The sequence below is a fragment of the Pezoporus occidentalis genome, unplaced genomic scaffold (genome assembly GCF_034315485.1).
Source record: "Pezoporus occidentalis ecotype Australia unplaced genomic scaffold, CSIRO_AGI_Poc_V1 ctg97, whole genome shotgun sequence".
Classification (NCBI taxonomy): domain Eukaryota; kingdom Metazoa; phylum Chordata; class Aves; order Psittaciformes; family Psittacidae; genus Pezoporus; species Pezoporus occidentalis.
The window spans coordinates 725783-792828 of NW_026916336.1; the positions used below are offsets into that span (position 1 = coordinate 725783).

General features: G+C 50.0%; 6 protein-coding genes across 9 annotated transcripts; 4 read left to right on the plus strand and 2 right to left on the minus strand.

Annotated features, from left to right (window-relative positions):
• Nucleotides 1-943: 943 nt before the first annotated feature.
• Nucleotides 944-6556, plus strand: CFAP410 (cilia and flagella associated protein 410). The gene is made up of 7 exons (XM_062606430.1): nucleotides 944-1102; nucleotides 1338-1356; nucleotides 2055-2101; nucleotides 2882-3111; nucleotides 3733-3904; nucleotides 4276-4369; nucleotides 5474-6556. Exons 1-7 carry the CDS (start codon nucleotides 1026-1028, stop codon nucleotides 5597-5599), a joined length of 765 nt encoding a protein of 254 aa, XP_062462414.1. The 5' UTR covers nucleotides 944-1025; the 3' UTR covers nucleotides 5600-6556.
• A 2731-nt stretch (nucleotides 6557-9287) lies between these two features.
• Nucleotides 9288-15877, minus strand: PFKL (phosphofructokinase, liver type). The gene is made up of 22 exons (XM_062606422.1): nucleotides 15730-15877; nucleotides 15152-15225; nucleotides 14980-15057; nucleotides 14706-14895; nucleotides 14244-14409; nucleotides 14118-14162; nucleotides 13929-14037; nucleotides 13513-13608; nucleotides 13341-13433; nucleotides 12867-12992; nucleotides 12694-12758; nucleotides 12453-12516; nucleotides 12219-12365; nucleotides 12039-12109; nucleotides 11874-11961; nucleotides 11575-11727; nucleotides 11258-11422; nucleotides 10998-11059; nucleotides 10605-10716; nucleotides 10431-10530; nucleotides 10216-10321; nucleotides 9288-10109 (listed from the first exon to the last, which is right to left on the minus strand). Exons 1-22 carry the CDS (start codon nucleotides 15812-15814, stop codon nucleotides 9962-9964), a joined length of 2343 nt encoding a protein of 780 aa, XP_062462406.1. The 5' UTR covers nucleotides 15815-15877; the 3' UTR covers nucleotides 9288-9961.
• Nucleotides 15878-16133: 256 nt separating this feature from the next.
• On the plus strand, nucleotides 16134-18933 carry PROCR (protein C receptor). The gene is made up of 5 exons (XM_062606436.1): nucleotides 16134-16325; nucleotides 16735-16862; nucleotides 16981-17217; nucleotides 18042-18308; nucleotides 18385-18933. Exons 1-5 carry the CDS (start codon nucleotides 16165-16167, stop codon nucleotides 18495-18497), a joined length of 906 nt encoding a protein of 301 aa, XP_062462420.1. The 5' UTR covers nucleotides 16134-16164; the 3' UTR covers nucleotides 18498-18933.
• A 6086-nt stretch (nucleotides 18934-25019) lies between these two features.
• DNAJB11 (DnaJ heat shock protein family (Hsp40) member B11) lies at nucleotides 25020-38358 on the minus strand. The gene is made up of 10 exons (XM_062606569.1): nucleotides 38152-38358; nucleotides 37867-38023; nucleotides 34704-34801; nucleotides 33051-33183; nucleotides 31964-32106; nucleotides 31378-31460; nucleotides 30715-30772; nucleotides 30032-30143; nucleotides 29478-29637; nucleotides 25020-25415 (listed from the first exon to the last, which is right to left on the minus strand). The coding sequence occupies exons 1-10, from the start codon at nucleotides 38217-38219 to the stop codon at nucleotides 25351-25353; spliced, it is 1077 nt and encodes a 358-aa protein (XP_062462553.1). The 5' UTR covers nucleotides 38220-38358; the 3' UTR covers nucleotides 25020-25350.
• A 277-nt stretch (nucleotides 38359-38635) lies between these two features.
• On the plus strand, nucleotides 38636-47327 carry TBCCD1 (TBCC domain containing 1). Of its 4 annotated transcripts, XR_009962363.1 has the most exons (8): nucleotides 38636-39096; nucleotides 39179-39328; nucleotides 40931-41297; nucleotides 42250-42436; nucleotides 42587-43084; nucleotides 45268-45431; nucleotides 45887-46073; nucleotides 46778-47327. XR_009962363.1 is itself a non-coding variant. In XM_062606564.1 (7 exons), exons 1-6 carry the CDS (start codon nucleotides 38758-38760, stop codon nucleotides 45395-45397), a joined length of 1671 nt encoding a protein of 556 aa, XP_062462548.1. In that variant the 5' UTR covers nucleotides 38636-38757; the 3' UTR covers nucleotides 45398-45431; nucleotides 46778-47327. The 4 variants fall into 4 exon arrangements, 3 of the variants coding, with proteins under 3 accessions (XP_062462548.1, XP_062462547.1, XP_062462546.1); XM_062606564.1 differs by lacking the exon at nucleotides 45887-46073; XM_062606563.1 differs by lacking the exon at nucleotides 46778-47327 and having other exon boundaries at nucleotides 45866-46770.
• Nucleotides 47328-47462: 135 nt separating this feature from the next.
• CRYGS (crystallin gamma S) lies at nucleotides 47463-54102 on the plus strand. The gene is made up of 2 exons (XM_062606565.1): nucleotides 47463-51910; nucleotides 53788-54102. The coding sequence occupies exons 1-2, from the start codon at nucleotides 51602-51604 to the stop codon at nucleotides 54058-54060; spliced, it is 582 nt and encodes a 193-aa protein (XP_062462549.1). The 5' UTR covers nucleotides 47463-51601; the 3' UTR covers nucleotides 54061-54102.
• The last annotated feature ends 12944 nt before the right edge of the window (nucleotides 54103-67046 follow it).

Below are 67046 nucleotides of genomic sequence, written 5' to 3' on the forward strand. Positions count from 1 at the left end.
AACCTGAATGAAACAATCTTTCGCACATGGTTCAATTTCAGGAGAGGTGTCAGAACAGGCAGAGAAGTTTAAACAGACTGACCTGTACCTGTGTACGCAAGGTAAGTATAAGAATCTCACTGTAGCACCTACAGAAGATTCTTTAATCTACTTAACCTGTTTCAGGGACAACAGCGAAGCAATGCATGGCTGGGGCTGGGACTGTACAGGCAGGCAGGTGAAAGCATGCTCTGGTGTTTCTGTATTCCACTGGAAGTGAAAGCAGATGAGGATTTGGAGAAGGAAAGTACCACAAAGCTGTCTGTATATGCTGCTGTTCTTCCTGCCATGCTGAGGATTTGGATTCTGCAGCTGCCTTCACCGACACATGGCCCGAATCCTGTGTCTCAGCACCACCTCCCATCAGTGGGCCTGTGCACAGCTGCACGCAGAACAGGAACTCCAAAAGTTGCTTCAACTGCCTCCAAGGCTTATTTTTGTATAGTTTATATATATACAGATGTAGGGGTATATATACATGAGTAGATATATACATGAGTAGATCTATATACACATGTATATATATCCCTACGTGCCACTTATAAGCCATATATAAGATATAGGTCATATCTGTGTTACATATAAATACATATCCATGAAGGTGTGAATGTCTGTATGAAACATTCTCTAATGAGATGTAATCAAATTAATAATCAAATCTACACGCAAGTATGAGGCAATTAAACACAACTGCACATCAGGGATCTTCAGGACACCCAGCCTGCTGCAGGCAACACAGCCCAATCCAGAGCTGGCAGGGCTCGAGCAGGAGACCCAAAGGGTCGGACGGCTGTCAGCGATGGCCAACCCGGCGGTAGGCCGGGCAACGCACGGGAAAGGTAGGCAATGCAATGCAAGGCGTGCTGAAGCTCCAGCGCCCAGCCCAGCGCCGTTCCTCCCCGGCCGGCAGGAGCCTGCGCGAGTGCCGGGCTCCGCCTCTGGCGACGGCGGCGCCGGGGCCCGGCCCGGCCCGGCCCGGCCCGGCCATGAGGCTGACGCGGGCGGCGGTGCTGGCTCGGGCCAAGGCTGTTGCGCTTGATGGTGTCCGCCGCCTTAACTGCTGGTGGGCGCCGACGGGAACGGCCCGGGGCCGTGCGGGCCCGGCGGGAGGCGGGGCGGGCAGCTGGGCCTGGGCCTGGCGCTGGGCCTGGGGAGGGGGTACAGGCAGGGCTGGGAGCGGGGAACACATGGAGGGCTGTGTCAGATGAGCTTTGGTGGGTGCAGAGCGGGCTTGGGGACAGCAGGCGGGCAGCTGGGCCCTGCCGTGCTCCCGGTGACCCGCTGCTCTCTTCCCACAGGGGCAGCCACTTGACGGATGTAAGTACTGCGTGCCCGCTCCCATCCTGCCGGGAAGAGCCAACGAGGAGGAGGCACCGCGGCTCTGCGCTGCTGTCGTGGAGCCCCAGCCCGTGCCCATCAGGCTGGCCATAGCCTAGGCCGGCAGCCGCAGAGGGGGTGGGGTTAACAGGGCGCTGAGGAAGGCACCAGCCTGGGTTTGGGCTGGCTTGCTGCCAGTGGGCTGCAGTGATTTTCAGGGTTGATCGGCATCTCAAACTAAACAAATCAAAATCAAAAAGCCCATGCAGGGATGCTGGTGTTTCCAGAGAGCACTTGGAACCAATTCCTCACCAAGGCCCTGCGTGGACCCTTGGAGACCCTGAGCCCTACGTTGTCTGTTTGGGACTTTGGATGATGTACTCTTGTTAGAGGGCTGTCGGGGGTAAGAGGGATCCTGCCCTGTATGTGCTGGCTGGAAGCCTGTGCAGAGTTGCTGGAGCAGAAAAGCAACATGCTGCTGGCTGGTGTCTGTGCTTCCACTCTTGGGCAGTGAGGGTGGAGGAGCTGCTGACTCTGCACTGATTGTCGCAGCAGATCTCTCTGGTGGTATTAAACTTGAGTTAGGCTGAAGCAAACCTCAATTCCTGTGCTTGCTTTTATCTTGTCTGTGATTTAAATTGCCTTTTTTCTCTTTTCTGGAAGTGCCAACTTGCTGTTTCTGTCTCTTCCTGCCCCAGATATCAATATGCCGGGATTTGCCCAACATCGAGGTGATCACGTTCAGGTGACTGTTGGACTGCCAGTTTTGGAGAGGGCAGAGGAAATCGCTTTAACATGGGGTTGTGACCTGGCCAGTGGTTTCTTACCACCTTTCTGTGGCTGTATGAGCTGCCTGGCTCTTCATGCCCCATTTCTCAAGTGGCAGAGATGCAGAAATGATTATTCTGGTGGCTCCTCTGCACTCTTCCCTTTGCTACTCAAGAAAATAGTCCCTGTTTTGAGAAGTGTAGAAACCTGTTAGGATCGTTGCTTCCTGAGTCCCATTCTATAGTTTGGGTGGGGATCTTCTGGGCCTCTGTATGGGGCCAGTTTGCAGAATGCTTATTGAAATGTTTCGTGGACCTCACAGAGCCTGTAATTTCTGTAAGACTCCCCCTGACAAAACATCCATCTTCCCCCTGTCCTGGGGATCCCACAACGGCCAATGCCGTCTGTAAATCTGAGCTGTTTAGCTTGGGGAATCTTACGTAGGTTTTCCTTCAGTGGGTCTGAGGAACTGCTGCAGGAAAGGATGCAAATGTGACAGGCATGCATTTGGGGAAAGCAGAGGCTGGCTGTCACTGCAGTAGAGAGGAGTGGCTGCTTATTTATTCCTTCTGTTGAAAAGATGAAATGCTATAAGCTGTGGGTTGCTTGACGTCCCTTGCCATGATGTGCCACAGTGTGGAGTTGTGGGAAGGGGGGGTTGGAAAGCTGCTGTGCTACAGGGGCTGTGCTCTCATCTGAACAGTACAGTGAGGGAGGGATGGGCTTACTGGTCTCTGATCCTGTGCTGTCTCTTCAGTGTGAATGGCATCTCAGATCTCGAGCCGCTGAATCAGTGCCAGAATCTGAGTGAACTCTATCTGAGGAAGAACAACATTGCAAGCCTAAATGAGCTCTTCTACCTCAAAAACCTGCCTCGGCTGAGGGTCCTGTGGCTGTCTGAAAATCCTTGCTGTGGGACAGACCCCCACCGCTACCGAATGACGGTGCTTCGTAACCTACCCAGCCTGCAGAAGCTCGATAATCAAGGTGGGTAAACAGGTGAATAGCTCCAAGCCATGGGCAAGGTGAATGGGAAACCAACCAGTGATGTGCTGGTTCCTCTCTTTAAGGTGTCCTTTGACTCTTCCGTGAGTCAGGATGCATTGAAGGTTGAGTGTCCGCTCTGCGAGATCCACTGCTTCTAAGCTGATTTCTGCCTTCCCTGCAGTGCTAGAGTTAACACTAGTGGGACTGAGAGCTCCTCATTATAACTTAGTGCCACTAATTACTGGTTTAAAGAGCTCTCTCCTTAGCTGTGGCAAAACAAAGATTCTGCAACTTATGCTGGCATAAAAAACAAGCTTTTCCATCTGGTATCTGTAGCGCGGTGGCTTTTGGAGCCTTCTCCAGAGACAAGAAGTAGCAAAGCATGTTTGCAGCCCTCCTTGATACCTTTCTCACTTTGATAGACTGGTGATGGCTGCCATCATTCTCCTGTTGGGTTTTACTGTAGGAGGAGGATAAAAGCAGAAGGCCTGTACAAAGGATGATTTTGGGGCCAAACCGCTGCAGTGTATCTCTGCAGCAGTAGTACGTCCCCTGTTAGAGATGCTTCCTTCCTGGGCTGTTGGAGTTCATTGCAGCAGGCTTTTGTTTTGGCTTTTGTAGCTGTGACAGAGGAAGAACTGTCCCAGGCCCTGGTTGATGGCGAGGAGATAACGGCCCCACCAGCAAGGAGGAATGTGGGGAATGGCTGCCATGAGTCCACTGAATCCAGTGCTGCTGAATCCACCACAGAGACCGAGAGTGAACTGCTGAACTTCAGTCTGGAAGAGACAAAGTGAGGGCTTGCTTGTGAGCTGTTAGGATGTCTGGGCTGAACTCGTGTAGTGTGAAAGGACACTAGCAGCCAGACCTGATACTCCATGGGCCAGGCCTGCAGCTGGTGCGGATTACCACTGTTCCAGTTATGGTGCTGGAGCTGTGCTGGTTTAATAGCACTTGTGGTTTTTATAGCTGGGTGGATGTTACTTCATGTGGGAGTTTTACTTGGGATGTTTGTTTGTAGGCAGTGGTGGTGTGAGAATAGATGCACCTCCAGTCCTTCAGCTACATGGTTCATTCATGGTTGCCATGATTAGAAAAGGTTGGCCTGGCAGAGTAAGGTTCTCCCAATTGGTCATAACATTTGCTCTTCCTCCTCTTCTTTAGCAAAATCCGAGAAGAGCTTGGTATGAAGCCTGTTCCCACGGATAAATTTTCCTCCTTTTCACCTCAAGAGACAGACTGTAACAGGAAGAAGAGAGTGAGTATCTTCTAAAGACCAGATTGCTTTTTGTTTCCTGCAGTTCTGGGCCACACCATTTAAGAATGATGTTAAGGTACTTGAATGCTTCTAGAGGAGGGCAATGAAACCGATGGCAGGGCTGGAAGGAGTGTCTTGTAGGGAGTGGCTGAGGATTTGGGTTTTATCTAGTTTGGATTAAAAACAGGCTGAGGGGCAACTCCATTGCTCTCTACAGCTTCCTGAGGAGGTGAAGTCGAGAGGGAAGTGCTGACCTCTTCTCCTGGGTATCCAGTGATAGGACATGTGGGAATCATCACAGAATCATAGAATGGTTTGGGTTGGAAGGGACCTTAAAGCTCATCCAGTTCCAACCCCCTGCCATGGGCAGGGGCACCTTCCACTAGACCAGGTTTCTCCAATCTTGTCCAGCCTGGCCTTGAGCACTACCAGGGATGGGGCATAAGAAATAAGAAGAAATAAGAAAAATCAAATTAGTCTAAATGTTTCACTGGCTTCTCTAAGTGTATGCTCATTTACTTCCACTGAAGCTCTCTCCTTACTCAAAGGTCTGTAGGAGATAAACTGCTCACGGCTCACCCACCGCAAAGCTCAACAGCATTACCAAGAGTTTGCTACAAGTCTTGCTGCACGTGTACAATGCTGCTGAGTGATGTGTGAGGGTTGGGCTGGAGACCTTCAAGGGTTTTTTCCAGCTCGTGCTTTTATGATTCTAACAGCTCTTTATTCCTCAGATCAGACAGTTACTCTCCTTTCCCATCCTACATTCGATCACACTGGAGAGAGAGAGAGAGGGTGGCTGCTCATGAATGTGCCTTTCCTTACAGAAGGCAGTTGGGAGGGTGGCCAGAAGCCAGAGGCATGTGGGCAGTCTGCAGGACTGGGTGGATGGGTTTGTCCTGCATTCCAGTTAACCTCCTCACATGCAGTCTCTGTCCCTGTTTGCCCTGAGGGCTTGGTTGGTCTGTCCTTGTAGCTGCAGGTGGCTGTTGCAAACTGGCAGTGGTGGAGTTCCTAGAAAGCAGTGTTTTAAAAATCAAGTGTGCTTTTCTGGGCTTGGTGTTAATATGCTTGTATAAAGTAGTGTCTCTCTCATTCCAACAGAACAATGTCCTGAATGCCATCCTACTACTCACAAAGGAGCTGGATGCAGAGGGTCTGGAGATCATCCATCAGACAGTGGGGAGGAGGCTCCAGGCCATTCGGAAGAAGGAGCTGCAGGAGCAGTGATGGTGCCCATTACAAACCTCCCTGGAGAACCAGCCAGACCTGCAGCACCATTCTGCTCACGCATGCCTGGCTGCAGCCAAAGCCTCGGTGTTTCCCTCTGTGCTTTCCCTATGGAGGGGCTGGACTGGGATGCTGCTGGCTGCCCCTGTAGCTCCTGACATCACCCCTGGCTGTGCACATCATGCTGGGGCTGGCAGTGCCTGACCTGGCTCTCGGGAGCTTTCCTGCTTGCATAGCAGGCTCTGTTAACATTTGTATCTCATGTTGCTGGCGCTGTCTGATGGAGCTGTAGGCAAATCAGCAAAGCAGAAGTGAGCAGGTCTGCAGTGAGTGGTGCCACTGTGCTGTGCAATCGAAGGGGGATAGCAAAGCCTGCTGTTGGCCAGAAAGGTCACTCACTGCTTATTCGTGGCTCCCTGTCAGACTGATTCTTGGCCAGCCTCTGTGTGTAGCACACTCTGAAGGCAGTTCTACCACAACGATCTGCTTTTGTGAAGTCTGTTGGGGAGATGCTGTCTGAAGTGATCACCAAGAACTGTCTGGTGCAGATGGTGAAGGTCAATGTCGAATTCTTTATTTAACTTCAACTCCTGACTTCTGGTCATCATTAGCAATGTGCAGCATCTGACTTGGCGGTCAGGCAGCCCAAAGAAAAGCTGATGCAGCCTCAGTGAAACAGCAGTTATACTCTTCCAGATCCTGAATGCTCAGCTCTACTCTCACCCCCTCATGCCTCTGCAGGCATTAGAGCAGCTTAAGGAAACGTCAGAGTAAAAAGGCCCTGGGCATTTTGCAGTTAGAAGGAAACAAGCCAGGCATTACTGTCGGGCTCGCACAGACATCAGGAGTTGGTGTTGCTTCCTTAAATGAAAAAGCTGCATTTACTAAGATTTTATAGAGCTCCTAAATACAAACTGAAATGTTGTGACATACCAAATAAAACCAATTATCCCTCTAGGACGCGTCACTTGTGGCTGGGGTTCAGCAAACATAGTGAGAACAACTGACTCTGGGCATTGCTCCATTATGTCTGGTTCATGGCTTGCATTGTTATCTCTGCAGAGCAGGAGGAGGGCTGTGGGCCCCTGTGCCTTCCCGCTTCACTGGACCTGGGAAATGGCTCACCAGCCTCTGGTGTGGGTGGGTGGCACACCAGGCTGCTGCAGGGGCTGCTTTTCAAAGGCACTGTGGTATTTGGGAACCTTCTTGCAGCCACGAGTCCACATGGAGCACAGGAAGCAAAGGAGATGGTGAGTAAAGCTGACTTGCTTGTGCAGAGGTGCAAGGGGATGGTAATGGCTCCTGAGACTCCCCTGTGTGCTGCTCAGCTGTGGACCATGGTGCTGTGCAGGGGGACGTGGCGTTTTCCATGTCCCCACTCTCCCTGTTTGTCATGCTGCCAGAAAGGAAGGAATGCTCATCCTGGGGGATGATGACAGCCCTGTTTCTACAATACTGTTGACATTGGTGGGAGGGGGTACAGTTTGACCCTCATCACTTGGGTGAGGATTGCTGAGGCATTTAACTCCTCAGATGACCTAGTTCTTGCCTTCTGCGTCAAAACCAGCTGCATTTAAATGGCCAGTGTGATTTATGCTATAGCAGACTTCCCTTGACAGCCAGGGCCCAGGAGACTTACCCGTCATCTTGCTTGCATCTTGCCCTTGTGCCGAGGGCAAGCCCTTTCCCAGGCTGTCTTGGTGGCAGTAGTTGTGCCTCTCCAAGTTGGGGGAAACAGGAGAGCTGCTCTTTGGGCATGCCAGAACCCCCCCCCATACCTCAGCTTTGCTGGAAGGAGAGTGATCAAAGTGTCATCTATCACGGGGGCTCCTTGCTGTGAGGGTGGCAAACAGAGCAATCGCCATGGCCTGCAGCTGCTCTGGCACAGTTCCTTCCTGCTCCACTGGAGAAGCTGGGCTGTTAATCCCTGACAGCATGACTGTCCCCAGGCTCTCGCCATTTACGTGCTGCGCTGTTCACACTTGGCGACTGTGGATGCTCCCGCTGCCAGGAGAGCTGCCCTTGATGCTCCTAAACACTCCTTGCAGGATGACCCCGCAGCATCCGGCTCGCTCTTGGCACAGCCCAGGGGGAGCCTGGCCCCTTCGGCTCATGCCTTTTCACCCCAGGGACCTGGCAGCCTGCCCTTCGCTGAAAGATGCTTGTGCCTTTTTGTTGTGCCTTCTCTATGGGGAGGGTGGGAACCTCGGCCTGAGCTGGGTGTGATGGGGAGCTTGGGTGCACAGTCACTATGTCCTCTCCTGCTTGTCTTGGTAGGGCACGGGGTGGTTGCTCCCCACAAGATGGGAGGGCTGTGCTTGCCTGTCTTCCCCCAGGAGTCTGGTAGCGCAGACTTTTATGTTTTGGAGTGGAAATGAGGTGTTAATGCTGTGGTGACCCTTGTCCATGTGGGGACACCCCTTCCCCATTCACACTCTAAACCTGGCTGTGGTGCCATGCCAGCCCATCCACTGCCCTGCCAAGAGCTTTTTGGCATGACTTGCTTTCACCCATACCTTTTGTCTCAGCAGGGAGATCTAGGGGTGAGGGCAGATGTTTCCCTATGGTGGAAAACACCAGCGGCTGTGGGTACAGCCTGAACTTGTGCTGAAACTGCCCTCGGGGACTCTTGGACATTAGGGCAGGTGAGTGGGATCACTGAGGCTTCTCAGAAGTACACACAGGATGGTGTGATAGGACAAGGGGTAACAGGTTTAAACTAAAATGGGAAGTTCCGGTTAGATATAAGGAAGAAGTTCTTCACTGTGAGGGTGGTGAGGCACTGAAATGAGTTGTCCAAAGAAGTGATAAATGCTCCATCCCTGGCAGTGTTCATTCAAGGCCAGGCTGGACAGAGCCCTGGGTGGCATGATCTAGTGTGAGGTGTCCCTGCCCAAGGCAGGGGGGCCAGAATCGGATGATCTTAAGGTCCTTTCCAATCTAAACTATTCTATGATTCTATTTCCCACTCGCCGGTGCTGGCAGGAGCAGCCAGGTCTCTACCTGGGGTCCCCAGAGCAGATGCTCACCCAGGAACAGCAGCAATGCTGCCTCCATCACCAAGGCCTGCTAATTCCCTGTGTACCCAGCTCTGGCAGGGAAGATACAGTAATTACAATCTTCCTCCAGAGCCTAAAACAAGTAATGGGGCCAGCTTGGGGAAAAGCAATGAAATTGCGCGGAGAAGTCATCGCTTGGGAACAACTCCATGGGGAGGAAAACATAACTGCATGTTCGACCCAAAAGACTGGGAAGTGTCCTGGTGCTGGCCATGTCTCAGGGGCTGGAGCCATAGCCAAAAGCCCTGGGAGGAAAGCGGCCTGGGAATGGGGCTCCATGTGTCCATCTGGCATCGGCTGAGCCAAGCACTGCATGCGGGAGCCGGTACGCTTGGCAGCCACCCTGGGAAACTGCCTTAACAAACAAATATAGTGCCCCCATAAATCACATCTGCACTTTCTGTGAAGGTGGGAACCAAAACAAAGGACAAGCAATTTTCCTCCAGGATTGTGAAGTCTGCCAGCAGAGGGATGCTGATGTCCAGCTCTCCCAGGCTTTGAGGATGCATGAAGCAGGGAAGCCTCACGGCCCAGGGTTATTCCACAGCAAACCATCTGGCTTCATTCACCCCATCCTAACCACAGGTCTCCCCGCACAGCACGCAATGATCACTCTCCAGCAAGGCAGGTTTGGCTCCAGCAGGTTTTATCTCTTAAGAGGAAGAGAGCAGCGCCACAAATGGTACAAGATCTGGGGAGTGAGATGACGGGCACAGCACCCAGGGCCGCATGGTGATGGTCGCAGCCAAGCATCATGCAAGGTGGCCGGGAAAAAGGGGCTTGCCAGGACCAGTGCTCTGTGCTGAGCCCTCAAGAGACCCCACAGGCCAAACACCACTGGAGGATTGAGCTTTACCAGGGCCCTTGGGGTAGTTGAGAGCCCCCAGGAACAGCCCCTACCCGCTCCGGGATCTCACCGCATCCTCCTTGGCTCTCCTCCTGCACACAGAGCAGGTGACTAACAGCAGCAGTTGGCTCAGGCGGTCAAGCCGCTAAGTAAGGAATCAAGATACCCCATTGTTAAATAACAGGAATAAACTATTAAGGGAAGACAAAGGGTCTGGGCTCTGTAGCAGGCCTCTAGCAACACCTCTTCTCTGCACCTGCAGAGGACCCAGACTGCTGGACCAGCATTTTGGGGCAGGATTGTGCTGGTTTGGGAGCTGCGACCAGGCTCTGCCTGCTTTAAGGGGTTGATGGCAAAGCTACAGGGCTACTGAGAACAGGGGACCTGGTGCTCCCCGAGCAGCATGTGGGGATGGAGACGACACAGGGTGGGGGGCTATGGCTTGGGCTGGTGGGATTAGAAGCCCTTCTCGATGCTGAGTGTGCGGCGGGTGACGTGCTCCATTGTTCCCGAGATGTACTCGGTCAGACTGATCTGGTAGTTGGCGAGCATCTTCAGCATCAGCCGCAGGTTCAGCCACCACTGCTCCTGGGGCAGCCTGTGCCTGCAAAGGGGGGAGACACGGCTCTAGTATGGTCCCAGGGTCAACCCAGGAGAGGGTCTCTCCCTGGGGCCTGCTGAACCACTGGGGCACAGGGATGGGGACTTACTCAAAGTCAGTGACTTTCTTGAGCTCAGTCACAGGGCTGAAGGCCACCACCTTCTTCCTGAGCCCGATCACGCAAGCAGACTCTGCTGAGTTGGCAAACGTGCGCTCTGGGAGGGGGATGGATGCTGCCAACCATGGCCACCTCACCAGGGCCCAGCTGCCCAGTGCCACCAGCATCCACCCACCCCACCACAGGACCCCCAGCCCTCAGCTCACCCTTGCTGTAGGCCTCCTGCAGCTTCTCCGACATCCACAGCACCGCCTTCACTCCCAGCTTGGTCCCATAGTTCCGGTCAAAGGGGGTTGGTGCTCCCCCCTGGGGACAAACAAATGGCAATGACAAACCCACCTAGCTCTTGGGGACACTGTGTGTTGCCCCATCCCCTGTACCTGCTGGAGGTGACCCAGGACGTTAATCCTGCAATCGAAGATGCCTTTGCCCTCAGAGGAGTAGAGGTTGTAGAGGAACTCGGTGGTGTAGTGTTCGTGGCACTTCTCATTGCTGGGGGAACAGAGGGAAAGGATTGGAAGGGGTCCCTCCATGCTTCCCTGAACATCTTTTTTGCTGCTCCAGCTCATCTCCCCACCAGGACCCTGGGGCAGGGGTGGTGACAGCAGCAGAGGCATCCCACTGCAAGACTGTTCCCCAGCTGAGTGCCCACCCTGCTGAATCTCACTGCACACAAGGACCCTCTCTGGCCACAGGAAGGGCTCAGCTCCAGCCTCTATCCATTCCACAGGGCTGGGGTTTTCAGTGAGCATCACCAGGGGTTCCCAACTCACCGCAGCACCAGCCCTCTCTGTATATCTGTCTTCATTTTGTCAGTCAAGTGCTCCACGTTGGCCTGCAAGATGAACACACAGCCATCCTGGGTCCCTCTGGTTCTCGTTTGGACCTGTGTCACTAACATCGACCCAGCAGCTTCACAGATCTTGGCCTTGTTCCCCTAAATCCTGTCCTGACCCAGAGCCCTCCCTTTCCAAGTTTCCCTTCTTATTTTACCCAAATGATACTGCCAGAAAGCAGGTCCTGCCCTGCTCACCTTGAGGTCGTGGATGGTGAAGGGATCTTCATAGACATAGGCAGCATCAGCACCCACTGCGATGCCGGTGACAGTAGACAGGTACCCGCAGTAGCCCCCCATCGTCTCCACGATGAAGACACGGCGCTTGGTGCCTGAGGCCGACTGCTTGATGCGGTCACAGCTCTATGCCAGGAGAAGGAGGGGTCACACAAGGAAAACTCACCTTTGCTGCCTGGGATGTGAGTCCGGTTCATTCCCAATGTGTCATCCCAAAACATGATGGGACCTGCTGGAGCAGGACAGCTCCGGGAGCTGCCCCCTGCCCTGTCCCTCACCTCCATGGCTGCATTGACAGCCGTGTCTGAGCCCAGGCTGAAGTCAGTGCCGGGCACGTTGTTGCTGATGGTGGCAGGGATGACACACATGACGATGCAGAGCTCCTCGTACTGCCCGCGGGCCTCCACCAGCTGCAGCACCCCCTCATAGGCCTGCAAACAGCCCAGAGCTGGGGAGGTGCTGGCCCTGGGGCTGGATGCACATCCCAAAAGGGATGCCCAGGGCTGCCTGCACCACATGGGATGCTGACAGCCCATCCCAGCCCCCTCTGAAACAGAGTTGAGGATTCCCCCCGCACCTCGAACCCCCCAATGACCAGCAGCCCCTGGATGTTGAATTTCCGCACGTTCTCCACGATCTTTTCCATGCAGGTCTTAGGCAGTGTCCTGGGGGAAACGGAGGAGAGATCGTGAGGTGAGGACAGGGGATCCCCTCCCATATAGCCCTCTGGGGCTGCACTTACCGCTTGGTGCCCAGCATGGACCCACCACGTCCCAGCCAGCCTGCCACATCGTGCCAGCCCACCTCACGGATCTGAAAGCAGCAGAGTTCAGTTTTGGGGTAAAACACCCTGTAACCCCCTCCAAGCACAAACCCATTCCTCTGGGCAATCTGTGGCACCCAGGCTCACCATCCCACTCACCTGCCCCTTGGACAAGCCCTCAAAGCCGTCGCTCACCACGTAGACGGTATGTCCCTGGCAGATGCCGATGCGCACAGCCGACCTGACGGCAGCGTTCATGCCGGCAGCAGGAGCACCCACGTTCAGGATGGCCAGGCTGAAGGGGCTCTGTGGGGACAGCGAGGGGGATGGCACATTGGTGCGTCTCCCCCAGGGTGGGGACAGTGACCACTGCCGCTCTCTGTCCTTCCTCACCTTCTCCTGCGCTGGCTTCTGGTGCGCCAGCAGCTTGTAGATGTTCCAGTTGTTCTCAAAGCTCCTGCAAGAACAAGGCAGCATGGCCCTGAGGGGCATCTAGACCCAGAGAAGGGAGGGGGAATGCCCTCCCAGCAGCAGGAGCCAATGGTTTCCCCCCAGGAGAGAATCCCCCATCCCAGCACATCCTTTTGGCCATCCCATAGGGAGGTCTCACACCATCCCAATCCCCACTCCTCACCTCCCACGCAGCTGGATGGCCTCATCAAACCTCTTCTCATCCATGGCCTTCTGCACATCCTTAGTCTTTGTTTGGGGGGGTAAGAGAACAGCACTATGAGACCCCTGCTTGCAGAGAAGGGGAGCAGGACCCGCACCCAGCAGGCTGGCATGCCTCATCCTCCTGGTACTCACCACCTGGACGCACTCCATGAGCGGCAGCCGCACAGACTGGTTCCCCGAGAGGCTCACCACGCAGGCCGGCGTGTCTGGCGTGGCCTCCAGCAGCGCCATCACTGCCTCCATCCCCATCTTGCTGCTCTGCAAAGGGAAAGGGGCACCCGGTGCCCTGTGACATCAGGGCTGCCCTATGCCAGCTAGCTGGGATGCTCCCACAGGCTTGGAAACTGCATGGCTGCTTGCACAGCTGACTTACAGCCAGGGAGCTGCTGGTTTTATTTAAAAACCCATGGAATTCGAAGCAAATGAGGGAAAAAAAGCACATTGTTCTGCAGTGCTGAGCCTGCGGGGACCATCTGAGTCTCATCCCAAGCTGGCAAGTCCTTTGCAATGGGTAGAGGGAAAGCACGAACAGGGTTCCCTCAGCTGCCTGCTCCTTTCTGCAGGATGACCCTCCCCATATCACCCTCACCCTCACCCAGGACCTACCAGCACACGGTCAAAGGCTGACGGAGTCCCGCCACGCTGCACGTGGCCAAGGACGGTGACCCGTGTGTCGAAACCCAAGCGCTGCACCACCAGCTGCAGAGAAGAGAGGAGGTCACACAGGAACCCAGTGGTCACTGCAGGTGCTGAAGCGGATGCTGGAGCAGTCACTTACATCCTTCACGTAGTTGGAGGAGATTGGTTTGCCACTGCGGTCAATGGCACCCTCAGCAATGATGATGATGTTGAGCCGTGAGCCCCTGCTGCGTGTCTGGTGTAGGGAGGATATCAGCCACTGAGGTTAGCCAAAAATCACTGGCAACCAAGTCCCAGCATCCTTCCACCCTCCCCATATCTGCTGCTGCCAGGGGGTGGCTCACGGTCTGGGTGCCCGAGCCCCAAGGCAGCACTGCCCCTGGCACATTAGGGCTGGATTTGCATTCAGCTGAGTGCCCTGTTTCACAGGGACAATGATGGGAGCTCCCGAAGCTTCACAGGGTTTGGCCACTGGCCACAGGGCGCAGCCCAGATCCCTGCGGGGACTCTCCAGAGAGAAAAGGGGGATGTGACCATAGGAACCCCCCTTCTCACCTCTCCAAGCCTCTCACACATGAGGTCCTCCCAGCCATCCTCTGGAGGGGATTCAGGGATGAAGAGCCAGTCTGCGCCTGAGGCCAAGCCGGACACCAGCGCCAGGTACCTGTGGGGACATGGTGGTGGCAGCACCAGCCCCAACACATAGCATCCCATCCCACCCCATCAATCCCTTCCCCATCTTACCCGCAGTGGCGGCCCATCACCTCCAGCACAAACGTCCGCTGGTGGCTGCAAGAATACAGGTAGGAGGAGATGGAAAGTGGATGTGATGCCCAGGGTGGTCGAGAGTCCAGCCCCCAGCCCGCTCACCTCTGTGCCGTGGTGGTGATGGCATCGATCACCTCCATGATGCGGTGCAGCGCCGAGTCGGTGCCAATGGTCATGTCAGTGCCGCAGAAATCGTTGTCGATGGAGCCCACCAGCCCCACGATGTTCAGGCGGCAGTTCTCCCGTGCCACCTCCTCGCTGATCTGCCCTGCGGGGGCCGTGCCACCAGATATTTTAGGGCACTCCCATTCCCTGCCCCAGTGTTGGGCTGGATTCTGCACAGCAGTGGAAGAGCCCAGCCCTCCCTGAGGCTCATAGAATGGACTAAATTAGGAAAGACCTTTAAGATCATCAAGTCCAACCCTTACCCCAGGACTGCCAAGAGCATCACTAAACCCTACAGTGGTGCTGTATCATGGTGATAGGGTGGAGCCTCTGGACCTCAATGCCCCTTGAATGCTTTCACTCTACCCACCCAGGGTTTTGGGGAGGGGGTTCACCCACCGTCTTGGACCAACTCCTCCAGCAGCCCACCCCACTCGGAGCGGAAGATGTCAGCACCCGTGAGGCTGCCATCCCCACCGATGACGCAGAGGTTGGTGATGCCATGCTCCACTAAGTTACGGGCAGCCCGCAGCCGGCCCGCACGTGTGGTGAAGGCTTTGCAGCGGGCACTGCCAATCACCGTCCCACCCTGCAGAGAGAAAGGGGGAACACAGCTCATCGTACAGGTTTGGGGTGGGATCAGGGGATCCCATACCCTACCGCTGATCCTCACCAGCTGGATGATGTTGGAGACGCTGAGCCAGTTGGCTTGCTTGATGTTGTCTCCCCCCTCTACCAGCCCCTCGTAGCCCTGTGGAGAAGCAGGGGGTGGAGGTGAGGGGTACCCTGGCACATGGGGGAAGCTCCCCCCTGACTTGTGATGGGGATTGGGTGGGTACCCCAACCTCATAGATGAGGAAGACCTTGGCTCCCACATATATCCCCATGCGGGTGACGGCGCGGACAGCAGCGTTCATCCCTGGAAAGGCAAGATATGAACCAGGCTGGCCTTGAGGGACCCTGTGCTCCAGAGGGGACCAATCACAGCGATGACCCTGAGGTGTCCCCTTGAGGAGTGGGGGCCATGCGGGCAGAGACCGGGGAAACTCAGTGCACGGGTGAGAGCTACAGATAAGCAACTGCCTGCGGGCGAGGCGCATTACAAACACCTGCCGTGGGGGGACGGACCCCACCGTCGGGCTTGCCCCGGAAAAATGCCCCCGCCGGGGTGAGGGGGACAGGGAAGAGCCGCGGGTGGGATGCACCGCGCGGGAAACACGGGAGGAATGTGCGTGCGTGTGTGTCCGTGTCCCTGCTGCGCCCGCCCCAGGCGTCCGGGGAGGAGCTGCCCTCCCCGAGGCCCCGAGGACTCCGGCCCCGCCGAGCCTGCGGGAGCCAGGGCGGACACGGCCACGGACACGCAACCCCGACGGGGCGAGCCCACGGGGGCCGATGTCCCCGCTCCCCCGCGGCCGGGCCCCACCTTGCGCGTCGCCGCCGCTGGTGAGCACGGCGATGGCCATGCCGGCCCCGGCCATCCGCAGCCGCTCCAGCTCCGCCGCCGCCATCGCTGCGCTCCCGGCACCGGCGCCGCTGGACACGCCCCCGATAACGGCCACGCCCCCGATAACGGCCACGCCCCCGGGGGTGAGGCCACGCCCCCCGCGCCACGCCGCAACGTGCGGTGCCGGAGAGGGACGTTTTAACGCGCATCTCGTACCGGTCGAACGATAAACCGTGGATCCTACAGGCAGCGCGCATGCGGAGCCAGGCCTGCCGGGCGCTTCTCGGTCCCGAACCCCCCCCCCCCCCCCCCCCGTGAGAGGTATGCAGGGATGCTGCATCCTTAGAACCGCGTCCTTCCAGGGATAATTGTGGATCATGTCACATCAGCGCGTGCCGAGGGCACCGGTACCGGATGTACGCACCAGGCCCCCCATGGGTGCAGCGTGGGGCTGTGAGGCTGCTCCCCTCCATCCTTCCCGTCTCCTCCTGCAGTGGTCCCCTGCCGCTGTGTTTCCCTGCCGCTATCGCACATTCAAGGGGCAATGGGTTTGAACTAAAACAGGGGAGATTCAGGTTAGTTATAAGGAAGAAGTTCTTCCCTGTGAGGGTGCTGAGGCGCTGGCACGGGTGCCCAGAGAAGCTGTGGCTGCCCCATCCCTGGCAGTGTTCCAGGGCAGGTTGGTCGGGGCTTGGAGCAACCTGGTCTAGTGGAAGGTGTCCCTGCCTGTGGTAGGTGTTTGGAATAAGATATTAAAATCCCTTCCAACTCAAACCATTCTGTGACTCTATGATTCCTGGAGCTCCTACCAAAGGGATCCCTGGAGCTCATCCTCAAGGAATGGGGAAACTGAGGCAGGCGCTGGCTGCTCACTCCCCTGTGAGCTCAGAGCTTTAGGGCATGTCCGGCAGGGAAGGGGTGTGGGTGGCTCGGACTAAGGAAATGGGAGAGACCTGGCTGGACTCCACTCTCCTCCTCCTGCAGCCCCACCTCCCCGTCCTGCTTAACTCCCTGCCAGGCCAGCCGTGGGGCCACCAATCCAGTCCCCATCCCCACGATGCTCCGGTTACTGCTGCTCTGCGGGGCCCTGGGCTGTGGGGCAGACCAGGCAGGTAAGACAAGGGCACGGTGGTGGCTGGGGTTGGAGGAACTCAGTGTTTGCATGCTGGGACACCCATGGCTTTTAGGTGAGGGGATGAGGCATTGGGTGATGCCTACTGTCTCCTGCAGCCCCACTCACCTTCACCATGCTGCAGCAGACCCTGGTCTCCAAAGGCAACTCTGAATTCTGGGGGAACGCCAGCCTGGATGGGCAGCTCAGCCATCTCCTGGAAGGGCTCAATGTCACCCAGGTGCTGCCGCTGGAGCCCCCGGACGCCTGGGCCAGGCGGCAGCAGGATGTGACCACCTACCTGAACTACTTCAGCCAGCTGGTGAAGCTCTTCAGCAAGGAGAGGCCTATCAACTGTGAGTGGTACCCTGGGAGGGCACAGGGACAGGTCCCAATGGGAAAGAGGAGCCCCCATTCACTGCCTGGTCACTGGAACAGCTTGGCAAAGGGATGGACATGGCCATGTGCAAATTGTCTCTCTAGGCAAAAGGAGCCCTTCTGAGCTGGGAATTTCTTACCCAGAGCCCACCCAGGGGACAGGGTGATGCTCAGCCTTGGGAAAAGGGCTGGGGGCTGCAGCTTGAGGGGATGGGGAGGTGTAGGAATTCTGCCTGCACCCTGCCTTTATGTTGCCTTCACTCCCCTTCTGCACCCTGCCTGCATCCCATCTGCACCCTGCAGCTGCTGTGGGAGGTACGGAATGCTGATGGCAATGGCTTCATGTCCCTGCCTGCATTGCTCCTCTCATATTCCTGCCCAGGCTGTGTCACCCCATCATTTCCTTTTTTACCCCCAAACCAGTTTTGCTGCAGCTCTGCATTTCCTTACCTGGCCTTTAGGAAGCACTTTCTCACCTTGGGGTTTCCCCTTGCCCAGGGTCCCATGCTCCCTCTACTGCATCCTTCCGTGAGGGTGAGGAGTAGCATCTGAAACCTACCGTCTCTCTAACACTGAAGCTGTGCTGTACTCAGATAAGGAAGGGGAAGATAAAGTGCAGTGCCTATCTGTTGGGAAAAGTTGCCATTGCAGCTAAACCGAGTGAAAACAGATCAGTGGCTGGGTTGTGTGGTGCAAGGCTGAGGCCTTGTAAACTCAGTGCACAGCTTGATGCTGGTGACAGCCATGGGCTGTCGAGGGTTAGGAGCGTGCTGACCCTGACCTGCTCCCTCTGTCCCCACAGACACCCAGAGCCTGTGCTGCCGCCTCGGCTGCAGTCTCTTCCCCAATGGCACAGCCCAAAGCTTCTACGAGGTGACGCTCAACGGGACAGCTTTCCTGAGCTTTCACGTCCCCAACGCCACTTGGGAGCGGCGCTGGCCCGGCAGAGACGCGGTGGCCACCTTTGCTGAGAGGGAGCTGATGAAGTACCCCAAAACCACGCAGGACCTCCAGCATTTCCTCAACACCACCTGTGTGGGCCTCTTACAAGCTCAGAGCGCTGGGACAGGTCTGTCAGGTCCAGGAGGGGAGAAGGTGGCTCGGTGGGTGTGAGCCCTGTCTCACCTCCATCCCTCTTCTTGCAGGTAAACAGAACAGCCGGTCACACGCCCCGCTGGTGCTGGGCCTGATCCTGGGGACCTTCTCCTTGCTAGGCATGGCCATAGGGATCTTCCTGTGCACAGGAGGGAGCTGCTAGCGGAGCCAGTGGTACCACATCACCCTGCGGAGGCAGGGAACGGACCCATCAGGGACCAAGCCTGTGCCCCATGAGGGATGTATCTCCCTAGCACCACAGGCTTTGCTCTCAAAAGACACTGGTGGGTTCCCTGCCTGGTCCCGGATGGGTTGAGCCCCCCAGGCAGCAGCAGTGCCTTGCCCTGGGGACGGTCCCCACACCAGGCTGGTATGATGCACTGAGTCTTAACACTGAAATACACTTGGCACAGATGGAAAAAGGAAAGCAGAACGGGGGTTTGAAATCAGCAGGAGGAACAACCGAGGAAGGGTTTAAAAGGATGGCATCATATTCTCATTTATCCTTGTTTAATGGGGATAAATGCACGGGAGGGCAGATGTCAGACCCCGTGGCACTGCTTGGAGATGTTGTGAATAAAATCACCCATCAGCTCTCATGGTGTGTTTGGTTGCACTCATTTTCCCTCCCCCCAGCACTGACATGGGGCTGCAGCTCCATCACAGGGGAGGCTGACATGGAGAGGGCTGTGGTTGCTTTGGATCAACTCAATTAAGTCACCTCTCCCATGGCCAAGTGGCAACGCTTCATTTAGTTTTCATTCCCTCATCTTTCTATGAGGCATTGAAGTTGAGCACAGACAGCCATAACAGGACACTCTGTCCTAGCAGATTAATGCATTCAGCGCTCTGATGGCCTGTAAGGATGCTGCCAGAGGGATACAGGAGCAGGGGGATGCCAGGAGAGGGGAGATGCACTGGAGACCCCAAGATGAGAAACCACTTCCCAGGGACCAGCTAAAGACATGCAGAGCTCTGTTACTAGTTCTACTGTGGTATTAGTACAACAACATTCATTGTTTTATTTTCCCTTTCTGCAGTCTAGATCAGAAATAAAAGCTCTCTGACTGTTTAGACTTTGGTTACATTAAGTATTAATCTTGGCTGCATTTCCCTTTCACCCATAGCGAGATTTTGAGCACATCAGCCTTCTTATGCTCATCACTGCTGCCCCAAAGGCAAGAAAGGCTGGGGATTAGCCAGGAACTGGCTTGGGCCACTGAAACAGGGGACAGCATAGGAGCTAGGAGCTTCCTGGAGTAACTTCCAGCTCATTCCTTTCTAAATACCCTTCCCTGCAGCTCAAAGAAAGGAGGGGCAGTGGGGAAGATGGGGAGAGGTGCAGGGCAGAAAGGGGATGGGAAGATGACATAGTGCTTGTCCTTAAGGAGGGATGGAGGAGAAGGTCTCCAAAGACCACATCTCATCACCCTGGCCCCCAGCCACAGCACAAGCAGCCCTGCCAGGCAGGCAGGGGCCGAGGCACTCCCCACCCTCCAGCCAGCAACTTTGCACAAGAGGAATGGCAGCCAAGAGGTCACAGACTCCAAAACAAGGCTGAGGCACACGGATGTCACTGCTTGGCCTCGGAAGAAGTGTCCTTGGCCAGCAGCTTTGCTGTGGACTGAGCACTACAAGTCCTTGCTGTGGGCATCAGGGGACAAGGGTCTGATGCTGAAGGTTAAACAACATAGGTTTGCTCCCCACAAAGGGATAAGAATGCTTGTAGCCAGCTTCCAGCAGGAAGAAACTGCTTCATTCCCAGCTCTGCCTTGGTTTTTGGACTTGAGGCATCACCGTTACCTGCATGTGAAGGCAGATGTTGCACTGTGGTCCTAATACACAGAGTGATTCTTATGCCAAGTGTGTCATTGGGTACAGACTGGCATCAGGGATGATGGCACTGGGGATAGACCCAGGCTGGAGAAACTGGGTAGGTCTGGAACAACAGGCTTGTTTTGCTTATGAAACTTGCCATATTTTGGAGAGATGAGGATGTCTCTGCTTTAAAGCTCTGTAAAAGCCTTTTTCCTGACCCCAGTTCCCTATGCATGTTGGTTGCAGCAGGAGAGAGCTCCAGAAAGGAGCAGACTTGGTTGCTGAGATAAGTCTCTGTCAATGCTCACGAGGATATGAGGCAGCAGCCAGCAGAGGGGATCCCCCTGGAACAGCTGGATCCCAAGGAACAGCCGGATCCCAAGGAACAGCCTCATCTCAAGCTGTGCCCATGGGCAATGCACCCGAGCCCAGTGCCACCTCCCTAGTGGTGACCCGCACCTGCACTCAACACAGACACAGCGGCCAAGAGCAGAGGGGTTATGCTGATAGCATCCGCTCCAGCACATCACAGCCCCAAAACTGCTCTTCCTTATCCCAAACTGCCCCATCACAGGGTCACCAATACCTAGCCCCAAGCACCATGCTGGGGACACATGGCCAGGCTATCCCTCACTGTTCTGAGGTGCACCATGGCTGTTGGTAGCCACATCCATGGCTGATCCTCTCCCAGATTTAGCTATTCTGCCCTTAATCACAGCCTGGGACAGACACTAACACTTAACTGTGTATCCTGTCAACTGAGGGTTGTTTTTAGTTTGCTACTTGTTTTGCTTCCTGCGTGAGGGCCAACAAGGCCACACACAGCCCCTCAGAAGCTTTAACACCAAAGCAGAATCTTCCCCAGGGAAAACTATCCTCGTCATCTGCACTGATCACTGCATGAGGCTTGGCCTTCCATCCACCACATGGTTTCCATCACTCGGCTCTGCTATCGCTAGCTTGGATAAGAGTTGAGATAAGACGCCCAGCCTTGAACATTGTTCCAATGAGTAAGATGATGCTGATGTGCCGAGAACTGGCTTTCCCTTTCACCCATGTTCCATGGGATGAGGGGCTTTACAACACTTCCAGCCAGCCCTCCTGAGCTAGGGATGCTTTTTGGGGGAAACATAGTTTTGGGGGTGAAAGCTGTTTGGTATCTGCTCTCTAGCAGCATCCTAATTCAGAGTGAGTGGGCAGGTCCCTGGAAACACTTAACAGCAGGGAAAAGGGAACAGGGTGTATGGATGCCCAGGACCCATCACTGCCCTCTTCCCTTTCCTCTCACCTCCCAGCCCAGAGTGCCTGACCACACCAGAGGAAACAGGAGGAGAAAGCTGGCTGCTGGCCACAGTCAACACCAAGCAGGGCTATGTGGCACTAGGGATGAACGGAAGCTTCTGGGCAGTGGGATACCACCAGTGCTGCCACACCTCCTGCCCTGCCCCAACCGGGCTGTCCCCTCCCTGGCCTTTGGGCTGAGCAAGACATCCGCTGCTCCTGCCACAGGAGCAGAAAGCAAAGCTGTTGTCTAGAAAGCACATTATCCAGGAAGGAATCATCACTTCCACCTTCCCTTCCCAGCCAGGGACCCCCCCTGGTCCTCAGCAGTTTGAGCAGATAGATTTGCAGTGCTCCTGAATACATGTGCCTTCAGAGCAATTTTATCCTAGCATCAGTCACTTCTGCCCTCTTTCCTCTCTCCCTGCACTGCCTGTCTCTCATAAGCAGAAAAGTTTAGACAAACATAGATAAGTACTTTAAAATAACAAGCTCTTAAGTAAAAACAACAGGAAAACCAAACACTGTACTTGCAGAGAAGTTTCCATGGACAAGAAACACTTTTCCACTCCCTGACCAGACTTGGGGATAAAGGAATGCTCTATGCAAGCAGTGCCACTTGCTGTAGCGAGAAGTAAGACAGCAGTGGCCTTCTGCATAGCTAAAACCCTCAGAAACAAACTGCACCTTTGGGCTCCTCAGGACACACATACCTAATGCTGAAGCTCTTGTGCATCCTGGGATGCATCAAGAAGAGTGTGGCTAGCAGGTCAAGGGAGGTGGTCCTCCCCCTCTGCTCTGCCCTGATGGAGCCTCACCTGGAATACTGCATCCAGCTCTGGGCTCCCTAGTACAAGGGAGACACAGAGCTCCTACAGCAAGTCCAGCAAAAAGCTACTACGACAAGTAAGGGTCTGGAGCATCTTTCATGTGAGGAAAGGCTGAGGGAGCCAGGCTTGTTCAGCCTAGAGAAAACTCTGGGGATCTGATCAATGTGTGTACGTATCCAGAGGGAGAGGGTCAAGAGGATGAGGCTGGGCTCTTCTCAGTGGTGCCAGGGTATAGAACAAGAGGCAATGGGCATAAACTAAAACACAGGAAGCCCACCTGAACACAAAGAAAAACTTCTGTACCATAAGGGCAATTGAGCACTGGAATAGGTTGCCCAGAGCAGTTGTAGAGTCTTCTGCCCTGGAGATAGTCAAGAGTTGCCTGGACACAATCCTGAGCAATGTGCTCCAGGAGACCATGCCTGAGCAGGTAAACCCCTAGTGGTCCCTTTCAGCCTCAACTGGTTTGATTCTGTAAACATCTAAGCCTCCTAGGAAGCATTTATATGCGATGGAGTACACGCATGCTAGGACTTACTCACACCAGCTAAATGTTACTGAAATATAGGACGCAGGATGTCACAGACACTGAACAGCTCCCACACCCTCACCAGCCAGACATCCTGGGGCCCTTTGGAGGACAAATACTTCCCCCCATGATGCACAAGCAGCACAAGACTTCTCAGGCAAGTGGACAAAACCAGATGGAAGCGTTTGAACCAGACCCTGGCAAGCACTAGTGTATGCTGGTGCCTGCAGAGAAAGCATGGAAATCCTGGAAGTTCTGTCTGAAGGTGGGGAAAGGTGGAGGACCCCAGCTCTGCACAAAGCCAGGGGGGGAAAGGAAGGAAGCAGAGTTGCTTGCTGTGATTTGAGGCTTTCTTTCCTGTTCTGATTCTTACCCTTGTAAAAGCTGGGGCTTTGCAGTTGCTGTTGTTGTTCTGCACAGCACTAGCTCTCACAGGAGTGCAGACCCACAATGAAAACTAAAACAACCAAAGGAAGGAAAAGAATTAGCAGGAAAAACAGCAGCAGGAACAAGTACTCATGCCTGAAATAAATGCACTGCCTGCTGCTAGGGGTGCAGGTAGGAAAGGTTACACCACCTTCTCCTGGAAAGTTGAGGCTTTGGTGTTAAATCCCAGCTTTTGGCTTTACTGCTACAGGTGGGCACTGGCAGCATGACTGTGCACCAGTGGAATAGCAAGGCAATCAAACAGACCTTTGAGGGGCCGAGATAACACGGAACAGCCCCATGCACAGGGATATTGAAGGAGATTTTCTTTGAATTCTGAGGTTTCTTAGAAATCAAATCTAAGGAGGGAAGTGCAGACAGAGCTGCCTACACACACCGGCAAAGAGGCTGTCATCAAGTGGGCTGATACTCAGCCTCAGCTGGGATTAAAGCTCACACTTACAGATTTGGAGGAAGACAAGCATTGAGAACAAAGGCTTGGCATCCCAGGTTTGTCTTGTCCCCCTCTCAGCTGACCCCGAAGCCCCCACTTTGCTCTGCCAAGGCAGATGTACAGAGCATCCAACAGGAAACCTTCCCGGTGTTGCTGCTTCCTTTGCGTCAGCTCCCGCTGAAGGGTTGGGTGGGACATTGCTAGACCAAGGGCACACACAAGGGCCGGGCCAGAGCTGCTCTCCCCCAAGCTCATGTAGGAGCTACTTAAAAGTCCACAATGAAGAAAACCAAACACCACAAAACAACCTACCTCAAGTGTCCTGCTGCTGCTGCTCCCAGCAAACACCTCCATATAGAAAAAAAAACAGATCTCATCCAAATCCCAGGCATGGCACAAGGTATAAGGCTGTAAGGATCTCACTTTATAGTTACTGAGAGCTCAGAGGGAAGCAGCAGAATGCTGTGTTACACCAACTCATTTCTCTTGCTGCCTACATCCCTGTCAGTAAAGCAGAAGTCTGCCTGACACAGGCATCTCTGAGAAATTGTTTAGCTACCAACCCTGAAGAACTTATGGAGATGAGCATCTTCTGATCAGGATACATAAGCAGAGTCTTCATGACAGAAACCAGAGCAGCACAGGAACCTCCCCACTGGGTTACCAGACTCTCAAGTAGTTCAAATAAAGCAGCTACAAAGCTTTTGCTGGTATTACCAGCTGTAGTTTCACCCTTTACAGCAGCTCACAGCTTAGATCGTGGAAAAGACCATTCCCTGTTAGCTGTTCCAGGGCTGAAATACATAAAAGCAGGTAGATTTTGCCATTCCAACTCAAAACATCTTTATTTCTGTGCTATTGGCTTCATCTGTCCTCACAGAGGACAGACTGCAGGAGGTAAGTGAACTTTTCCAGACAAGCTGATGGTTACACTTGGGAGCAACAAGGAAGAGCCAAGGCCATGAGGAGCCATTCTCATTATTTTCTGTGGAAGTCTTGAGGAGTCTTTGCTTAGCTGTTGTGACTTCAGATTCAAAAATCAAGCATTAGCTTCTGGGACAAGAGGACTACTTGGTAGTTAAGAGCCCACAGGAGCAAGAGACTCTTCCCCTGCTTTCCCAGCTGTATGGGCGGCTTAACATAGCCCCTAAAGCCTCTCTTGCCAGTCCACTCCCACCAGCACCTGTACTCCTGCCCCAGAAACACAGACTCTGAACAAACTCCGTACTCTGGGCTCAGAGGGGAAGGGGATGAAGGGCTGGGATTAAAAAAAACAAACTCCAAAAAGACTGACACAAAGGACATAAAAAGCAGGAGAAGCTATGAAAATATGTTGAGATGGTCAAGAAAAGTCACATCAAAATATATTTAAAAACCAGAAATTCCAATCTGTGTGGAATTTAAAACTCCTTTCTCCACCTTTTTTTTTTAATCCTCTGCTCAAGGAGTCTCTGCTGTTCCAGGACATGGAACATGATAGGCAGCACCAGTTACATCCTGAAAAGGGTAGCATTTCTCCCAACTCATCTGAGCACTTCCACCATTGACAAAGAAAAAGAATTATATATACCTCAACAATTGTCCCACCCTCCCTCTTTTCCATTCTACAGTGGGCAGGAGAAAAGACTGCAAACAAATTTGACTTTCTGTTGTCAGGTAAGTCCCATTTTTCCACACATCAATATCCCTGCAATCCATTGTACACCTTCTGCACCGATCCTTGTTTCAGCAACTGTTTGAGACCTGCAAAAGAAAGGAAGGCATTACTGCACAGCACAAACAGGACTCTCCATTTCCTGTTCCCGCTGCATTTACACATCTGGCTCAGAGAATCACAAAACAACCCAAAAAATAAGAAAAAATCCTCCCAAACCCAGCAGTGTGACAGCTTTACTCCCACTCCTTCAGCATCCCCACCAGAAGAAACAGGACCAAGGTTAGCGATGTTGTAACAGGGCTTTCATGCACTCTCAGGACCACACAAGACCAGTGGTTCCAGGGACAAAATCTCCTTTCCTACAAACTCAAGCTCCTCACAGCTCTGTAAGGGATAAACCTTACTTGCAGTGCTGCTTTGCTGTTGAAGTTGACAACAATTCTGTCATCTTAAAGTACAAATGCAACAACAAACAACTTGCTAAGTACTTCCAATGTCTAATTAATGTAGCTTACCTCCCAAGGCTCCCTCTACCACTCAAGAGAAACCTGCTAGCAGCAAGCTCAGGAGGGCTATGTTTGAGTCCTGGACTTGCCAGCTATAGAAATCCACAGGAGTAACTAGAAAACAGGTTTTCACACTGGTATGTGGTGCCTGGGGACACTACCGTCCACTAGAAGCAATCCTTAAAGGCAACCAAGAGAAGCAAACTTATCTATGGGATTAAGGATCCTATTGAAGGCCTGAAAATCTTAAGGGTTTTTGAAACCCACTGTTTCAAAAGGATTTTAGATGACTTTTCAAATACCACCTTCCACATTCATAAAACACTTCAAGGAGCTGACTGCTCTGAGGTCCTGTCAGTATTAAATTTTCAGCAGAACAGGATAAGTGACTCAGCCGTTAAAACCATACTAGCTCATCTACTGGGGTCAGCATATTCAGGGAAAGACTGGCAGTGCTACTGAAAGGACAAGTCCACACAAAACAGAGGAAGCAGATGTATTACACTGTTTTTTCCAGAGATAAAGAGGGAGACCCCTCTGATTAAAGTCAGCCCCGACACACACTGCCAGGACTCCCACTGCCCTGGCCACAGCATCCCTCAGGGCATGGCAGCATCTCTGCTCTGACCAGCACCAGAAACCACTGAGCCTGAGGAAGTGCTGTCAGGACTCAAAACAAAGGAGAAAACTCCCCGCACCATGGGTAACTTCCAAATAATAATAAAAAAATTAAGTTAAACTGCTATAATTCTGCTGCTGGATGTTCCCAGAACAAAGCACACAAGCAGCTGGCCTGTACCTCAACATGACAGTAGATGGGACTGCAGTCCTGCCTCAAATGACCTAAATCTGCTGCTGCAGTGAAGCCAGTCTTGGCATCACAATGTACAGGTTTGTACAAGAGGTCAGATCAGGCTGCCTAGAAAATACTGTTATAGTTGTTAACTTGAAGTGAGGTCCTCAGGCATGGGGAGGGAATATCAGCAATTAAACGAATCAATTTGTGACATTCCTGAAAGGTTAGGGGTTTTTTGGTCCAGTCCATCAACAAATCCAGCTAAAAGATATTAACGTTTCCCTGCAAACCTTGTCCTGCTTGTCTACCCTTCAATCATTCTGGCTATAGATACTACTGTTCTTTAAGACCAGTGATTTCATGCAGAAAGGTCACAGTAGCTGTTAAAATACTGGAAAACTGTTCTGGAAGTAGTAACTGGAAAAGAGATGGCTCTCTGCCAGGCAAGAGTTATTCATGCTTCTTGCTTGACAGCCAGAGAATCCTGAACACTCTTCTACGCTCAGAAATATCCCTAACAGTGGGGCAAAGCAAGCCCCTATACAGGAGCCCCTAATCATTAAGGGTAGGTCATTCTCCAGGGGAGTGCAACACAAGTTCACTTCCCCTCCACAGCTAAAGGAGGCTCCAAGTCACTTCCTGGCTAATGGGCAAGAGGAAGTGCCAACTGGATGTGTAGCTCTTTGGAAGGAAAACCATAGCTGGAGAAAGGTGTGCTCCAGTAACCCTGAAGGACCATTCCCATACCTCATTTCCTGCTAGCTAGCTCTAGGCAGCTGCCTGCTGGCCTGAAGGATACCCCCATTATTGCACAGGATATGTCAACGTGTACCTGATGTTCAGCCAGGAGCTACAGCACCTCAGGCATTTTTTACTAGAGACAACTTTGAGATTATTCTGACACCAACAGGTTACAGGTTACAACACAACCTGGACACTTGCTGAGCCTGCTGGTGCTCTCTGGGCACTCCAGAGTTAAAGCATGGAATCCAAAGCTCCAAAACAGACTATAAACAAGCATCAGTAAAGATGAATGAGAAATGTCAAAGAGAGAAAGTGACCTCTGAGCAACAGGCAATAAATTCCCTGATGTCACACTGGCAGGAAAGAAAGCATATTATTTCTCTGACTCTAAAGCTTAGGCTAACCAGAGTGGTGCTCTCCAAGTCAAGAGTTATCTTCTGACTGCCCCAGGAGCTGTGCATATGGTTATAAGAAATTAGGACCACTGCCAACAATAAGAAAAAAAGGGATGTTTTGAATCCTGAAGCTTACAGTCTTCCTTTGAATGTGTACACTGAACTGCTGCCATACAACATGAATAGATGTATTCCCTCATAAAACTCCTTAAATCACTGGATGTTTGGAGATATTCTAGCACTCAGAAATGCATTTGACTGCCTACCCAGTCACCTTCCCCTGGGGAGCATAGAACTGCTTTAGGAGGGAGTGAAATGCGCAAAGGGCCCATGCCTGAACACCCTCGTGCCAGTACCGTCATGTCTCTGATGCCAGGATACCCGTAAAGGTCTGTGAGCAATTTTGACAAAGACAGAGGCCTCTATGACTGCTCCTTGCCTCTTCTAAACTGCCAAGAGCAACAGCTGGAATAACCTCAGGTCTGTTTGAGAGGTGTCATTGCCTTACAAAGCTTCCAGAAGGGCAGCAGATCCTGGAATGAGACCACACTGTGCTCTGCAGCCCTCACTGGGCACAACACGCTTGAAGCAAAATCGGGAAAGCACAGGGGTCAAAACACAAAACAAGTGAACTCAAAACACAGCCCACAGGCACGGTCCTCACTGCAGAAGTCTGCGACAAACAGCTGCAGAGTCACAGAACATCAGTCAGCCCTGGAGCTACCAACTGGGCTCCAAGTGGGAGCTAGCACAGTATGGCCAATGCAACAGTAAATGTCACAGGGCTGACCCCCCCGCCCCGGGACTGGCTTCCCTCTACACACTTGAGGTGTACAGGAAAGCTGCCCATACACCTCATTCCACCAGGACAGCTGCCAGAATCCACTAAAAAGGTAACTTAAAATGGAGAAAGTATGATAGCCCTGGCCAGCAGGAAGAAGTTTTGAGGTTAAGGTTTTCTAAAGAGCTGTACTGGTATATTCCAGGAACTTCTTTGTTCTATAGCAGAAGACAAGGCCCTTGATGCCTACTCTGAAACTTTGTGAACCTACCACAGAAGCTGCTGAAACAAACGGGAATTTCCAGCTAGGAGTACAATATTTATCCCTTGTCAATCTTGGGATTTCTACATGGGTCATCAAGTTTTCATTTGAGTACTAAAGCTGAGAAGTAGATCTCTATTGCATCCGTCTTTCCTAGACAGCCACAAAGCACTTAGGGTAGAAGGAAATGTAGAGAGGAACAATCCTTCTGATGCTGTATGACTCTTTACCCTTGACAGCAGAGGGATTTTCACAAGTCTTGCCCCTAAGAAAGCAGAAGCAGGGCCTTGAAAACTGCCTGTGATCCCATTCCAGCAGAAGCAAAGCAGGCAGAAGCTAAGCCCAGTAAGTCTTTCAGTTCAGACAGATGGCCAGCTACAAAACAAAGAACCTGCAAATTTGCCAAGTGCTACATACCAGCAGTAGCACATCCCAACTTAATCTGGCTCCCTACAACTGCAGCAGCCAAGTTCACTTGGCTTCAAAGGGAAAGAGAAGTTAATCACAGGGCACTGGCCAACTGTGTTATGCTGTACAAGGGGCACAGGGAAAGGAGAGCCCCTCCTGACCACTGCAGGCCCCGATTCTGTTGTGCCAATGTCTTATCAGCTTTGGCTAGAGGTCTGTGCAGCCTGCTGCCATGGCAAGGCTTGAAAACACGCACCTTCCCGCTGCTCATTTGTCAGCTGCTCTTTGGGGAACTCCACATCAAACGTTATTATTAGTGAGCCTTTGATATTATTGTTATCAAAATTTGGAAGACCTTCTCCTTTCTTCCACAGTTTGGCCCCAGATTTCGTAATTTTATCCCGAGCAATGTGAACCTAGAGACAAAAGAAATTTCAGGACATTACTACTGTTCTGTGTGCATTCCAATACATCAATGCCCTTTCCATCCCACTGGAAAGCTTCCAATGATACCGATTCTTTGCCAAAGTCAGTGATACGCAATGGGTCCAGGTGGTGTTAGCGTCAGAACTAACACCACTGAAGACAGCAGATGAAGTAACTGCTGTGACAGCCGGGACCAGAGCACCACACCGTGCAGCCCTTGCAGAGCCTGTTATGACTCCACGGAAATTTGTCTGGAAGGCACTAGCCAAGGGGATGCTGTACACACCCAGCAGTTCACACCCCCTGAGCAAGATAACCCCCAGCACAGAAGACCTGCAGTTAAACTTTTTTAATACAAAGCAAGAACACAAACTGTTGCCTCACCTTGTGTCCATCCAAGTGGGCGATATCCATTTCAAAGCCTGTAAGTGCCTCGACCAGCGAGATTGTCACATTTGTATACAGGTCATCTCCTCTTCTTTCAAAGACTGGGTGCCTGTGGAAATAAAAAACATTGGAACTTTTCTTCTTCCAAATAGGGAAAACAGGTCCTCTAGCTTCTTCCCCTCTGTTTATGAGTTTGGAGAACTCACAAATCAGAGAGGAAGTGAAAAAGGAATTAAATTTAGCTTCATTTTCCTGTGTGTGCTATGTACTACCAAATAACTTTTCTATTTCTAGGGCAATGAGTGGCAAGGCGTGTCAAGAAGCTGTGACTCACACAACAATCTTCTTAGAAGTGCATTTCCTTACAATAAGGAGATAGTATGTTTATGGAAAAATGAGATTTTTCATGTGATTCACACAGGAGCCACTAATGCACGCCAGCATTCAAGCCAAATAAAAGTGGAATTATAACAGCATCTTACCAATGGTGAATCCAGCTACTTCAGCATCAGCAGGGTTGAACATCCTGCACAGCCCTGAGTAACAAACCCCTGGCTGCACCAACTCTGCTGAAGGGCAAGATACATACTAGCCAAGCAGGCAATGCTGGCCAGAAAATTGCTTGCAAGCTTCCTTTTATAGTAACCAGAAAAAGCAGACTAGCTAGGCCAGTTACTTACTTAAGGACTTTTATTCGGAAGCGTAAATCACCTGGCTCCCCATCCACATGGGGCTCACCTGTGAAGGGAAAAGCTCTGTTTAAAGGAGCTATTTAGTAACAACTGAAGAAACAAGTAGTATATTAAACACAAGAGATTTTCAGCTCACATGTTAGGAGAAAAAACACGTAGTTGATCTTTACATGACTAAAACCCTGCTTAGACAGATGTGCTATTAAACAGCTGAGGACTTTTGAGTATTGCCTCAATGAGCTCATACTGCTCTGCTGCTCTGCAAGACTTGCCTGCATGCTAATGATGTCCTTTACTTGTTGAAGGACTTACCTCCTTGGGCAGAGACATTCCCTCACATACTCAAGCCCAGCACAGATGCTTCTACTCAAAAGTTATCCTAAACATCAAACGTAGATATTGCTTTATATTCTTTTTGTGCACACCCTCAGTACCAGCAAAGGGAGTAGAACTTGGAGTGTTCTCCATACTTATCAGAGAATATGCTCCTGGATTTCAGCAGCACACAGAAGACACAGCACTTAAAACCACATGTACTGATCATTTATGAAAAGCAGGGCTTGGACACTTTGACTGCCACACAGACCAGCTTTGCATGACAGGAAAGGAGCAAGACAAAGCTGAGCAGTAGGGCAGTACCCAAATACATACCTTCACCAATGAAGGGATACTCCATACCATCCCTCACACCTGGCTCTATCTCCACTTCCAGCGTTCGCTCCTCATTCACAAGCCTGCAAAGGGAAGAGCAGCCAGGCACTAAGTTTCCAACACTAGGTAGCAGCACCTACTTATGTTACTGGGGTAACACATCTAGAACTGGAGGGTGAGTGTTGCCTTTCTTGTGTGCCGACACCTACCAGAGAAGGCAAGGTTAAGCCACTAAATGCACAGGACAGCAACTGGATGTGCAATTATGCCAGTATTCTATGTCCAGCTGTTCCCAGCTGGAAACTCTGGGCTTCTCTCACTTTGTTTATTAATATTTAGTTGTGGAACTCCCACTGTAGTATTACTGATTGTTCAAGGAAAAAGAGGCTGAAGGAGCAAACTGGGGAGTTTTACTTCTAATAGAGATTGCCAGCTCGACTCTAAGAGTAAGGATTGGCTCCTTGGAAATGAGAAACCTGTGTTAAGTTTTTCACCCCGGATCTTACTGGTAGTACAGGCGCCTTCCTCCCTCTAGTGGTAGGTTTTGAATAAACACCCATATATCATTAAAGAGCATACAACTCACTTGACATTTGGACATTCATCACAAACGACTTCTTGAGTCATTTGGAAACGCCCAGGACCCAACTGGGTGGTCCTCATCTCCTGCCGGCAATTGCATTTCCGTTTGCCAGGTGCCTGTCTTGCCACTGGCTTGTTCCTGACAACCTGCAAGAAAGAGGAAGAGGTCAATACAGCACACAGGCCAGCAACACCCCTAGGTCTCCACAAGCATCTGGATTTCTCAAATACCCTGAAAATAATTTGGTTTCGTGTGCTGCCTCTACAATCCACTTGCCAAGTGGCCTCAGTAAAACATTCTGACAACAGCTTTCATCTTGTGCTTCTTGCTGATCACACATTAAATACCAGAAAAACCTCTCTAGGACACCACTATTCCCATTTCTTTTTCCTGCACACCTTTCTAAATAGAAAAGGTAAAGCTAGGATGAAAAACCTCACACTTTGTGCAGGACAAGGTGGTGATTGTAACCAACGGGCAAAATTATTCGGAGTTCCCCATTTACCCAGAAACTCAAACTTAAGCATCACATATTCTAACATGCAAAGCAGCAGGGATTGTCAGCACCAAAAACGTAGCTTGCTTAAAACAAATACCAAAAATTAAAGGGCCACCATATATTCACCTAGCACGTAACCCAGCAATTTGCAGTGACATGTTTGGCCACATAGAGAGACTATGAAAAATCCTCAACATCATTCTGCAAGAATTATGACATGAATTTAAGGCTTATGAATGGACCCTCAAATATCAATAAATTCTACAGAAAAACCACTTACACTTTTTCCAACTGGGCTACTGAAATACAAACAAGCTACAGATGGTCACTAGCAGCAAATAAACAAGCCGTTATCTTAAGAAACATTATTTTATAGAGAATGGCAGATGGCAAAGATGAGTGTGTTGTTTCTTCAGTTAACTACTAGCAAACAGCATCATAACATCCTTTACTGTCACTGCAAAATACTGAGAAACTGAGCACCTATTTAAGTTCTATTCTTTGGGATGTGATATCATTCTGAGTGGTGGCCAGGCCAGACATCTCAAACCTGAGAACACACTGGACAGACCAACAGGCAACCAAACTTACTTCTACGAAGTTTCCTGAATACACCTCCTCAAGTGTAACCTCCAGGTCCACAATTATGTCACTTCCTCGGGGAATATTCCTGTCTTGTTGGCGAGGGTTACCTCCAAACATGAATCCAAAGTCCCCAAAGAAGCTGCAGTAAAAGCACATCAATTAGTTCAGGAAGAAATTCTCACCAAACAAGGCTCTGAAAGAGAGAGCCATCCAAGGCAGCAACAACATGGTGCTTGGCAAATGCTTCTAGTCCACTAGTGAACAGCCTTCTCACAGTACAAAAGCACCACAGTAAATCCAGATACCTTTCTTTGCTCCTCCAGAACACAAACTAATGCCTTCAAACAAAGTTGTCATGTTGGAAGATATTTCTGTACTAAAGAAAATCAACTTTGGAGCAGGAATTGAACAACACTTCAAAATCTGACCACTGCCTAAGGGAAGTTCTCTCCACATTACACTGAAACCATCACCATAAGGCACAACCTCCGAGTAGTATGTCACCTCTGGCATTTCAGGTCAATGCTAGCAGGTTGTTTTTCAGTAGTTTAAGGACAAGGGGCAGGGATGAGAAAAAACTTCCTAGCAAGTCTCTGTATTTTTCCTCAAAACAGACCAGAAGATGGTGTGAGATCTCACCCAGAGGAATTACCCGAGATGAGCAACTTCAAGAGTTGTTCTAGTAACTGTGTGTCTAGCAGAACCAAAGAGGCCAGTCCTGGGTTCAGCAGTAGCAGTCATTTTTTCTCCTTCTTAGTAGCTGGTGCAGCGCTGTGTTTTGACTTTCAGTCTGGGAACAGAGCTGGTAACACTGATGTTTTAGCCTGACCAAGGACTTTCTGAGCCTCATGCTCTGCCAGGGAGGAGGGGAAGCTGGGAGGAAGCAGAGACAGGACACCTGACCCAAACTGACCAAAGAGGTATTCCATACCCAGGATGTAACTGAGGGTTACCCGGAAGGGCTAGGACTGCTGGGTTGGACGAGATATCAGTCGGTGCTTGGTCAGGCGAGTTATCAGTCAGCGGATGGTGAGGTGTTGTATTCTCTTCCCTTATTTCCTTTATCATTATTATTATTGATGGCAGCAGTAGTGACTTGTGTTATACCTGTTCTTATCTCAACCCGTGGGAGTTGCATTCTTTTTGATTCTCCTCTCCATCCCTCTGGGAGTATGGGGAGGGCAAGAAGGGGGGGAGTGAGTGAACGAGCTGTCTGACTGGTTTTAAACCATGACAGGGCCTTAAACAGAAAATCAGGTTCTGCCTCAGTAACATGCAAGTGCCTTCAGATTTTACTGATCCAAATTCTACAGTTGCTCTAAAACTTACTCTAACTCAATACAGCATTACTTTGCAGAAGAAAAAAGTGACCCAAAGTGCACATGTGATCTGTGACAACAGGTTAAACATCAAGACACTATTGGTTCCCACTCACTGCTTCTGAAGCGAGGACTGATGCATGACAGATAACTGAAAACTGCACATGGGATATCCACTGTAAATATATTTCCTCAAATTCTCAACTGTTGATTCAGATCAGTGCCACCAGACTGGGTGAAAGACCTTAACGCAGAATTTGCCCACGTCAAATGTGCGCACGAGCATCACAAAATTAAAGCCCCAACAGTAAAACAGCCTGAAGTGGCAAAATCTCCTTACTGTGAGAATATGTCTCCATGAGAGCTCTGGTGCCCATCCTTCAATCCCTCCTCACCATATGCATCATACTGCTTCCTCTTCTCCTCATCTGACAGCACCTGGCAATGACATGAAAGCAGACAAGACATTCACCCACAGCTGAGCTGAGTTACTTGAATAAGGCTCTGAGAGGAAGCAGCTCAGCAGTGCTCTTAACTGGGGGACAAGCAGCAATGCTTTACATTACAGAAGTACTGGCTAGAACTTGCTTGCTGCACTGGACTAGAAAAGCTAAACATTTATCAGTTAAACCCATACAAAATAAGTTTTTTTATTCAATCAGAAGAAGTAACACAGAAAATTAAAGTAACACTGAGTTTTCTTACAGATTAAAGAAAGAATCAGAAGGAATAACTCGAATAAGTTCCTGCAAAGCAGCAAACTGAAAAAAAAAAACCAAAACCCAAATCCATAAAGCATGCCACCCCTGTTTCTCAGTTTGTTCTTCAAGCATGCAGAATATGTATTTCTCCAGCCACTATTTCATGGCAGTGATGGTAAGTTCGTCCACCAAGCTGAACCTGCCAAATACAGTAACTGCACCAGTTTGAATGCTGGCCCTCATTCAGAAGGACCACAGAAGTTAGAAGTAACTTCAGTACTGAGGCAAAATAACACATCCCAACACATACAACTTTCAGGACTACAATTTTAATTCCTGAACACTGATCTTTGCTCTTTTCTCCTGCAGAGATCCAGAAGTTTCCAGTCAGATTTAGTTTACCTTCGCCTTCTTCACCTGTTGACTATAGTTAGGAAGGTCAAAAGGCTAGGAGGAGTGAAAACAAATTGAGAAGCAACTGAACAGGTGAAGAAGCTGGCTAAATGATGAAAACCAGCCTGAAATTGTAACTGATGGTAAATGCTAACAACACAGAAAAAAACCCAAATTACTTTACTAGCATCATCTAGTAGATGAGTTAAATTCTCCCTTTGTCCTATTTTGTATTAAACCACACATTTCCAAAGTTGTTGGAGAACACAAGTCTAAGAACACATTTTCAAGACTCCTTGGTTGTTACATTTGGTTGCCTTCACAGCAAAGCAATTATAGTGGACAAGCTTTAGGGGGGGGGGGGGAAAACAACCACCCTCAAGCCATCCTGAGACTAATCACAGACTGGCTTGGGTTGGAAGGGTCCTTGAAGTTCCAGCCCCCTGCCACAGGCAGTGACACCTTCCAGTACAGCAGGTTGCTTCAAGCCCAATCCAACCTGGCCTTGATAGGGCAGACACAGCTTCTCTGGGCAGCCTGTGCCAGGGCCTCATCACCCTCATAGTGAAGAGCATTTCCCCTCTGTCAGGTTAAAGCCATTCCCCCTTGTCCAGTCACCACATACCCTTGTGAAAAGTCCCTCTCCAGCTTCCTTATATGCCTGCTGAAGTAGGGTAGTCTCAGTTCCCTCTTCTTTCTTACTGAAACAACTGTGCGCACACCACACAGCTGCAGGGTGGAAATCACCTAGGCTATTATTAAAATGAGAGACCAAGTAGTTGAATTAACCTACTTTCCCCACATTTTCTTTGAAGACTTTGCTATAGATAGGCAGCCAGCCAAACCCTGAAGAGCAGTACTACTACAGAGGCTGCTGCGTTATGGCACAAAGCACCTTCATTTAGGTTACAACATACACATAATTCTACCTCTCTTTTGCCCGAAACAATCAAATCAACACCCTGAATTTCGCAGCCACTTTAGCAAAAGGATGTGCAAGCTGTACTTGCTAAACAAAGAAACAAAGACCTTGCAGGACATCGAAACGTTACTCCTTCCAAACCTATTTTAAAAGCACACTTATGTCAATACTGGATTTCAACATTCTGATGCATCAGCCTCCAGCTGAAGACTTTGAAGGGAGGTTTCCTAGTTTAATTTTACCAGCATCCAGTGAGAGCATGTTGCATTCTATACGTCTATATGTCTGTGCTAGCACCAAAACTCCACACTTGATGTTGAACAAGGACACTGTTGTGCTTCAATAACACCATGGTTAGGGGAAAACAGGCTCAGTCACTGCTCATAATTAATATTCAGCTCCTTCTGCCACCACATCCCCTGCTGATTTGATTTTACAATCATTTGCTTTTAATAGAAGGAGCACTCTCAACTGTTACTATGGCAAAGAAACAAACTGGGACTCAGGGAAGAGGTAGGGAAATGCTTCCTATGCATACTGTCAATGTGACAAGATCCCAACTCAGCAGTGACACTGAGCTCACAGCTTTGAAGTAAAACACATTCATCAATCTCCAGATGCTGCAAGTGACAGGTAATAAACACTTCTGTCCACAGAAAAATTCCTTATGTTCGCTGGCTTCCTTGTGATAGTTCAGCCAATTTGTTTAAATACGTAACTCTCAACTAAAAAGAGGTTCAGGTCTGATACAAAAGTAAAGTTAGATGTGTTTTCTTTCTGCTCTTTTATCTCCTATCAGCTCAGCCTTACTCACAAACATGCACATATTTGCTCCTGTGCCAATACTCAGGGTTGCATCAGCTATATTCCCTCCTCAAAGAGCTATTAATAAATACCAGAGAATTTAGGTTGCTGCCCTCACTTTCCTCTGGCTAAGTAAGCTAAGGTCTTCTGCTGTCCTTTGACAGAAGGAACTCTGTAATCAACCTGGCAGCCTCTCCATCTCTGTTTTGTATTTGGTACAATGCCTGAAATTTAATATAGTAACAGTGGAACAATGGATTGCACCTGCACCTTATTAGAAGGGCTTTCACATTTCCTAGAAGGGCTCCTTTATTGTTCCTCTGAAAGCTATACGGTAAAGCTTCACAAGACTACTTGTTGGCCAATCTCAGCTTCGTGCTCACAGAATCATAGAATGGATTGGAAGAGACCTTAAAGCTCATCCAGTTACAGGCCCCTGCCACAGGCCAGGACACCTTCCACTAGATGAGGTTGTTTAAAGCCCATCCAACAAAAACCCCCATCTACCCTTCACAGCATGGGAGGACTTCAGATTCCCTGACCTACTTATAACAGGGTGCACAGCTTCACCCCTCATCTGCCCCCGCAGCTACACCAACCCTCACTACACCTGCCCTACACTGCAGGTAGTAATGCCCACTGACAGGCGCAGGGCAGGGGTAACCCGCAGGTCCCGGCCTCACCTCATAGGCAGCCCCCAGGTCCTGGAACTTCTCCTGCGCCCGGGGGTCATCGGGGTTCCTGTCGGGATGGAGCTGCAGCGCCAGTTTCCGGTACGCTTTCTTGATGTCCTTGATGGAGGCGCCGCGGGACACCCCTAGGATCTTGTAGAAGTCCCTCCTGCGGGGAGAAGGAAAGGAAGAGACTGAGGTCCCGTCAGCGCCGCGGCCGCTGAGCCGGAGGGAGGGAGAAGGGGGCCGGCCCAGCACAAAGACGCGGCGGAGGGGACACAGGCCCGGCACACTCACCCCGCGGCGGCCTCCCCGCAGAGGCAGAGCAGCAGCAGGCAGAGACGGCCGAGCCAGCCCAGGGCCATGGCGCGGCGCGGCCGGGCCCGCCTTGCCCAGGGGGAAGGCGGGGAGAGAGCGCGGCGCTTCACAGGCGGGTCCGCGGCCGCCCGCCCCGGCACGGACACCAGCAGACGCGAAACGGGGCCCAGCTACATCCACTGGCCAATAAGATCACGGCGTGGCCCCGCGCGCTGCGTGCCGGTGGCCAATCGGCTGCGCACACTTCACCACCGGCTCGACGCCGCTGACCTATCGTCTGCCAGGACGTTAGCTCTGAGCCCCTCGGTCCAATCGTGGCCCACGTCGTCACTCCTCACCCTGCCCTATCGCTGCTCCAAGCCGCACGGAAGTAGGATTCCGCGGTGCAGCAGCCAATCAGAGGAAGCAGTGTTAAGTCTCTGCCGCCGCGAAGGCTTGGAAAGCCAATTGGAGCTGGTTCCTCAGGGACGGGGCTGCTCGGCGCGGCCCGAGCGGAGTCTACCAGGGGGTGAAGGAAGCTCTGTCTCGTTGGTCCGGGCCGCCGCCGCTCTGCGCGGGCACCGGAAGCGGGCGGTACCGGTCACCATGGAGGCGGCAGCGGCCGTGCGGCTGTGGGTGAAGACGGAGCCATTCGTGGTGGGGGTCCTGCCCGCCCCGCCGCCCGCCCGCCTCGGCCCGCACTATCTCCGGAAGATGGCGGCCTACGCCCGAGCGCGGGCGGCCGAGGGCTGCTTCCCGCGGCTGTCGTGGCCCCGCTGGCGGCACATCGCCTGCGGGAAGCTGCAGCTGGACCGCAGCCTAGCCTGGCTCTACTTCGAGCTCTTCCACAGCGTTCTCCGGCCCGACCCGCCGCGCAGCCTTGAGTGGGCAGAGGCCGAGGCAACCTGTGGCAGCGCCGAGGAGCTGGAACGGGAGCGGAGCAAGGCAGGAGTCCCAACCCGAGCAGGGCGGGCGTGGGGAGAGCCCAGCCCATCCTAACGCCTCTTTTTTCTCCTCTCTTGTCTAGCTGTCGGTGGACACGCTGCAGTTCCTGCTCTTCCTGTACATCCAGCAGGTAAGCAAGGTGTCTCTGCGGAGGTCTCTGATCGGGGAGGAGTGGCCCAGCCCCCGGACCAAGTCTCCCAGCCTGACTGGAAAATCAGCCAGCGAGAGCAAGGTAATTGTAGCTGTAGGACAGTCTCCTTGTGTGGCCATGTGAGGAGCTGCACGGTCCTGCCTTGAGGTGAGTTGAAAGTGGATGGTTTATGTCTGGGAGGGTGCGACTCTGCCTGTGGTGAAGTCTGAGCTAGGGTCAGGTTGGACATGCTTCACACAATCTTACATGGAAAGGAGCTGGTGTATTCTCTGCAGCTTTACCTGCAGAATTGCTGGTAAATTGAATCTGAGCTGTGAAAGTACTCCCAGAATCATGGGAATTCTCCTTTTAAGAAGCAACTGCCCCTTTGGTGAAATGGGAAGCTTTTCTTGGGTTGGAGGTCCTGTGATCCACTGTGAAGTATTAGGATCCCAAGGTGGTCCCTCACAATGTATTTCAGATGGGAGCTGGTTGATCAGCTGTTGATCAAATGCACGGAATTGCTAATGTCTCCTTTTAAAATACTATCAGGTGTTGAAAGAAGAGAATCAAGTTGGATGTGTTTGGTGTAGCTCTGATTTTAGAGTGAATTGTAGGTGGGCAGTGTCATAAAGTGTAGTTGCAAATTGTGGTGGATTTCTGTCATGACTGCAATGCTGGGAGCTATATGAGCTAGTGAAGTACAGCTTGGGGGAAGCTGCAGGAATTAAAAGCAGGAATTGGGTGACTTTATACTGAAAGATTTAACAAATGGGAAAAGAAATGAGGGGACCTGACACAGGGCTGTGAGTTGGGTTGCTGTGGAGCATCCAGTGTTATTTGAAAGCTGATGTTTTCCTTTAGCTGTTGCCATTTCATAGAACTTGGGACAGGAAGGAGGAGAGACTTGGCTGACACTGTAACCTACACAGAGGTTTTGGTCCCAACAGGACTGGGGTTGGCTCCACTGGTGTTACTTTGTGTGACTGAGAGAGATTTCCCAGCTTCAGCCTTTTTCAGTGGTGTAGTGGGGCTTGTCTGGTGCCAGAGGGTCTCTGTCCCAGAGCAAGGATCGCAGCTCCTGGATAAGATGTGATGGTGAGGACAGTGTGTGATTGCAGCATGTGTTGCTTGTTCTGCAGTTTGCAGGCAAGCCACAGTTGTCTTTAGTAAAGATCTGCCATAATTCTGCCTTGGTTTTTTTGGTTTGGAGCCCTTTAGAATTTAAACTGATGATCCTTTCAGAGGTAGTTTGGTTTATTGGTCCTCTTGCTGAGAAGAAATGACCCTCTGCTTTTTTCCCCACAGCGCCTCAGAAGGTGGCAGTGAATCATAGCTGAAGGTCTGGGACAGATGCAGTGATTTTCCAATAGAACATTTTCAAGACCTTGACTGTCAGTTATTGATTTATTTCCTACCTTCAATTACCAGCCATGAGCTGGCTGAATTTGTGCAGGAAGGATTGTGGGAGAGTTTTTCTGCTTTCTATAATTAAATATTTGCTACCTGGAGTAGAATATTATTTTTCCCTTTCTGGGGGAGGTTGCTTTCTGAGTTTGGAAGAGCAAGGCAGCAGAAACAGTGAGCAGGAGAGACCACCATGTTTGACTTTACTTTCTCTTTTAGAACAAGTGTAAGGAAGGGTATATAATGTCAGCTTTGTGAGAACTCACCTTCTCCTTATGTCTCTTTCTGCTCACTGAGATCTGGAACGATCAGGACCACCGTGCCTTTGTGCAGAGCCACCTCTTGGAGATGCTTGAACTGCTGTTGGAGCCTGAGCAGCTCAGTGCCTCCTCCCATTCAACCCACAGCAGCCTGGTGTCCTACGAAGCTGTCTGTGCCCTCAGCTTCCTTATTGAAGGAACTGTGAACAAATCCAGGACGGTCCATCCACTGCACGAGCTTGCCGTCTGGCAGTCCTGTCCTGGGCAGAATGGCTACTCAAAGATCTCTAGAGCCTTCTCTTTCCCCAAGCTAGAGAGCTGGCTGCGGTCTTGCCTGACAACAAACCCTTTTGGAATGACTGCCTGCCTCAAGTCTGGGAAGAAACTCGCATGGGCACAGCAAGGTACCTACAGGCCTTGTCTTTATCTTTAGAAATAGCTTTTAAGTCTCAGCTCCTCTTGCTGACTGGGGATCTGGCAGTTTTGTGAGGGCTTGCCTCCTTTTCCTGTGGACGTGGGGAAGGTGTCAGCTTAGGGGCAAGTCTGGGAGATGAGAGAGTGCTGCATGACATCTGTGTATGTTTTTCTGATCTTTGAATCACTTTTGTGAGCAAACATTAATGATCTTATTGTCAAAGGCCCCTCTGAGTGAGATCAGGATTAGTATGCTTGTTATTTAAGTACAGCTGGGCACAGAGATAATGTGATGTGTTTGTGGCAAAGCTGAGAACTGGTCTGGGTTTCCTTGGCCTGAATAGCAGCCCCTTGCCTGCAAGGACATGGCAGTGGAGCCAAGGCACCTTCTACCTTGGGAAGAAAAAAATTCAAATGACTCCACAATTGTAAGAGTGACATGTGTTAGGTAGGGCAGTGAGATTGCTCAAGGACTGTAGAGGGAGCATTTCACTGTCTTAGAACATACAGTTCCTGCTTTCAACATAAAACTTGCCGTAAGGATCTTCCTGCCAAGCAAAGTCTCGTGTTTGGGAAAAGACTTCTGGAGTTGGAGATGCCCAGGTCAGGGCTGCCTGTAGCTTGTGGGAGGCATTGGCCACCCCTCGATAATCTTGAAATGGTTTTGATTTTTCAATGTGCCCTGACTTCTGGAGCTTCAGACTGCTTTGTGCTGCTGAGCTGCCTGGTAGGCGTCGGTGGACGGTGTGACTGGTGCATGAAGTGTGGAGTCTGATGGTACTATCCTGCAAGTTTTGGGCTGATTATTTTTTTGAGGGATTGCTGGGTAATGTGGACAGTGAGCCATCATGTCTGTCTCTCTGTAGGAATCTTGTGTAGCCTTTTTGTGCTTAAAAAAAAAAAAAGCCACAATTAAATGCACTGGAGAACTTTATTTTGCAGTTGAAGGAACAACCAGGAGGGCAAAGATTGCCTGCAATACTTGTGTGGTGCCTGAGGTGTTTCCCATGGTGATAATGAGTCAAGTGTACAAGCAGACGCTGGCCAAGAGCTCGGACACCCTGGTAGGGGCTCATGTAAGAATTCATCGCTGCAATGAGTCCTTCATTTACCTCCTCTCTCCCCTCCGGTGAGTTTTTGTTCTCCTGAGACACAGTTAGATGTCTTTTCAGCAAGTTTGTTCAAGTGCTACATTCTTGTTAGATGGACTAAGCAGTGAAAAAGTCCTGGGTTTGCTCTTTCCTGCTCACTGTGTCCTCTCCGTCTTGTTCTTTTGCAGGTCTGTGACCATTGAGAAGTGCCGGAATAGCACTTTTGTCCTCGGCCCTGTGCAGGCATCTGTGCACGTCCACAGCTGTGACAACATCAAGGTCATCGTGGTTTGCCATCGTTTGTCCCTTTCTTCCACTGCTGGCTGTACTTTTTACGCTCTCACACCTACCCAGCCTCTCATCCTCTCGGGGAACCGAGCAGTCAGCTTTGCCCCTTTCCACACCCACTATCCGATGCTTGAAGACCACATGGCTCAGGTGGGCTTGGCCACTCTGCCAAACTACTGGGACAGTCCCATGCTGGTGTGCAAAGAGAGCAGTGACAAGAGTGTTTTCCGCCTCCTGCCACCTTCGGACTTCTACACCTTCGTGATTCCTTTTGAGATGGAAGGAGACACCACGGAGACGCCAGGTGGGCTTCCCCATGCGTATCAGAAGGCGCTGAGTCAGCGGGAGCAGAACGTGCAGATATGGCAGAAAACTGTGAAGGAGGCAGGCCTGACCAAGTGAGTGCTGCATCCAAATGGGAGTATGTGAGATTCAATGAAAAGCATGCCCAGATACTGTTGAGGGCTGACATGAGGGAACCATCCTGGCAGTAGTAAGAGTTTACAAATGATCTCATGCTGGGCACTGTCTCTGTTCTGCTTCCAGTGTTGCATGCTGCTGTGGGTGACATCTAGGTGCATACCCTGAACAACAGCTTGACTAATTATTGGCCTGCAGCTGATTGGATCTTAGTCCAACCATTACAAGAAGGCTGAAGCTTTAAATTACTGTCCCATCTGTTGCTGAGGTGAGCTGAGAATGTGCATGTGAATCATTACAGTAGATCACCTCATGGACAGTAGCTTTTAAAGTCCTCTATCAGATCGCATCACATCCTCTGCCCAGCTTTTACTGTACTAGCTAGACCTGGCCTAGCCCACCTCATGTGCGTTTGCTTTCTCAGTACCTGTTGTGGAGTTCTGACAGAGTTCTTGCTTCTTTGTCAGCATGCTTTCTTCTGCAGCCAGCCAGATTGGACAAGGCTGCAGAATCTCTGCTGACTTCAGTTTAGCTGCTTTTATGTTTTTTTGTGAACTGCAAACCTGAAGTACCTGTCTTCCATTGCAAATACAGAATGGGGTTAGAAACCCAGATATTCAATTGTAAAGACTTGAAAAGATGAGAACAAGTTTAGTTCCCTAAGCTGGACTTAAGCTGTATAGATTTTCTTTCTGTTCTGTGCTCAGTCAATGACTTGTAACGGGTGTGTAACTGGGTGCTGATAAGCAGTGATTTTGGAGGGGTTTATCCTGTAGGGAGCTCGGAATGTGAAAACCTCCTCTTGGGTCAAACTGTCAATACTTCCCATCATACCAGGCTGAGGAGTTCTAGCCCAATTGATGGTTCATCGTTTTGGAGGAGCTCCCCGTGCTTCTCTTGATCCTCTCTGCAGTCCAGGTGCCTCCGTGCTGAGTGTGGAGGAGCATGCAGTTTGAAAGAGCTCTAGATGGAGAGAGAAAGGATTCTGGGTCAGGATTTTGCTGCAGGTTCAGGGTGGCTGAGCAGTGGTGACCCAATAGTGATGACAGAAGTGACTCTGGACTTTCAGCCCTGAGTCTTCAAGGTCAGCAGAGAGAAAAGTTACAACTTCAGACTTTATGGTTAGATTTAACCTCTTCTACAGCAGTCACAGGAAACAAGCCACTCTCTAGTGGAGTGGCTTATTTCATAAAAGGGGGAAGAACTGTGGCAAGTTTAGAAGTTTCCTGAAGAGAAACTGGGCAGCTGATGGTGTAAAATGTCTGTCTCCTACAGGCAGGGAAACAACCTGGGAGACAACTAGGAGGCTTAGAGCAAGCAGGGTATCAGACTTGTAGAAAGAAAAAAGCTGCCATGCTTGAGCGGGGAGGTGAAAGAGAATGTTAGAAATAAGACATCTTTCAAGAAGTTGAAGTTGTCTGAATGAGGAAAGTGGGGCAGAAAAAGAATGTAAATCCTGCCAGGCTGAAAGTAAACCCCCCGTAAGACAGGACCAATAAGACAGCTTGAGGAACAACTTGCAAAAGCATAAAATCCTGTTTATTCATTTCCTGAGCATATCGGACAGAAAGTCTTTCAGGGTCAGTAGCAGATCAAGGTATATAAAAAGCACTTGGAGAAAATAAAGCCATAAGGGAAGAAAGCAGTGACTGCCTTTGTGTTCACATTCACTGGGGAGGAATTTAGGTTAGTTGCTGTCGTAGAACCCTGCTTTCTGGGGAACATCTCAAATGGAAGTGATAGTATAAAGAAGAGCCTATAACTTGAAAAAAGGGTCTGGGCACACTGAGCCTCTCTGAAGCTGAGTGGCACAAAAATGAATAGGGCTTATGTGCTGCTTTTCACACTAGAGGATGGGATCAGCACATCAAATTATGTATGGGCTCCTCCTCAGCAGCCCTGTGGAGCAAGTTTACTGTGCTAGTGGGATGGGGAGATTTGCGTGGTTTCTGCCACCACCAAGTTCTGCCTTTGGGGTTCATTGCAGTCGTGCTCATTTGGTAAAAACCTTTTCTTCCGATAAAGACAGTTCAGGAACCAAGTCCAGCTCTTAGCTGATACATAGGGAGGCTTGTTTTGGTAGTGAAGGTGCCAGTTAAAAGTATAATGCTATAAATAAATGACAGCTTTACATACTTCCCTGCTGATCTTTTGGTTTCAGGGATCAGAGGAAACAGTTCCAGATACTGGTAGAAACCAAGTTTTATGAATGGCTGGTTCAGACAGGGAACCGTCAGCAGCTGGATAGCCTTGTCCCTCCTGCAGTAGGCTCCAAGCAGGCAGCAGGATAGCATCCCATTCCTGTGCAGCAAAAGGAACGGAAGGGTGAGTAGAAGCCTGTTTCTCTTGATTCTTCTCAAGAGTTGTCCCATGGTTGTGTATACAGGTTAGGCAGAGGTAGAAGAAAGAGGAGGCTGTTCAGTAGACTATTCTCCCAATAGCCTTGTGTTTGGTTTTAGTTCTTATTTTGCAGTCAAAACCTCTTTTCAATTTGAATCTGTTCATTGTGTACTCAGCACATCCATTGTTCTGTGCAGGTGTTCTGTTTGCTTTGTTGGAGAAAAACAAAGATGCTGTGTGCATCTGTAAAGGCAGACAGGCATATTGTACGTAATCTGATGTAAAAAAAAAACAAACAAAAACCAACCTGATTTGAACCTGCTCTTTCAAAGAGGCTCTGTGCATTAATATCTGTACTTACCTGTCTCACCTTTTGCTTAAGAGAGCCGAGTGAGACTCAAATAATTCTTACATTGTAGTGTCTTTTTCTTCGCAAGCAGAAGTGGTTTAGGAGCCAGAGACAAGCCTTTATCATGCTTTTCCACAAGTTTTTGGTGGCCCAGATGGGACACTATTTGGACTGGACCTTGCTTGGGGAATCATCGCAGCCAGAGGGATTCGCCAGATGAACTCCAGCACACACCGGTGTGATTATCCGGGGACTTTCCTGGCGAACCCCTGGTTGTGGTGAGTTCTTGAGCGATGTCCTATACAAGATATTGTTACTATTATTTCTGTTTTGATTTCACCCCCCGAGCAACTTGTATCAGAAAAGATACGGATCAGAGGAGTAAAAGGCACCTGAAGGTATTCCCGTGCATGATTACGGTGGTGACTGGAGCATGTGGAGTTTGGATTATTGTTATATTCCTAAGAATTGGTTTGGGATGCATATTGGCCCATCAGGGCAAATATAGGGGAGATCTTTTAACTTGGAAAAAGTTCTCTCTCACTTTTTATCTGGCACCATGCTCAGTCTTTCCTATGCTGAGGGGCCACCACTGATTACAAGACGCTATTAGCTTAACTGAACATAGTGCCTGTTTAGCATGAGAGGCAAGAGGGACTTTTAACCAATAAGTAAAGGGTGGAATACTAATTGATTGTGTAACTCTCAAACAAAGGACACTGATTACATTGTCAAAATATATAAATAGCTTAAAGTTACGATCCTGGGGGTGCTTGATTTGTGGAGACTTCTGAGCACTGTGCAGAGAGTAAACAATGTCTCCTTTCTGAACTAGACTCCGTGTCTTTGTTTAGAAAGTCCCAAATCGGCAACAAAGCCATTAGAAACTTTGGTTTGTTTTTTTTCCCCTTTTCTTTATTCTCTAAGTTGCTTATTCACTGTTGGTGCTGTAGTAAAATTTTCTCCTCTTATTTTGTTACAGAGCTCTAGAAAAACAGTTCTCATTAAGGCTTTGTGGCCGTCTTGCTTGAGCTCACTTGACGTTCATCTGACACCCACCATTGGTTTGGATTGGACTGTCTGTCTGGTTTAGGATTTCTGATTGCTGCCACTTTCCCAGGAATGTGCTGCAGCTATTCTGTTGGTAACTGAAAAAGTATGTTGCTAGAGGATGAAGAAGTATGCCTCCTTGAGTGAGGAGGCTGTCATTGTGGCTAGTGTCCATGGTGTGCAAGTATCCAGCAAAGCAGCCCTCCCTGGTGCAAAACTGGATGCAGGGCCCTTGGCGTCACTTGCATCTTTTTATGGTACAAGCCAGCTGCACTTTTTTTGTGAATGTGAAAAAGAAATGTTTGATTTTGTTGTGAATGAAATTCAACTGATTTTTTTTAATCAAATTGATTTAAATTTAGATGGATTTTTTTAAATACAGAGATGGCACTTAAGCAATGTGATTTTATGGAATTCACTTCCTTGTATGTTTGCATGTTTTTGATAAATGTCAATAAAACAGAGTTCTTAAATAAGCTTGATATATGTCCTACTTTTACCTGTACAATGAGTGTTAGACACAGCATCTTTACTCCCTTGTGAAATGTGAACCGGTCAGTAGGGAGAAAAATGCCAATTTATTAACAGCCATGGAATTGAATGTTTTGAAGGCTGCCCTAGCACAACATTTTGATACAAATACTGTTTCCTACCTTTAGTATTTCTTCTAGAGAGTATCAGCTTGAATGAGTACTGTTCTCAGGGGCCGGTGGAACCAGTCCTGGGAAGATGTGCTTGTAGCTGAGCACCTAAATAAGGAAGGCAAAATAGGCAAAGGCATTGGATGACCAAAGGCAGCTGTTGAGTTGTCATTCGATAGGACCTGGATTGTGGTTGAACGCTGATCTTCATAAGGCAGATTTTACTTTCCTTTTAATTGATATGTGAAGTGTTCTCACAGCGTTTGAGCAGTAAGAGCTGGAAGCAACAGCACTGGGTGATTCAAGACACCTAAAGAGGGAGAGGATGAGATACTGCTGAGCACATCTGTTTCAGGCTGTCTGTTAGGCTGCTGCAGCAATGTACATGGGATGGCATGCAGAGCTGCTGCTGCCAGACTGCTTGTCCTGACAGATTTGAAATGGGGTCTGTGTGCTGCAGGCGCTGCTGTGCTGAATTAATTTCCCTTTGTTTCACTAAGCCTTTGGGCTAGTGCAGTGAATAGCTGCAGAGGTGTTTTTTCATATCGTGCTGGCGGGTGTATGTAAGCCAGCAATCTCTGACCCCTCTGCTCAGTGGGCCTCAGTGGGCTGAAAGGAAAACTCTTCTGCTCAAGGCTCAGGTAGTGGTGTAGGAGCTCTGAGTTGAATTTGTGACATTAGCAGATATGGTCAGAAATTTGGGCAAGTTCCTTACTATTTGACCCTTTGGTGGGGTGTGGCTAGATGTTCTCTGAATATTGGGTTTCCTCCTCACAGGCAGAGGTGGGCCTTTTGGAGCTGACAGAATGCCTTCTTGCTTAACATGCTTAAAAGGGAGAGAGCAGCCAAATTGCACCCCATCCTCCAGGACTTGGTGGGGGGCTGCATGTTTTTGAGTGTGTTTGGCAGAGTTTTGGTGTTCTGATTCAGCAAATGGTAACAAAGGGAGGATGGCAAAGCCTTCCTTTATTCCATAATCCTGCTTGCCTTTCTGGAAATCGGCTATAGCCTCAGAATTACTGACTCAATTTTTGGATCCTATTCTCATGACAAAGCAGCTGTCTCGTTTAAAACAAACCCGTTATAAAAAGGGTGCCTCGGATCCTGGCTGTTTGTAACAGCTTCTGACATTCCTCTAGCACTAGGGAGCTTGCCTGGAACAGAAAATGTCCGGAGCTGAAACCAAGGTAAGTTTATTTGCAGCCTATTTGTTATCATGGCTAAAAGCCCTTGCTAGTCTTTTCCCAGATCTTAGCTGTCTCCTCTAGGTGTGGCTCTGTGAGAGGATGGAGTTGAACATGGTGACTGGTGAGAGCATACTTAAAGGTGCACCAAGGCCTAATGCCTTGCACATTAGTGGTGGAGGCTGCTGTGCCAGCAGCAAACCTGACGAGCTGCGTTTGCAGAGCAGAGTCTTGTGGAAGGCTTCCTTGGGATGACCTGAGTCCGTGTTGGGTACCCTCCACTTTCCCCTTCCATGGTGGAGCAAAAGGTGTGCTGTGACAGAAAGATGCCTGTATGATGACCACAGCACTGAAACCAGTAACATTCTCAGAGAGATGCAACTGGCCTTGTTTTGGTAGAATCAGAGGTGAGTTTAAAGTGGAGAAGGAGATGCATCAGAAAGTTCAGCTTCAAGGGTGTGCATCAGATTGCAATCCAGCTCTATTGCTGTGTTCTTCAGCATTGATGTTAGCAGAGCTAAGCTGTTTGGTCACGCAGACCTTGTTGCAAGGTTGGGACTAGGCAGGAATAAACAGCTGGGAAAGGAGGGCAAGAACTTTAGCTAGTGGCCAGTTCCTCCTGTCAAATATTAAACATCAGTTAAGAGGCTGTGGTCAGATGTACATCTTTCCATTGTATGAGTTGCTGTCGCATGACATTCCTTCGGTAAATTCCTCCACGGTGCTGGGACTGTAAGACCCAAGGTAGCAGAAGGCTCAGAAGCGGAGTGGTGTGTAGGCATTGTCTGATGTCTACGGAAGATCTGGGATCAGTCTCTGCTTCCCTGTGCCTTTCATCTATGATCTTGGCTCAAAGTGATTTGGCCATTTATGAGCAGTCTTTAGAAACTGAGGATGGATGTGCTGCTTGCTTCTAATCTGCTGGTTGTCAGATTGCAGTGGTACAGTCTTTATGTACCTGTGCATAAAGAAGGTATTGGGGAACTGCAACTGATTCATGCTGGAGTCTCCTGTCTGCTTGAAGAGACCCAAACACATCCTGCCTTTACCCCTGCTAAAAGCCATGTCCCTGTTGAGTGTGCTACGGGGAATTAATTATGTGGTGCAACAAAATGTCCAAGGAGACTTAAGTTGGTGAAAGAGTGTGAACCTCCTCTTTTCTCTATGCCATGCTCTTATCTAGCACGTCCCAGGAAGAAGAGGGCAAAGGGAATAATTACACACTCTTTCTCACAACCTGAGCAAGCAGTGTGCCCTAGAAAGGGAGTTGCTGCCTCCATGCTGCTTACTTAGAGGGCACTGGTAGTTATTGTTTATGAGCTTGCTTCTAACAGAGCTACTGTTGGGAAGAAATATGGTAACTGCTATGAGGAGGCCAAAGGAGTAAGAGTTTTACAGTCCTGTAAGGAAGATGTGTTATGGCAAATCTGTTATCTGCCAGGTAAGCCCCAAAAAGCAAGTTTGGGCAGAGTGGTTAACAGGTTAGCACTGTAAGGAGAGAAACTTGATGGCTTTCCTGTAGGAAGGTGATTTGTGTTGGAGGACGATGTGACTGAAATGAACTGATGAATCTGGAATTGAAATCTGTAATTCACCTGTCATTATGCTGCGGGTGAGAAATGTCAGTCGGGTCTGCTTGAGACTGAGCTGCTGGGGGAAAACTGAGGAGTGCCAGGTGTGAGGGTCTTGAATGAACTGAGGTGTGTGTGCAAAGGGCTGTGGTGGAGAACTGGGTGGGCAGGAGCCCTGTCCTTAAGTCTTCCTATAAATGAGCTAGGAATAAAACAAACAACACTTGTTTGGTCACTGTGCTGTGGGAATGGCCATACTCTTAATGTTCTCTTGGATTTTTTTCACTTTGTGGCTTTATAAGTACAGGGAAACAATGAAGTTCAGTACTGTGTCAGGCTAGGTGGAGAAGAAACATCAAATGAGCTTTTCTGTTACAAAACTAAAGGCCAACTTAACCAACTTCATGCACAGCTGCTGTGATAGGAGCTGATTCTGCTGGATGTCAGCCACAAAATCAAGGCAGCTTATGCAGAACCAGGACCAGAGGTGATGGAGACCCATTCCTTTCCCACTGCCAACTACTGGAGGAGGCATCCCTCTGCCCAGGCAGAGTACTGCCTGCATGGAGACCAGACCTGTGGTCTTACAGATGTTGGGCAGAGTTCATCATTAACCCTGCTGGAGCCTCACCGCATGAACAGCGGTGGGACTGCAGAGCTTGGGGAGTGAGGCTGAACAGGGGAAGATGCTGTAGCTTCCTCGACCACTGGCTTCAAGAAGAGGATTACTGACGATGAGTGGCTGCCAAGCTTCCATGAGCAGGGCTTTCAGTGTTGCTTCTGGGCTCATGCTGGTAGATCTTTCAGGGGACACCTCTAGGGACAAAGATCCAGAAGCAGGATCTGTAAAGCAACAGCAGGGCTGTGGCTGGCAAGGGCCGAGCAACATAGTTAGTGTGGGCACAGAGGGGTTGGACATTTTAGTGCACACCTTTTACAACTTTTATTCATTTCATGGAAAGACAGTGGTCTCCCAACTCTCTATCACACTGAAGATGGGAAGAGCTTACTCAGGAGGGAGAGACATGGGGACAGGTTATCCAGTCCATCTGCTAGTTGGCTCCCTTGGCCATAATTTAGTAACTACTGATCTAGACAAAGTGGGATAGAAATGTATTAATAGTGTTTTGCTGCTGTCTGGGGCTTCACCAAGGGAGTTTTGGGTTGGACTGGAACAGAATTAGATGCTGGGAAGGGTAAGACATTGGTGGCAGACTGAAGTCATTGGGAACACACTGGTGAATCTGCTGCCAGGGTTAGATGGGATGGAGTTCATCCTGCTCAATGCTTGGGCTCCATGACCTTTTAGCATCTTGAGGGCTTTGTTTTCAGACATTTCATGTCATGATGTGGCTAGAATATGGCTGCAAGCATGTGCTGGGGGACAAGGAACCTCCCTGCCTTCCTTCCTCTGCTTGTGTTTCAGGTCACCTTCTATGAAGACAAGAATTTCCTAGGCCGTAGCTATGAGTGTGACGGTGACTGCCCTGATTTTCACACCTACCTGAGCCGCTGCAACTCCATCCGTGTGGATGGAGGTGCCTGGGTGGCCTATGAGAGGCCCAACTTTTCTGGGAACATGTATGTTCTGACACAAGGGGAGTATCCTCATTACCAGCACTGGATGGGCCTGAACGACCGCCTTGGCTCCTGCAAAGCCATTCAGATAGTAAGTGTGACTTCTTCTCAAGGGACATCTTAATTTGCACACCTATAATTAAAAGGTTTCAGTATGTTTGTGGGTGCTCCCTTGGGGAGGATGGCTATAGGGGGCTTGTTCCTGCAGTCCTTCTCTGGGAATAGCAAGGTGTTTGGTGGAGTGAAGAACTCTTGGCTACAGTGGGGAAAAAACAGATGCCTTGGAGTGCTTTGTAGGTGAGTTTCCATAGGAACAGCAGCATAGTTTTATCTGTGTGTTCCTCTAGGGACTTCAGTGTCCAGGCAGGTCACTCCAAGGTTTGCCTCTTGTTTTCTCCCTGAAGAAAGATGGTGGATACAAGGCTTGTAACAGTGGGATGCAGATTTTGCAGGAGCACTTGGAATGAGGGGCAGTTTATTTGCCCCTGCAGCAAGCCAGGGCTCCCTTCTAATACAGGGAACCAACTCTCAGTACCAGGAAGCCCCTCTGGGCATGGGGATAATGGGCCCAGTAGCAGACCTGGAGTGACTGGGATTGGGAGTGCCTGAAGTCCTCCATAGGCATGCTTGGAGCAGCCCTGTGTCACCTGGTATTAGGAGAGCACAGGGCAATGCATATCTCCCTGCCGCAGTAACTGTGCTCATCCCCTCCTAACTGGGGATGAGAAGATGCTTCTGCAGCCTCTGTCAGCACATGTCCTTCCACCAGCAGGAGACGGGATAAATATGGGTTTATCCATCCCACAGTGTTTACACTCTGTGGAAGCACTGGCGGGGAGAAAGGAACAGAGGGAATGATCCCTTTGGGAAGCCTATAGAGAGAAGCACACTTTAAAACTGGCAGGGATGGGAGTGTAGATGGAGCGTGAATTGGGGTTGAGACTGTTGAGTGCTGCTGCTGTGGTTTTGCCAGCAGCAGGGCAGACATTGGTGATCTGTGCATTGGTGTCTTGAGTAGCAAGTCAGCATGGAGCAGGTCTCGCAGCTGAGAAGGGGTTTTGCTTTTATGCCTGAAGTCTTTTCTGGGTTTGAGCTAGGTCTAAATCCCTTTGCACAGGGCAGGAAGAGTTTCCAGCCAGTTCAGAACACAGGTCTGGCAATAAAAGATGGAACCAAAACACCCATCAGGATGGAATGCAGAGGCCTTATCCTGCATGTCCACCTGGTGCCAGGCTTCCCCTCCTGAGCCTGGGGATGGTGCATGGGGACCTGCTCATTGCAGGTGTTGAGTCAGAGCATCCCAGTGGCAGTGAGGAGACCCTGCAGAGCTCGGCTGGGGCTGGCAATGAGAGCAGACTTGGGTGGATGGGGGGAAGTGGAGGATAGGCGGTGTCCAGGCAGCTGAAGATTAAACCTGCAGTGCCTTCAGGCAACGCAGCGCTTCAAATCACAGTGGAAAATACCCACGCTGTGTTCGCCTGTAATACAACTCAGCCGGGGTCACCAGCTCATTAAACTCCTCGTTGCCTGGAGGAGCGGGGACTGCAGGGGGTCCGGCTCTCCTGATGCTCACGTGGAGTGGCTGAAGGGTCAGACCAGCAGCAGGATAGGCAGGCTGCCTGGGGTGGAGAGCCTAGCGCTTGCTGACTTGGCCTTATCCTTCCCTGCCGCCTTCCTCCCTGCCAAAGTGGGGCTGTGGTGTGGGTTTGAGCTGAAACTGCTGTGCTCGGTGCTTTTGTGTCTTTGCATGTGATGCCCACGCAAGAGTTATCCCGACTGCCTCCCCACTGTGCTTCTGGGGGGCTGTTTAACCCTGTCCTGGTGTGCTGGGGGAGTGGTTTGTACCTGGTCTGAGTCTAATCGTGCCTCAGCTCTGCTCTCATCTGCTGGAGCGAGGTTCTGTCATCTGTCAGAGATGTACGGGTGCCCCTCTCCAGCTCTCTGCCATTTTCTCTCCTTTTCCTCTAGCCAAGTGGAGGCCGGGGCCACATCCAGGTATTTGAGAAGGGAGATTTTGGTGGGCAGATGTTTGAAACCACCGAAGACTGCCCTTCAGTCTTGGAGGAGTGGCACATGCGTGAGGTCCATGCCTGCAGAGTGCTGGAGGGCGTCTGGGTTTTCTATGAGCACCCCAACTACCGGGGCAGGCAGTACCTGCTGCCCAAGGGGGAGTACCGCAAGCCTGTGGAGTGGGGAGCGGCCGGCCCCACTGTCCAGTCCTTCCGCAGCATCGCCCAGTGAGGAGCCCATTCACTCAATAAACCAACTAAGTTGCTCAGCTCAGCCTGGCCTGGTCTGTGTGTGAGTTATCCTGCCTCAGAGGAGGTGGCATGGGCCTGAGCCTTCTCTAAGCAAAGCACAACTGTCTATGCTGTCATCTTTTTCCTCCAGTCTGGCCCCATCCCCTCCATCCCACTGCTCCTCCCTAAGGAAAAACAATCTCAAAGTTGGAGCTTGGGCTCCAGCATTTGGCCAGGCCAGTGAAGCAGCTGGACCACTTCAGGTTTTGGTGCTGGCTGTGGCAGTTTCAGCCTGTCATGATCCTGTGGAATCCCTGCTTGCTGCTCTGCTGCTCTGTGGTGGCTTAGGAGAAGGGGCTGCTGATGGCTGGGGAGAAGGGATGAGGTTTACATCCATGCCACATGCAGTGAGACCTCCCCAGGGAAGCTGAGCAGGCAGCAGATTTCCTGTTGCTGGAGAAGCATGGGGCAATGGGACTCTGAGGAAAGTGGAGGTGTAAGAGACAGGGATCCCAGAGCAGGAAGAAGGGGGATGGCTGCAGTCTCGATGGGGGATGCTGGGCCAGATGCAGCATCCAGATCCTCAGGAAGCAAGCCAGAGTGTCATAGGTGTGAGACAAGGGATCCAGCTGCTTAAAAGGGGGTAAAGCACTGCATCAAGATGGGCAGCTGGAAGAGGAAGAAGAGGTTGTGAGGGGACAGATAAAGTGAGTGCTGCTGAAAGCTGCCCTGGGATGGGGTGTTGCTGCTGAATCATCTGGAAGGGTGGGAATTGGTCCCTGGGCACTTGAGACATGCAGAGAGCTCACAGTCAGCCCAGTTTGCTGCCAGCTGGAGCATGAATTTGCCCAGTGCTGTTAGATGTCAGGCTGGGTCCATGCTATGGGCAGGAATAACTGATATCTGCTGTGTAGGGTACTCTCCTCCTGGGTACCCTGGGGACCTGCAGCCTGTTTGCATATCAAACCAAGGGACCTTGGGATAATGACGCTGGACATAGAAGTAGAGCCCTTCTAGCCATACTCCGTGGTCTCTTTGCGGTTGATGTATGAGGTTATTATGGAGCAGGGAAGCAGGTTAAGTGATGCTTGTCAAGTTGTGGTGCCGTGACCCCTGAGAACGCAGCTGCAGGAAGGGAATGGGAAGAGGCTGCTGAGAGGGGCTTCCGCCAGCACAAAGGTGGGCTGCAGAAAGTTGCCTTCCTCCTCCTGCTGTGACCCTGCAGTTCACGCTCCGGCTTTAGCCCCCTGCCCTGTTTCAGCCCTTTGCTGCAAGGGGTGATGCATCCTTGTGACCAGCTTCTGTCCCACCTTGCCTTTCTCCTCTATCACCTCTCCATCATGGGTCAGCAGGATGCAGGCGATTTGACATTACAGTTGTGCCTTTGGTGCATTATTTCTCCAGGACCAAACAGCCCTGCCAGCATCAGCTTCAGCTCCCCTTTTTCCCCTGGCTCCTGGCACAGCTCTCCAAGAGCTGCTGGCTCCTGCCCATGCAAAGCACCAGCTTGAGCATGGCCTTGGCCACCAATTTCTATGGGGAGCCTGTTGCCACCCCTGTTTGGGAAGGAAAATCTTCCGCAGGTAGGCATGCTCTGGCCAGTGCATTTCCACCTGATTTTGGGGTATGTCTGCCTGAATGCTGTGCTTCCCCATCCTGTGGTGCGATTTGTTCCCCCCTGCAACAGGTGCTGGGGCTGCAGTGGACAGGTTTGAGGTGCTGCAGCCCTGTGGCTGCTGGTGTACATCCACCCCAGAGCCCTTACACCAACATTTCCTCCCTGCATCCTTCCCTTACCTCACTTGATCTACCCACTGTAAAAACACAATTATCCCAACTCTTTCCCCCTGCCTTCCTCCTCCGCTGGGCTCTTGCCCTCTGGTGAATTTTGCATTGTGCCCTGGACGATGGCAACCAACACGAATAACAATAAAATATGCTAGTTTGGTGGTGGGGTTTTCATTATTATTATTTTTTCTTATTTTATTATTATTCTAGATTACTTTTTCCTTCGGGGGCTCCCTCGTCACGGCTGCACACAGAGCAGACTGCATATGGATGTGAGCGGGGAGCACAGGCAATCCAAACCCAGCCTGCTGATGCTGTTTCTTGCTTGACAGCTAATTTCCATTCCTCAGTATCAGGGGGTCTGCTCCAGTAATTGGCATGCAGATTGTGTCTGATGGGCCTGTTAGACACGAGAAAAGACTCTGCTAGTTAGAATAAGCCAACCCCAGGCTGATGGATGGGGTGTAAGGAGGTCATTGCAAGAGAGAATATACCGTATGCACCTACAAAATTTCACATCTTGTGCCCTCCCCCCATTCCTACTTTCTTTATCCAACAAACGCTAATCTATCATATTTCATTGAGACAAATCCTGCTCCATTTCTCTCTCTTCCCCTTTTTCCCTTTAAGGGAAATGTGATGGAAACTACTCCTGGATTTAATAAGAAGATGGTGCGGCATAGCAGGAATTAAAGCAGTGCTATGCTTCATTAGCAGCTAGGGATCACACCGAGCTGCCCCAAATGTTAATTACAATTTGGGAATTAATTGGTATGAGGCGTTCCTCTCCTCTGTCATCCGTAATCTGGTGGCTGTGTGAGGACTTCTGGAAGTGGAGAACTCCCATCCTCAGCCTGATAGGTGCTGGCTGTGAAATCTTAAAGACACCTTCATTGCAATGAGGGTGGTAAAACACTGGCACAAGTTGTCAGAGAAGGGGTGGATGCACATCCCTGGAGACACTCAAGGCCAGGCTGGATGTGGTTCTGAGCAACCTGATTTAGATGAAGATGTCCCTGCTCATAGCAGGGGGGCTGGCCTAGGTGAGCTTTGAAGGCCCTTCCAACCTCACCTATTCTATAATTTCCAGCCCCTTGGTGCCCAAAGACCCACTGCTAATTTTATCTGTTTTCCTCCCTGTGCCACTCTTTGAGACTTTTTCTCCAGCTGCTGGGAAGGGGAAGATGGAAAGATTGGAGAATGGTGGGAGGTGGTACCTCTTAGAATGAGGAAAGACAGCCTCCCTCGAAGCTAGACCCCAGGCTGCCCTGTATGAAGTCTCTCTCTGTCTCCCAGACCTATCCCTTCCCTCTAGCTCTGGGTACAGCCCCATGCTGTTTCCTTGCACCACAAGGGAGAGCCTCAATCTGTCCCTGCAGCATCTCTCTGCTGCAGTTCTTGAAGCAAAATTGTCCCCACTTTCTTCCCTCCTTTTCTCCACCTTGAATTCAGCTTGATGAAATGCAAAAGCTTCTAAAACGCTGGGTGGGGAGGAGGGAGCTTTTTGCCAAAGGGCAGAAATGGTATGCTTGGAAATGAAGAATATTCCTCTGAATTATCACCAATTTGTTCCTTTTCTGAGCTGCCAATACCTGGGTGGTGTTCAAAGGTCTTCACTAGTGGTTACAGCACATACAGTAGTTTTGCAAGTGTGGCCCTTCCAGACAACCTCTTTGCCTCTGTTTAATGTGTGAACCACCATAGACATCCCCTGCTCACAGCAGCTGAAATGCAAAGGTTGCACAGAGCAAAAGGTTTCAGGAAGTGATACTCAAGACTGCCTCTCTCTGTCCATTCTGCTTTGAGATTTGGGGTAAAGCCTGGCCCAGCTTTGGCTGCGCAGAGCTTTCAAGCTGTGCACAGCCAGGTGCAATAGCAGAGCCAAACTACTCTATCTCACACGAGTCACACATGACATATGCATGTCCTCCAGACCCCTCTGGTTTCTGCCCACTGTCACGGGTGACCTCTTGGCCAGATGTGCTGGCCATTCCCACATCTGTGGGCCTCTCTGGGACATGCGAGTAGTGACAAGGGATCACGGGGAAGCTCTGTCACACCAACCTGGGGCTCTGCAGCTCTCCCAGAACTGCAAAGGGAGGCGAGGAAAGGCCCTGCCCAGGGCATCAGCCTTCCCTGTGACAGTGCCCAGCAGAGGGCAATAGAAGCAAATGGAAGAGACGAGACGTTCCAAGTGATATGCAAGAGGAGCAGTTTTCGCGAGGAGAGCGATGTACAGGCAGAGTGATGTGCAGACAGTGATGTGCAGTGGGAGCTGCATTTGAGGGGTGCTTGAGAATGAGGTCACAGCAAAACAGAGCAATTCAAAGATATTTTGGTAGGAGTTAAAGCAGAACAATTCTTTCCTTAAGTCCTTAAGGAATTGCTTTGTGTTTGGATGGAGAAGAAAGGTATTTAACCTTTTTGTTTAAACTTTTTTTTTAATTTTAGGTCAGTTTTTATGCGAAAAGTGCTGCCAGGACAGGCATGGCGGAGCATCTCCAGTGACTGGTGCTGGAAGGAAAAGCTATGAGAGATGATAGAATCACAGACTGTTTCCGGTTGGAGCGGACCTTAAAGCTCATCCAGTTCCAACCCCACTGCTATGGGCAGTGACACCTCCCACTAGACCAGGTTGCTCCAAGCCTTGTCCAGCCTGAGCCTGAACACTGCCAGGGATGGGGCAGCCACAGCTTCTTTCCCAGCACTGATTATATTCCACATGGTCAATTTGTGTGACTGAGCTGAGCTCAGTTTCTGCGTCTCTTTCTGGATGCTCTGGTCTCTTGACGTAGACATCAGATTCTGCCATAGCCATATGTGTCTGGAGATTTTGGGCACTGACCTCTGCCTGCAGTGTCCCTTTCTGCCCATTTTTTGTTTGTCCCAAACTGCTTGGAATTACAAAGGCAAGCAAGGAAAGCTTTTTATGTCAGGAGTGTGATCCCACAGATGTCCTCCCAGCCAGGACAAGACATCTGCACAAACACCAGAAGGAAATCTTTTCTGGCAGTATTCCCACCTAGGTGCAAGGATGAGACCTGGTCTTTTTTATTTTTGGAAAAAATAAAGCAATTATTAGAAAAGGAAGGGCAAGATCCATGTGGACACACAGAGAGCTGTGTGTGCTGGGGAGCATTGCCCTGCCTGGATGCAGGGTGTTCAGGGGGCAAGACACCCCAGCAAGTAGCTGGAGACATTATTTGGGCAAAGCCCTACATCACGGTGCTACTGCTGAAATGTGGAGCTGGGGGCAAAGCCTTGGGGAAAAAGAAGTTTTTTGGGGAGTACTTTTGTTGTGATGCTGCTACTTGGAGAAGGCACAACAGGCTCCAGCCCCAAAGCAGAAGGATGAAGGGGCTCCACCACCTTTGCTCTGCAGAGCCCCCATGATCTGCCTCATTAAACCCCTCCTTGCTGAGTCAAGCAAGGCACAGTCTCCCCATCATGTACGTTATCTCTCCATCTGCCTTCTCTTCCGGATGTTCCTTATCTCCTCTCACCTTCCCCAGAAGCCCGGTGCGCTCCTCCTGCTCCCCTGGCTGGAGGCAGAGACGGCTGCCTGCGCCAGGGCTCCCTACCTGTGATCTCCCTGGCTCTTATCTGCCGCCGGGAGTTTTGATCCAGCCCCTGTCTCAAAGTCAAATGGATTTCTGGCAGGGCGAGCATGGGAAGGTCGGCAGTGGGAGGGAGGCAGGGACCGCTCTCTCCATCCACCCTGCTCGAGCCAATTCTCCGGGTAGTGCCTCTCCCCATTTGTTTTCCAACATTATCAATTACATTTGGATTATTATTAGTCATTGAAGCCAAAGTGAGTGGCAGGCAGCTATTTCCTAATGGGGAAATGTTACAGGCAACTTATTAACGAACAATGCGTCATTAAGGGGGGAGAGCTTCAAAGGCTCATAAATGCATTTCAAAGGACACAATGTGAGCGGAGCCTGCAATCACATATCTGGGGGACATGGGCAAAATTTGTGACAAGGAATATACTGGGCCCAGTGTAATTAACTAATTCTCGATCAAAGGGGTTTTAGAACTGAATGGTCAGGGAATTCAATTATGGGTTTCCTAATGAACCACTGTGTGCCAAGGCAGGGGGATATTTTCTCCTGGAAAAGCAGGGCTGATCAGGACTAGCATTTCCAGGGAGGTCTGGGGAGAGAAGCACTAGAAAAGCTCATCCGCCTTGGATTTCTGGGGTAAACGTTGGACTTGATGATCTTACAGGTCTTTTCCAGCCTAGCTAATTCTATGATGTGGTGCAGGGGGGACAGAACAATGCACCATGGTTAGGGAGGCACTGTCCAGGTCCTACATGACAACTCTGTATCCCAGAGACGGGACATGTTCACTCTGCATCTGATCTTTGGCAGACCACCAGCTTTATTGAAGCTGCGGCTGGTGGAAGGGGTTGGGGGATGTAGCTCTGCAGCCCCTATGGGAGCAGGATGGCTACCCTGGGGCTAGCCCCTCCTGAGCCCCCCCATGGAAAACCCAGGCAGGGAGATTTCCTCCTCTGCCATAGGAATTCTGCCTCTGGTAAAAGTAACATCGTTCTCCATTTATGAAAGAAGCATCTTCTAGTCCTTTACTAGTTTCTCTTATTATAGAAAGTTGGTTTGCTCACTTTACAAAGGAAAATGTATTATAAATTTTCCCTTCATTCTCCTTTTTTTTTTTCACGTTTAACAACCGATTTGTGTGTTGCATGAAAGTTACACAGTTCTTTAGATGCGTGTGCTATTTTATTTTCTTTCATTCAAAAATATGTCACTAATCTTTTTGTTAACATGAAAGATAAAGGATTAGTAATGCAAGATGCAGTTTTCTTGTAACCTTCTTGAAAGCAGACTATAGTTTCTTATCTGGCTCTAACATTCATTTTCCTGAAATGAAAAAAAAAAAGAAAAAGAGAAGACTTTTAAAATGAAATAAACTATATTCAATTCAGATGAGCAGCGCTAGCGAAGACATTTATTGCAGGCAGCAGAATGGAGCAGCTGCACACAAGTCCCTGTGTTGCAGCAGTGAGCACCTTTCCGAGCGAACAGCATACATTCCATAGTCTACAAACAGGAAAAGGCTGCTGCAAAGAGAAAACACCATGATTGAGCCTTATGTTGGTATCACAACACATCCCAACATATGCCTGTCCAGTTGACTCCAGTAGCTGCGACACGTGCCTTGGTGTCCTGGGTTCAGCAGTAGCAGTCATTTTTCTCCTCCTAGGTAGTTGGTGCAGTGCTGTGTTTTGACTTTCGGCTCGGGAACAGAGCTGATAACAAGGATGTTTTGGTTTGGCCAAGGACTTTGTGAACCTCATGCTCTGCCAGGGAGGAGGGGAAGCCAGGAGGAAGCAGAGACAGGACACCTGACCCAAACTGACCAAAGAGGTATTCCATACCACAGCACGTCATGCCCAGGATGTAACTGGGAGTTAGCCGGAAGGGCTGGGAGAGACTGCAGGGTTGGAGGAGGTATCGGTCAGAGCTTGGTTGGGCTGGGGGGGGGAGTTATCAGTCGGCTGGTGGTGAGGTGTTGTATTCTCTTCCCTTGTTATTTCCTTTATCATTATTATTATTGGTGGCAGCAGCAGTGATTTGTGTTATACCTTAGTTACTAAACTGTTCTTATCTCAACCCATGGGAGTTGCATTCTTTTCGATTCTCCTCTCCGTCCCTCCAGGAGTAGTGGGAGGGAAAGAAGGGGGGGAGTGAGTGAACGAGTTACCTGACTGGGTTTAAACTACGACACTTGGGAACATCCAGGAGCATGTGCCATGTCCCAGGATGGAGATGGGCCACCTGTTTCCTGGGCTTGATGGTCACTGCAGATGTGCAGCAGTGGGCTGCCTGTCTGCTACCCACTGTGTGCACCACTGCGTCCCTTCTGGGTTTGACCCAGAAGTGCTTGTGAACTCAGGTGTTTTTTGGGGCTACAGCTGCAGCGAGTTTCCTGCAAGACATAGAGACTACAGAGGCTAAGAAGGAGGAAATTGGTGTGGTTTTATGTGCTGATGATCCCTTAAGAAATGTTTTTAATGAAGCCATACATTTGAAGGATCCCCTCTGCTAAGGAGTGGGATGCAGTAACCCTGGGCTACGGTGGTCCATGCAAGCACCCCGGGTTCCCTGCTGCCCACCCTGCTGTTGCACCAGCATCTCTCCTGCACCTGCTGCCCTCTTGCACCAGCCTGGCAGCTCCATAAGGGTTAAATAATTATTTCAAATGCTGGATTTCTATGGCAATTAGCTAATGGGTCCTCAGCATCTAAAACAAAGTGGTTTTCCCCATCAAGTAGAATAATAAAGAGCTGGTGTTTACAACTTTGTTTCTAATCTCATTTGCAGGGAATACTTTGTTTTGTTCCAGAGAAACTTAATCTTTTCTAGTGCTTTATGGAAATGTTTTCTGTTGCACAAGACATGGATTGCATCCTGCTCCCTTTGCAGGACTTAACAATTACAAATAAATAAATAAATAGCAACATCTTTTGGGCTAAAATCCTTGCTTTTAATGTTTAAGTGGTTCTCTTGTCCTGTGCTAACAAATCCTTGGTTTCATTTGAGGAAAAGTGTGTTTTCATATCAAAGGAGCCCCACCTCACTGACCCAGCCTTCCCTTCCCCCTTCCCTGCCCCAGCACACATGCTATTTTAATATTTCATATATTTCATAAGCTTTTATGCCTCTAAAAGAGAAGTGAATTTGTGGAGAGTTGAGCTCTCCAGAGCTGTACTTCAGAGCTGGGAAGTAATTCAGGGTGAAGCCTGTATTAATCTCAGGTGAGAGAGATATTTAAATTCAGGCTACCAGTGTGAATATAAAATGGGGATCTCTTTACAAAAATTTCAAATTGTAATATGCAAAGCTTAAAGAAAAGAAACCCCAAGGGAACAGCTTTCTTCTAGAACATTTTGTTCCAACCATCATCTCTTTACCTTTATTTTTTTATTTAAAAACCCTCCCTTTGCCATTTTGTATTTTTAAATTAAATCTTTCAGTTTTTAAAATGAAATTCTCTATTGCTGGGAGACGGCGGTGGGGGTGGAGGGGTGCGGAATATGTGTGCCTGCCTGTGAAAAACGGTGCATGGGCCCAAATTTTAGCTGGAGCAGAAGGAATATTGCCCGGTGGGGAAATAAAACCCTGTTGTCCCCTTGTGTGCCCAGGAATGCAGGGCACTGGCCATCTCTCCACTTGAAGGATGCTGTCTGCACCTCACTTTTGGAGGAGCTGCCCGCCCCCCCCCCCCCCCCCCCCCCCCCCAAAGTATCTGCTTAGAGGGAGGGGAAAAGCAGCTCAAGGATGTGGTGGCTGTCCTACACCAACAACCCCAAAAGGGGCTGAGTTGTCCTTCCCCATTGGCACCTGGTGCACATTCAGCCTTCTCCTTCTAAGCAGATAAAATGTTAATACTTGTGATCCTAGGTGCGTTTTGGTAGGGGTGAGGATCAGGCTGCAGATGTCTGTGCCTCGCGTATTGAACAGCAAAACCCAAACCCCAGAGTACCAGTCCGGGGTTTGGACCCATGGCTAAACCCTTGGGCTGCAACCAGCTCCCAGGTCAGGAGAAATGGTGACAGATGACATGCTATTATCAGCTCTGTCAGTTAATTAAATTATACATTATGCTTATGAGGGTGATATACTGAGTCACTCTAGATTAAGTGTCTCAATTAAGTCTTTAATTTATATTTAATAAGTAAGTTATTATATGTTAATAAAAGATCAATTAGTTGTTAAAAGAGCATTGATACAGGTACAATAAGTGTGTCAGGGAGACATCAAGCTGACATCGAAGAGACTGGGTGCACAACATGTGTACAATTAGGTTTTTAACAGAGTCATACTGGAATGGGCATGGAGGCACCTAGCTTGCAACAGTGGGATATCGCACTGTGCTGTAAAACCTGGCTCTCCTTGGCTGTAAGGGCTGGGAAAGCCAGGTCAGACCCAATCCTTTGGTCTTGGAGAGAGAAAGCATTTCCCCCCTGTGTGGTGACCCCAAGGAAGGACCTTCCATCACAATCAGAGAAGAAGTGCCTCCAAACCAGGGTTTTTTATTGCTTGCTCCACTATGAACTATGTGCCACGGTGCCTTTCCATGCACCTGATGCACAATCCCTTCTTCTGTGATCCCTAGCTATGCCTGCTCATTCCCACAGGGAAATTTTGGGTGCATGTGGACCAGCTGGGAGCTTGCAGCTGGGCTTCCAGGGGGAGAGGAGAAAAGCGCTGGGCTTCAGCGGAGCTGAGATTTCAGCTGAATATGGATGACATCATTATACGGGTGATCCTTTCAGCAACAGCGAGCTGGGTTTTAAAGTAGCGACCTACAGCATACAAATGATGGGTTTAAAGGAAATAAAAAAAGAGGTGATTTGAATAGCATACATTTATAGAAGAAAAGCCTCCCTCCCCCCCCCGTTTCCATTTCTAATATCTTTCTATGGGGCAGGCGCTGTGCATTCGAAAAGAAATTAAAATACTCCTCTTAAATACACTCCAGGCTGTAACAATGGCAAAGTTAAGAAGGTTACGAGACTTAGTTGTCCCAGCAACATGTCATCAAGTTGAAATGAGCAAGAAACACAGATAACGTAAGAAAAGAGGAGGGGGGAGGAGAAGAATAAAACCACAGGAGGAAAAATGCCAAGAGATTGAGAAAGAAAAGGGAAACCCCTTTTTATTTGCTGTTTCATTAGGATGAATCTGATTTTATAGTCTCTGAAAGAGGCTAAAATATAATCTCCTTTTGTGTAATGCGTGTGTTAGGAAAATGTGTCATCAGCAATTCTTCTGTACACTACAGCAATATCCAAAAAATTAGCAGGGATATTTAAGTCAAGCTACAAAGAGAAACAAACACAAGACTCACATTTCAAGCCAGGGCTGTCATTTAAGAACATTTTCAACTTTTTATTAACCTTTCTGATTGTCTCCTATGGTTTCTCTCTGCCGCAGCTGAAAAGCTCTGAGTTTCAAAAGGAAGACAAAGCACCCAAGAGAAAGAGGTTTGAGATGCAGCTCTATCTGCCTAGCAAGCCCAGGGCTCTCTCGACTTTTCCAGCATGGCTGGTTTTTGTGCTTGGTGCTGTACGCGATCACAGGGAGAAAGCCCACTTGCCTTGTGCAGTGTAGTGCCCGATAGAGAATGAAGAAGAGAAATGAGAGAGCTCATCTGAGTCCTAAACCCAAATCTGCCTCATCAAACATAGGCTAGTTATCCTTATTTAAGGCACCAGCCCAGTGCTAAGGGTGCGTGGCACATCAACATATTGGCTCCCACTTTATGGGGGCAAACCCAGTCGTCACAGGAGTATAGAGCTTTTCATGGACATCCCTCCAAAGCCTTGTTTGTGTGATGCTCATCAGTGCCTCCCACTCCTGTGTCCTTCATGTATATGTTGGTTTTGGGTTGCCCCACAAGGACATGAGTCTGGTTGTTGTCTTCTCACTGGCATCTCCCCCTGATGTTGAGGTTTGATCCCTGGCTAGATTCACTAAGCATGACTATAACAGAAATAGTAATTAATAGATCAATCTAGTTCTCAGCCTCATTTGTGGTTGCTGCAGGAAACTTAGGCTGCTGGGAAGCAGGCTGCTTACTTTACTCCTGAAATAGATGGCACTGAAGTGCTTGGCAGTTAGCTCAGCTGCAGTGTGATACTGATACTGGAAGAAATGGGTTTGAACTGGGAGAAACTGAGGCTGACTGCCAGTAAGCAGTTTCTGATGGCAAAGTGAGGAGGCTGTGGAGGAGTCTCCCTACCAGCACACTGAGCACAGCATCCCCCAGACTGATCCCTTCCTGCAGAGGAGCTCATTTTATGCTGAGATCCATGAGTGATGAAGAGGATTAAACACCAGCATTGTCCATGCTGTGGGGGAATGGACTTCATGGTTCTCCAGTTATATGTCCCTCAGTGTGAACTGAGGAACCCAATTTTATGCACTACTTCCAAAAATCTTGATCCAGGCATTTTTTTTGTGTGTGCGTACCTCCAAACTCATGACACCCCTTAAGTCCCTCAGTTTCATTTTAAAACCTCAGCAGTATGTCTTAGCTTGCTTCTTGCTGAGATATTTTCAGCGCTTGTACATTACGTACAACCACCCAAAATTAATCTCCCCTCTCTCCTTGCCACCCTTTTCTCCCACAAAACATATTTATTCCTTGTGCCTCTGTTTTGTTTTTTTTTTTATTCTCTCTTGCTCTGTCTTCTTGTTGTGGATTATATTTTAAAGCAAGGATTGATTTAGTTAATTGATGGAGAGCTTTGCCTGTGAGGATTTCCTAATCCTTGCTATTTTATCTTTGCAATAATTGCTGTGTTTGTGATTATTTCAAAGGACTAAGGAAAAGCAGACAACAAGAAAACAAGCTCATCCACTCTTATTCTGCAGCTTCTCCAGGCACCTGGGTGGGCTCCTCCTCTGCAAGATGTTCCCTGTGCAGCAGCTCAGAAAGGACAACCAGGCAATGCAATGGGGTGAGATGCTGGGAAAGGGTGAGGGCATGGGGATCCAGAGCAAAGCTCTGTCATGAAGATCACTTAGGGTCTCAGTTGGCATGGTGACAATGAAGACTGAAGGCCATCCTTCTGGGGGAGAATGAGGATTAGCCACCAAGGAGAACTGAGGATCCTGCATCCATATGTTTAGCCACACTTGGCCAAGGATGGTGCCATTGTACAACTGCACCAGGGCGAAGAGCAGTGAAAGAGATGCACCCTTTCACATGGCCTGGCTGCTGGGATGACATTGTCACATCACATGTCCATGCAACAAGGACAAGGGCCTGCCCCATGTGTCTGTACCATTTCTGAACAAAAAGGGAAAAGGCTTGTTTCTGCTCACAAAAAGGCAAGCATGATGATGCTGTTGTGTCAAAAAACTGCCTTTTTTGGTGAAAAGGGTGTCATTTATGTCCTTCTGGTTTTGGACCAGCTGTGAATCCCTGTGGGCTGAGATCTGATGGGCCTAGATCTGATGAGGGGGATATCACTGACAAACCACATGAGGACACTGCATGCCAAGCCCTGCGTATGTTTGCCATGGGATTTTGGATGTGAAGTCACATTGGCTTTTGCCGTGGGATGTCAGGCTTGAAACAACACCGGTGTTCACCGTGGGACACGGGAAGTGAGGCCACATTGATGCTTGCCATGGGAGTTCACTGTGAGACATGGAA

What these genes read in the sequence shown, in the direction of transcription:
- CFAP410 (XM_062606430.1), top strand. Translation starts at nt 1,026, where the DNA reads ATGAGGCTGACGCGGGCGGCGGTGCTGGCTCGGGCCAAGGCTGTTGCG. An exon ending in GCAGAAGCTCGATAATCAAG is followed by an intron (nt 3,112 to 3,732) that starts GTGGGTAAACAG and finishes TGGCTTTTGTAG; the next exon opens with CTGTGACAGAGGAAGAACTG. An exon ending in TTCAGTCTGGAAGAGACAAA is followed by an intron (nt 3,905 to 4,275) that starts GTGAGGGCTTGC and finishes CCTCTTCTTTAG; the next exon opens with CAAAATCCGAGAAGAGCTTG.
- PFKL (XM_062606422.1), bottom strand. Translation starts at nt 15,814, where the DNA reads ATGGCGGCGGCGGAGCTGGAGCGGCTGCGGATGGCCGGGGCCGGCATG. An exon ending in CAGCCTTTGACCGTGTGCTG is followed by an intron (nt 12,993 to 13,340) that starts GTAGGTCCTGGG and finishes TTCCCTTTGCAG; the next exon opens with AGCAGCAAGATGGGGATGGA. An exon ending in TGGTCATTGGGGGGTTCGAG is followed by an intron (nt 11,728 to 11,873) that starts GTGCGGGGGGAA and finishes GGCTGTTTGCAG; the next exon opens with GCCTATGAGGGGGTGCTGCA.
- PROCR (XM_062606436.1), top strand. Translation starts at nt 16,165, where the DNA reads ATGTACGCACCAGGCCCCCCATGGGTGCAGCGTGGGGCTGTGAGGCTG. An exon ending in CTAAAACAGGGGAGATTCAG is followed by an intron (nt 16,326 to 16,734) that starts GTTAGTTATAAG and finishes CTCCTCCTGCAG; the next exon opens with CCCCACCTCCCCGTCCTGCT. An exon ending in CTGTGGGGCAGACCAGGCAG is followed by an intron (nt 16,863 to 16,980) that starts GTAAGACAAGGG and finishes TGTCTCCTGCAG; the next exon opens with CCCCACTCACCTTCACCATG.
- DNAJB11 (XM_062606569.1), bottom strand. Translation starts at nt 38,219, where the DNA reads ATGGCCCTGGGCTGGCTCGGCCGTCTCTGCCTGCTGCTGCTCTGCCTC. An exon ending in GTATCCCTTCATTGGTGAAG is followed by an intron (nt 30,773 to 31,377) that starts GTATGTATTTGG and finishes TTCCCTTCACAG; the next exon opens with GTGAGCCCCATGTGGATGGG. An exon ending in CCCACTTGGATGGACACAAG is followed by an intron (nt 29,638 to 30,031) that starts GTGAGGCAACAG and finishes TTTTGTCTCTAG; the next exon opens with GTTCACATTGCTCGGGATAA.
- TBCCD1 (XM_062606564.1), top strand. Translation starts at nt 38,758, where the DNA reads ATGGAGGCGGCAGCGGCCGTGCGGCTGTGGGTGAAGACGGAGCCATTC. An exon ending in ACTCGCATGGGCACAGCAAG is followed by an intron (nt 41,298 to 42,249) that starts GTACCTACAGGC and finishes TTTATTTTGCAG; the next exon opens with TTGAAGGAACAACCAGGAGG. An exon ending in TACCTCCTCTCTCCCCTCCG is followed by an intron (nt 42,437 to 42,586) that starts GTGAGTTTTTGT and finishes GTTCTTTTGCAG; the next exon opens with GTCTGTGACCATTGAGAAGT.
- CRYGS (XM_062606565.1), top strand. Translation starts at nt 51,602, where the DNA reads ATGGCTGCAAGCATGTGCTGGGGGACAAGGAACCTCCCTGCCTTCCTT. An exon ending in CCTGCAAAGCCATTCAGATA is followed by an intron (nt 51,911 to 53,787) that starts GTAAGTGTGACT and finishes CTTTTCCTCTAG; the next exon opens with CCAAGTGGAGGCCGGGGCCA.